Source organism: Hetaerina americana, unplaced genomic scaffold, assembly GCF_022747635.1.
Source record: "Hetaerina americana unplaced genomic scaffold, ioHetAmer1.1.p SCAF_19, whole genome shotgun sequence".
NCBI classification, from domain to species: domain Eukaryota; kingdom Metazoa; phylum Arthropoda; class Insecta; order Odonata; family Calopterygidae; genus Hetaerina; species Hetaerina americana.
The window spans coordinates 926,314-998,402 of NW_027286752.1; the positions used below are offsets into that span (position 1 = coordinate 926,314).

The 72,089-nt window shown below is 37.3% G+C and overlaps 2 protein-coding genes across 3 annotated transcripts; one reads left to right on the forward strand and one right to left on the reverse strand.

Annotated features, from left to right (window-relative positions):
- Positions 1–14,096: 14,096 nt before the first annotated feature.
- Positions 14,097–22,435, reverse strand: LOC139687288 (EF-hand domain-containing family member C2-like). Its single transcript, XM_071584427.1, has 12 exons — positions 22,238–22,435; positions 21,969–22,119; positions 20,158–20,381; positions 19,584–19,835; positions 18,695–18,953; positions 17,247–17,433; positions 16,988–17,115; positions 16,604–16,800; positions 16,088–16,221; positions 15,880–15,996; positions 15,225–15,513; positions 14,097–14,141 (listed from the first exon to the last, which is right to left on the reverse strand). Exons 1-12 carry the CDS (start codon positions 22,433–22,435, stop codon positions 14,097–14,099), a joined length of 2,181 nt encoding a protein of 726 aa, XP_071440528.1.
- A 431-nt stretch (positions 22,436–22,866) lies between these two features.
- LOC139687307 (GRIP and coiled-coil domain-containing protein 2-like) lies at positions 22,867–57,107 on the forward strand. 2 transcript variants are annotated; one of them, XM_071584451.1, is made up of 21 exons: positions 22,867–23,103; positions 23,177–23,288; positions 23,385–23,461; positions 23,603–23,707; positions 33,721–33,846; positions 34,167–34,304; positions 34,464–37,725; positions 37,831–37,907; positions 38,069–38,287; positions 38,538–38,678; positions 38,800–38,967; positions 41,851–42,030; positions 43,214–43,396; positions 45,166–45,351; positions 49,251–49,522; positions 51,800–51,971; positions 52,145–52,399; positions 52,720–52,930; positions 53,194–53,408; positions 53,791–53,899; positions 55,677–57,107. In XM_071584451.1, the coding sequence occupies exons 1-21, from the start codon at positions 23,071–23,073 to the stop codon at positions 55,757–55,759; spliced, it is 6,324 nt and encodes a 2,107-aa protein (XP_071440552.1). In that variant the 5' UTR covers positions 22,867–23,070; the 3' UTR covers positions 55,760–57,107. The 2 variants fall into 2 exon arrangements, with proteins under 2 accessions (XP_071440552.1, XP_071440553.1); XM_071584452.1 differs by having other exon boundaries at positions 23,606–23,707.
- The last annotated feature ends 14,982 nt before the right edge of the window (positions 57,108–72,089 follow it).

The following is a 72,089-nucleotide window of genomic DNA, read 5'->3' on the forward strand; positions in this document are numbered from 1 at the left end:
GTGCAATTGGTTATTTAACTATTTGTGTGATTCTATTAATTTCAACTTTTAAAATGATCTAATATATTCTGTGACTGATCATTGTTAGATTGCCATTAAATAACATTTTACCCCATTTTATTTTAATTTTATAAATGAAAACATACTAATCAGCTAGGAATTATCTTAACATGTTACCTAGTGTCTATCCTTAATGGGCAAAATGTTTGTCTCCCTGAAAAATATGAAGAAATTAAATTACTTATGCTTTTTAAGAAGAAAATATTTTTAGGTTATGGTGATTATATATTTTTTGAATGCATAAGGAAATAATGCTTCCATTCTTGCTCTCCTTCCTTTTGTTTCTTTCGTAACTGGCTTCCCTGAGTATTTCACCAAGGATGCACCTGTTATCTATACAGATGAAACCTAATATCAATTAGTTAGGAATTAGGTTTTAGTTAGAAAGCTAGTTCAATTGTCAATGACATGCTGAAGTGGGTGTTCCTATAATAATTTAAACATCTAATATTTGATTTCATACCATGAAGTTACGTGCTGTTGAGGCATTAGATATCTATATGGTATCTCTGTAATGGCTTCAGTAAGTTTTCTTTGGCTTCTATCCATTGGAAGCTTGAATAATCAACTCACGTCTCTAAGTTCACTCAATATTTGCAGTGCATGTTTTCAGGAAAAGATGTTATTCTCAATAGTATCCAGTGATAATCTTAAAGCACTGTTATGCAAGGATGCATGCTCACAAAGCATTCATCATTTGAGCTATTGAGGAAGCAATCATTGAAATCTGCAGCAGGTTGATGCTTAGCTGGCAGAGCATCGGTCTGCCTGGTCAAAGGCCAACGGTTTTAAGTCTTTGTCAATAAAACTTTTTTCTGCTTGGAATCTGCACCCTAGTTTTCTCACCAATCTTATATTTGTCATTTAAATATAATAGTATATCTCTACCCTACACATATATCATTATGAAAATGTTTTAGCTTAAATTATCGGCGTTATAAAATTGACTTTTGATTCATTTTCTTTTGCATTCATGAACATATTCTTGCAATGGAACAATTTCAGAGTGTAAAAAGCATTCACCTTGACCGGTATCCCTTAGCTGTTGCATTGCAATGCACATTTAGCGGATAACTCCAATGAAAGTTACTGTTTAGGCATCTCTCACATTTTCTTGGAGTCTATTCTATTTTATCTATTTAAGTTCACCTGTTCCTTAAAATTTGGCAGGTATCTGTTAAAAATGCCTTTTCTCTTCGGGTATTTTGGCTGATCAATCTAACTTATGTGAATTAATTTAGTATATTTTTTACACTTTGTATGCTTCTGATGTCATTTAAACTACTGAGAACATAAAAAGTTTTAAATGACATCACTGCCTTGTCATAAGTTTTCCCAGGGGTTGCGTGCCATAAATGAACCAACCAAAGCTATTTTATATTCTGTAGATCTCTTGACAGTAAGAATTGATTGAATTGATTCTATTCACACATGATATAGGAAGGAAATTGGAGAAGAAGTAAATCAAATTGGTAACATAGAGATTCCAGTTTTGAAAACTGCATTGAAAAGTTTGGAGAAGTTCATTGACAAAAGGGAAAGTGGCAAGATGTCAACCACTGTGAAAAGTGAAGAGTAATCATGGATGTAAATACTTGTCAGTGCTTATTGTTTTGTGTTTTTGGTACTTGTTCCTTTTTCAACCAGTGTGATTTTATTTATGAGTTACATATTCAAAAAAAGCACAGTAATCTGGCTTATTCTTTTATTTGTTTGACATTTTATGTTGTTTACAAGTACTGTATATAATAACCAAATAAATAAAGTATATATTACATTTAAATTTGTACACATTTTTAAAATGTACACACTAAAGTAAATAAAAAATCAGTATGTTATTCAATAGCACAAGCATAAAATGTTTCTCACTTTCTCTGGTAATAACATTGAAAGTTCTCTTTTTCATTATTGATACGCTTGTTATAAAGTGATTTTTTATTGTCAAATGTTCATATCATCAATATTTTTCCAGTAGCATTTCACTTGTAGCATATGAAACATTGATATGGCTATAATTTGTGCTTTGTGAGTTATTATTATGAATGTCACAGTGATATTTTTTCAGATCTTGTTTGATTCTATTTATTTTGTTTGAGGAGATCTTCTTCTAGGTTTAGACCCTTCATAAGTTCCAAGTAATTTACTGCATCTCTCATTCGTATTTTACAAGCTCCATGTCCTTTCGTGATCTTCCGGAGTTCCTGAAACAGTAACGATTACTATTATGTGCTTGTTTAAACAATGAAATAAAGAAAATAAAACAAATTACTGAAGCTTTAGGGTGGTGCATTAAAATATGTTTTTTCTATTAAATAAGTCATCCTCCTACAAAATATTATTAATTATTTAGAATTTTTCTTATTTGTAATATCTAGCTATCTATTTCTTGATACCTAGAAATTTCAGACAGTTTTGTAGAGGTATACAGGATGCTTTATGGTAGAAGGTTTTTCTTTGATTTTTTACCATTCAATACCTCCATTAATATGTGTAGATTATTAACATAAGGATACATCACATTTTTCATATTTTAAAACTAAATAAAAACATGAGTTGACACAAGTTTTGACCTCATCACTTGTAGCTATTGTATGACTACCAAAGCATGGATTGGTCACTTGAAAAATTTAGAAAAAAGTCATCAGTTTTCAGTAGCAGGAACCCTTGTTTGAAATTTAACTTACTAAAACAATGCTTTATTTTTAGTGTATATAATTGATATATCATATGAATGGCTAATGTTATTTGAATTTATAATGCATCAAGTTTTTCCAATGATGATTGAGCATGGAATTTGACAATCCAATGTTTATTTGTGTGTAACTACATATTGCTGATTAAAAATGGATCATTTTCATCCTCTAAGATAATAATCTGATGTGATTTCAGATTTGGGATCATGTTATTACATTGACCAGTTTAATCCTGTAGAATCTTTCTATGAATCGTATTGATCAAGTCTGATGGAGACCAAAGTTCTTTTTTGAATCTTAAGATGCCTTACAATTAATCGTAAAGCCATCCAAATATAATGCTTGCAAGTCTGCTGACCTTGAAATTTTTAAAATGCTATTTTTTAGGTTTATGTATAAGTATACATTTTTGTGAATCTTAATTTGCCGCAATTCAATTTTGTTTACTCCTCTGGTTGACACGTTTTTCACATGCAAGCTACTCTTGACGTTTATTGAAAGGCATTTTCTTACATGTTTAGAGAGACATTATGCCATCTCCAGTGGCAATGGGATAATGTTCTCGGCTCCCAACCCAGAGGTCGTGGTTTCAATCCCCACCTACGTGGTTTTCCTCCATCTAGGACGTGGCTGTTTCTAATTGTCTTCCATTTAATGTTTAGGGGTTAGATAGAAGTAGGGACCAAGTAGTCTCAATCTTACCCCAGTGAAGGCTTAATAAATAAATGAAAAGAGGTATCTACTGGGTATGAAACAATCTCATTCAGATTTAGTGGAAACTGTGGAGTAGTAGTTTATTTTGTTTTCTGTTGTGGCTGTGGAGAAGTATTTTCTGATGGAATGGTGTAATGCATTTGAATGAAATATCTCTCCAACATATCTTGTAATTAGTGAAGAAATAAGTATCCAGGGTTAAGGAGTTGGGAATATTTTGGCTTCTAAATTTTACCTTCTCTCACTAATTCATGTTTTAGATCTTCACTTGTTCTTTTAGAGATATTTTTAATTTTAATAGTTTTAATATTAAACTTTTCACTCTGAAATGTATACTAAATCTGGGTATGAAGCCTAAATACAGTTTGTTAATCATACTTGATGGGAAAGTTAATATGGTATTTAAACAATTCATTTAGATACTCTTGTCCTAATGAATATCTATTCCTTTAGCCTTATTTGCTCAGATGTTTCAAATCATTGGACCCCTTTGGCAGTTTTGATTGCTACCTTAATGCATCCTAATCATTTTTTAAAAATTTATCTTTATTTTACATGAAACCAGACCCTAATGTCTCTCCAGATAAATGAAATTTCTAATGTAACAATAGCCTTCACTTGACTGATTGTTCTTAAAAGAGTTTGGACGACTTTGCATAATTCAAACTTCTTTGTAATTTTGTTTGGTGTGTTCTTTATATGGGAAATTCATTAATGGAAGATTCTGTAATCCACTTGCAATAGTGTCATTGATAGGTAGAAATTACTCACAGCACTGTTGAAAACTGCCTTTATATGAAATGATTAGTTTTGTGGTTGATAATCAGGCTGCAATGGAGACATGATTTGAATTTTGATCAGGTTTATATGCTGATGTAAATTAATTTGCTAATGCTACTAGTGACTGCTTTCAGGAGGAAGATGCGCAGGCTTATCCAAATTGAAAGGGGAGATGGTTCACATAAACTCCATTTTGCAAAATGCTACATTGTAGTTGTGGCGGCTCAACCCTTGGATCATCGTTGAGCGCCATTGCGAACGCGCCTTCGCCGGCAAGTGTTTTGGCTTCCGGCGTTCGCCGCCAGAGCCACTCTCACTCTAAGTCTCACTCTCTCTCTGACTGGCTCTGGACCGTCACGCGCGCCGCCATCGTGGTCAACCCAAGGACGTTGCTTCCTGGTGAAGGATTCTCTCCTGGCTTCGCCACCGCACGGCCGAATATTTACTGAATAATTACTGTTCAATCGCCTCATCAAGGTTTTAATTTTCTGAGCACAATAAACTTTGTTAATTGTAAGGAGGTGTCATTATTTCCACCACGATACCTCCTTCAATAGTGGTGACCCCGACGTGATTCATTTCTCCCCACGTGCTTAGCCGTGCACTGACCACGCCGTTACGGTCGATCCCGAATATCTGTACATATGCCTCGCTATGTGATCAGGCGACTCCTTGAGCGAGAGGAGATGGGCGACAGGAAGCCATCCCAGTTTCTCCGCCATCTCAAGGACTTGGCAGGCTCGTCGATGCCTGACGAGTTCATGCGGTCGCTGTGGCTCACCCGGCTACCCACGCCTCTCCACGCCATCTTAGCAGCTCAAGATGGCGTCGACCTAGACGCCGTGGCTTCCCTCGCCGACAGAATTAGTGAGGTGATACCCCGGGAACAAGTGCCCGCCCCTACCCACGCTCAGGTAAGCGAGGCGAGTTCCGACCCGCCATCTTGTTCCGGTGGATGCTCGGGCATGTTGGCCTCCCTCCTGAGCCGAATGGACGACCTCACCCGGCAAGTTGCGGCTCTTTCGGTGGCGCGGCACCCTCGAGAGGAACGCTCCCGTTTCCGAGGCCATTCCCGTTCCCGCAGCCAATCTCGCGGCTCTGAAGACGGACCATCAGGACGCCGTACGACGCCACAACTCTGCTGGTATCACCGGAAGTTTGGTGCCGACGCGCGGCACTGCACCCAGCCGTGCTCATTCCAGGTGCCGGAAAACACCGCGGGCGCTCGGTAGACGCGGCCGCCGACCTTAGCCCTACAGCAAGCCGCCTCTTCGTTACGGACACGACCACAAAGGTACAGTTTCTTGTTGACACTGGTGCTGACCTTTCTGTGTTTCCCCTATCGCTCGTCAAAAGTCCTAGACAGCGGACCGACTACCAACTTTTTGCTGCCAACAATTCCGTAATAAATACGTACGGTTGGGAAGTATTAAACCTAAATTTCGGTCTGCGCCGCGACTTCACGTGGAGGTTTGTTGTGGCAGACGTTGCACAGCCTATTATCGGAGTGGACTTTTTAACACATTTCAGTCTTTTGGTGGACGTTAAGAATTCTCGTCTTACAGACAGTTCGACGACAATTTCCGTCGCCGGAAATATTGTACGCCTCCCGGCAACGCAGATAAAGGCGGTAGTAGGAGAAACCCGTTTTCACGTTCTTCTCTCGCGCTTTCCCGAAATTACGCGTCCAGCAGGGACACCCGGTCATGCGTCCCACTCCACAGTGCATTTCATTCGCACGACCGCAGGTCAGCCGGTGTCATGTAAACCACGTAGGCTTGCTCCCGACAAACTTGCCGCAGCCAAACGGGAATTTGAATTAATGGTGCGATTAGGGACAGCCCGCCGCTCGGATAGCTGTTGGTCCTCCGCCCTCCATCTTGTGCCCAAGAAGGGAGACGAGTGGCGCCCCTGCGGGGATTATCGCGCGTTAAACGCTAGGACCATCCCCGATCGCTATCCTGTCCCCCATATCGAGGATTTCGCTGCATCCCTCAATGGTGCTCGTGTTTTCTGTTGTATATGTGTAATCAAGTTGCTGTTGTTTTGTACAAGGTTGGTAACATTGTCTCTTTTGGGCTGGCTTGAGCGATGTTTGTATGTGTTTGCTTTTGTTTTTGTAGAATAAAAGTAGGAAGTCGTTTTTTTTTAAACGTCACTTCCGGCCCCACGTTAAGTTGAACATGTCGTCTCAATAATTGCTAAAGATCCTAAATCCTGTTTCGTCACCACGCTGCAAGAAGATCACAACAGGTTATGGGCCCAGAATGTGGAAATAGGAGTGTGAGATCAGTTTGCATGAGATAATTAGGTTCAATTAAACTGATTCCGGCCTTGTAGTCAACCGAGCTGTACTCGTAAATTGTTGCCTCGTGTTTTGGATGACAAGTACAATGGAATCAAATGTCATCAACAACATCACGTACGGAGGTTCATTGCCTCAAATTGATAAATTGCGAGGATCGGTGAATTACGAGCAGTGGAAAATGGACGTGGAAATGTACTTGCTTCACGAAGACCTTTGGGACTACGTGGAGAGTGAAGTAGCAATGGACGCGTCAGCTCATGAACGAAAGCAGTCACAGCGAGCAAGGGCGAAAATATATTTGCTACTAGAACAAGGACCGAAAATGGAAGTCATGGAGTGCAAGACGGCCAAAGGTATGTGGGACAAGCTGCAGCACACCTATGAAGATAAGGGTGTGAACAGGCATGTCGCCCTTATAGACCAGCTGTTCGACATCAATTTGGGAACGTGCACAAATATGGAGGACTATGTTCAACGTTTCACAACAGTCGATGCGAAACTAAAAAGCATTGGCAAGAAGATTGATGACGAGCTGCTCGCGGTTTTGATGCTGCGGGGCCTGACGGTTGAGTACAGACCGTTTCGAATGGCTCTAGAGAATACAGTCACAGGGGTCATCAAGTCTGACCTAGTGAAGCAGAGGCTACTGCAGGAAGGGTACAAACGGGCCACAGATTCCAAGGAGCAGCAGGTTGTATTCTATGCCAAGCGGAACCAGAGGCATCAGGGAGAGTGCTCATCGTCCTCGGAGCAGAGTTCGAGTACGTCCGGGGCCAGAGGTAAGCAGAACAAGAAGTCCACCTTCGATCCGAGAAAGGCCAGGTGCTTTAAGTGCGGAGTGATCGGGCACATCAAGAGCGATTGTCCCGAGGAAGGGGCAAAGGTGTCGTGCGGGAACAGCAAATCAAGTGGGGGTGCCAAGAAAGGGAATCCAGTTGCCTGGTTGACAGCCCTTCGTTGTGAAGTGGGGAGTCATAAATGGTACATTGATTCTGGGGCGAATTCCCATATGGCAAGAACTACGGAGTACTTTTCAGATTTTCGACCAGATGCAAGTGACGAAGTAACAGTTGCTAACCATGACAAAATCAAAGTGTCAGGTATTGGTAGTGCATCAATGGATTTGATTCAGGGAAGTACTGCCACCATATCAAATGTTAATTATGTGCCAGATCTTTCAACTAATTTGTTGTCTGTAAATAGGTTAGTGCAAAAGGGTACTGCTGTTTTATTTGATTCATCTGGGTGCAAACTATTTGATGCTGAAACTTTACATGTAAAGGGAGTCATTCAAGCCTCGGGAACAGAGGAGAATGGGTTGTACAGTCTAGATTTAAAACAGTGTACCTCAGGTGACAATGTTGTCAGGGAGGGTGCTGTGGGATTAGCTGCAACTACTGAAGGGAATCATTCTCAGCTATTATGGCACAGAAGGTTAGCGCACTTGGGGCATAAAAATATGCAGACATTAAGGGGGCGTGCCAGTGGTCTGGATTATCCATGTAATAAGCCTCTTCAACCGTGTGTGGCATGTGTAGAAGGAAAGCTTGTTAAAAAACCTTTCACTGTGGGACCGAGAACGGAAAGGGTGAGTGAAAAGCTGAGTTTGGTGCACTCAGACCTGTGTGGTCCAATGGACCCTCCTGGCAATAGGGGAGAACTGTACATGCTCACATTTATTGATGATTGCACTAGAAAAATTTTTGCCTTCTTCATTAAAGGCAAGGAAACACATGTTATCCTAGAATGTTTCGTAACCTTTAAGGCTAGGGTAGAAAATGAAACGGGGAACAGGATTAAGTGTTTGCGGACGGATAATGGTAGTGAGTACATGGGGCGGGCTCTGCAAGAAGAGCTTAGAGCAAAGGGAATAAAACATGAGACAACGATACCATATAATCCTGAGCAGAATGGGCTAGCTGAAAGGGCAAATCGCATCATTATAGAGAGGGCTAGATGCATGTTATCCGAGTGCAAGTTACCTAAGAGCTATTGGGTTGAAGCATGTAAAACAGCTGTGTATTTAAAGAATAGAGTACCAGCTAAGGGAATTGGGAATGAATTACCTGAGGAGAGATGGACAGGTCATAAGGTTGACCTTAGTCATTTGAGGGTGTTTGGTTGTATTGCCTATGCTCATGTGGCCAAGGCCATGAGAAAAAAGCTAGATGCCACATCCAAACGGTATTACTTTGTCGGATATTGTGAGGAATCCAAAGGTTATCTCCTGGCGAATCCTGAAAACATTGGACGAGTAACAAAAGCGAGGGATGTAGTGTTTTTTGAGGACAGTTTCAGGGAAGAGCATTTAACTGGGAAAACATTGAGGAATACAATTATTCTGCCTGAACTTTTAGGGGGGGGCGTGTGTTTCACCTCCCAGCCCCAGACAGAGGTCAGCATAAATGATCAGGCTGAAACTAATGAAAACACTAGCACAAGTAGTGAGGGTAATAATGATACCTCAAACATTGAGACTGAAGGAAGTGGTCGTGTCTATTGTGGGCAAAATTCAAGCTCAGGTGATGATAGCCAGAGGGAGGAGAGTATTGATCCGGGAGAAAGTAGGTATCCTGTTAGGAATAGAATACCAAAGGAATTTCCAGATCATGTTTTATTTTTGGCATCAATTAATTCAGCCTGTAATCAACCAATGTCTTTGTACTGTGATCCTCAGACTGTTCAAGAAGCTTTGTCTTCAAATGGGGATGAATGGAGGAAGGCCATGCAGGAAGAATGGGAAGCTTTAGCAAGGAAGGGCGTCCTTTCTTTAGCTGATTTGCCTGAAAACAAAAAAGTTGTAAAATGTAAATGGGTTTTCAAGCGAAAGGTGAATGCAGCTGGGGAAATAGAGCGTTTCAAGGCAAGGCTGGTAGCAAAGGGTTATTCCCAGGAGTATGGTATTGATTACCATGAAACATTCTCTCCTGTAGTAAGTTATTCTGCCTTGAGATTGTTGATTGCATTGTCTGTGGAGCTAGATTTAAATATCACTCATCTAGATGTGACTGCAGCCTTCTTGAATGGTGATCTTAAAGAGTCAATTTACATTGAGCAGCCTGAAGGTTTTGTAATTGAAGGGGCGGAGAGTAAGGTGTATTTGCTGCATAAGGCAATATATGGTTTAAAACAAGCATCCAAGGCATGGTATGACAAATGTCGGAGTATTTTTAAAGGTCTTGGTTTCAAGAATTTGACAACAGAATCATGTATTTATGTTAAGGGTATTGGACTTGATATTTGTGTAATAGCTGTATATGTGGATGATTTTTTGGTGTTTTGTAAGAATGGTGACACTGTGAACAAGTTAGTTTCATCATTAAAAAACATTTTGAGCTGAAAAATCTTGGAGAGGCCAAAAGTATTCTAGGGATGAGGTTAACTAGAACCAGTGAGGGAATTGAACTGGATCAGGAAGAGTACATCAAAAGCATGCTGGTTAAGTTTAACATGTCTGATGCTTGTGCAGCCTCTACACCCATGGAAGTTGGGTTGGATGTAGCTCCTGGAGATCCAGATAAATGTCCTGATGTACCTTATCAAGGATTAATTGGTTGTTTAATGTACGCAATGACCTGTACTAGGCCTGACATTGCTTTTGCTGTTTCAAAATTAAGTAAGTTTAATAATAGCTTTAATATGGAACATTGGAAGTTGGCAAAAAGGGTTTTGAGATATTTAAAGGGCACATCAACGTATCGCCTTGCCTACTCAAAATCTGGTGGGTTCCTTGAGGGCTATGCTGATGCAGATTTTGCCAGTGATAAGATTGATAGACTATCTCGTACAGGGTATGTTTTTAAATTTGCTAAAGGGGCTGTAGCATGGGAAAGTAAAAAACAATCCTGTGTGGCTTTATCCACAACGGAAGCAGAGTATGTCAGCCTAACTGCTTGTACCAAGAAAGCTATTATATTGTGTCGAATCCTGAGGGAAATTTTGAAACAGGATTGCAGAAAAATATTTGGCACAGAATCTGTGTGCATGTATAATGACAATCAGTCAGCAGTTAAGAATGCCAATTGTGTTGATGTAAAGGAAAGATCTAAGCATATAGATGTAAGGTTCCATTTTGTAAAAACAGCTGTGACAGATGGTAAAGTGTTTGTGAAATTTAAGTCAACACATGAGATGCCTGCAGATATGCTAACTAAAAGTTTATCTAAGAAAAAACATTTTAACTGCATGAAGGATGTGAATGTCTGGGGCAACTAGATTAAGTGAGGGTGTTGTATATGTGTAATCAAGTTGCTGTTGTTTTGTACAAGGTTGGTAACATTGTCTCTTTTGGGCTGGCTTGAGCGATGTTTGTATGTGTTTGCTTTTGTTTTTGTAGAATAAAAGTAGGAAGTCGTTTTTTTTTAAACGTCACTTCCGGCCCCACGTTAAGTTGAACATGTCGTCTCAATAATTGCTAAAGATCCTAAATCCTGTTTCGTCACCACGCTGCAAGAAGATCACAACATTTTCTCCACCATTGACCTCGTGAGGGCATATAACCAAATACCTGTGAACCCGGAAGACATACCGAAGACTGCAATCACGACCCCCTTTGGGTTGTTTGAATTTCCCTTTATGTCATATGGACTGCGAAACGCCGCACAGACTTTCCAACGTTTCCTCGACGAGGCACTCAGAGGTCTCTCCTTCTGCTACGTCTATTTAGACGATATTTTGGTCGCCTCCCAAAATGAGGACGAACATGAGCATCACCTGCGTGAGCTTTTTGGCAGATTAAAATCATACGGTGTGCTCATTAATCCTGCAAAGTGTGTTTTTGGTGTTCCCAATGTCAAGTTTTTAGGATATAGTGTAAGTGCCGAGGGTACAACGCCTTTAAGTGACAAAGTGAGTGCTATCGCCGACTTCCCACTCCCTGTGACGGTGAAACAGCTCCGCCAATTCTTGGGGATGCTGAATTTTTATAGAAGATTCCTTCCCCATGCCGCCGACTTACAGGCCCCCCTCAGTGAAGTGCTACGCGGTGGTGTACACGGCCGCGACAAAGTGGATTGGACGCCCGAACTGCGCCTTTCTTTTCAGCGGTGTAAAGACGCTCTTTCGAACTTTGTGCTTCTCGCCCATCCGGCCCCCTCCCTTCCCCTCGGCCTGTTTACCGACGTCTCAGACTTCACCCTGGGAGCTGTGCTCCAGCAGCGCACTGAAGCGGGTTGGCAACCGCTTGGTTTCTTCTCCAAAAAACTAAGCTCGGCCGAGAGAAACTACAGCCCTTACGACAGGGAGCTCCTGGCGATTTATCGGGCGGTCCGGTATTTTCGCCACATGGTGGAGGGTCGGAATTTTACAATTTTTACAGACCACAAGCCGATAGTGTACGCGTTCCAGCAAAAACCTGACAGATGTTCGCCCCGTCAATTCCGCTACCTCGACCTGATCGCCCAATACTCGACAGACATTCGTCACGTAGCCGGCGCGGATAATGTCGTGGCGGACGCTTTATCGCGCATCGATTCCTTGTCCTCCGCGGTAAATTTTGAGGAGTTAGGCCGTGCACAGGAGGCAGACGCTGAACTTGCTGCGCTCCTTAAGAACGAAGAGTCTTCCCTCAAGCTCAGAAGACTTCCTGTTCCCGGTTGTGCTGTGCACTTGTTTTGTGACACTTCCACCCCTTGTGCTCGCCCATACGTCACTCCCACATTCCGGCGTCAGGCGTTTGATTCGCTTCATAACCTGGCGCACCCCGGAGCGAGAGCGACGATAAAACTCGTGACATCGCGTTTCGTGTGGCCCTCTATTAGGAAAGACTGCCGCGAATGGGCACGCGCGTGCATCCCGTGCCAACAGGCAAAAGTGACTCGTCATGTTGCCTCCCCTGTGCGCAGTTTCCCGTCTCCCGGACGGAGATTCGAGCACGTCCACATTGATTTGGTCGGACCTCTCCCAAGTTCACGTGGATTTCGATATTGCCTTACGTGCGTGGACCGTTTCACCCGATGGCCCGAGGCAATACCGATTGGTGACATTTCGGCCGAGACAGTGGCATTCGCTTTCTTTAGCGGATGGATGTCGCGTTTCGGCTCACCCCAACGCATCACTACCGACCAAGGACGGCAGTTTGAAAGCAACCTCTTCCGCCAGCTCTCCCTCATGGCCGGCGCGGAGCATTTCAGGACGACAGCATACCATCTTGAGGCGAACGGGATGGTAGAACGGTTCCATCGACAGCTGAAGGCCGCCATCCGTTGCCACGGGACCACTCAGTGGGTGGACGTACTTCCTGCCATCCTCCTGGGATTCCGCGCCTCCTGGAAGGAAGACCTAGATGCCTCCACTGCAGAGTTAGTGTATGGGGAGCCTCTCCGCCTTCCCGGAGAATTCCTTTCACCAACCTCTCCATCGCAGCCAGCTGACACCGCCTTCATGTCCCAGTTGCGCGAGCATTTCCGGGAGTTGAGCCCTCGCCCCGCTGCCCACCACGGTTCCCGTCAGGTCTTCATCTTCAAAGACTTGCCAACGGCGTCCCACGTCTTCGTCCGGCACGGCCCCCCGCGGGGTTCTCTTCAGCTGCCGTATGACGGGCCGTTTAAAGTTTTAGAACGGAATGATAAGGCGTACAAAGTCCGCTTACCAAACCGTGATGTGTTCATTTCTCTCGACAGACTCAAACCTGCCTTCACGGTATCCAACCTACCAATTTATAACCACCAGGCAGCCCTACCACTTCACCATACCGCGCCACAGCTGGAGGCAGCAGAATCGGACGAAAGATGGCCTGCCGCCTTTACATCGCGCCCAGCTACGCTGCCTGCACCACCAGCCCCTCAGCCCCCAGGTGCTGCACCGCGCACACAGCGCGGCGAACGGACAACCCGATCTGGGAGACGCGTGCGCTTTCCGTCGCATCTTGAAGAATTTCAACTATAATTTTCTCTTTTTTTCTCTTTTTCTTTCATTGTCTTGACTTCATTACCTAACCTGTCAAGCTTCCACCACCCCTACACCCTCCTTCCTTGCCCGCTCACCCGTTATCACCTCCTGTTTCCACAATTTTTCCAATGTCTACTAACTACCAGGGACTATAAAACAACCAAGGGGGTGGTGTGGCGGCTCAACCCTTGGATCATCGTTGAGCGCCATTGCGAACGCGCCTTCGCCGGCAAGTGTTTTGGCTTCCGGCGTTCGCCACCAGGGTCCGCCGCCAGGGCGCAACCACGCCGCCAGAGCCACTCTCACTCTAAGTCTCACTCTCTCTCTGACTGGCTCTGGACCGTCACGCGCGCCGCCATCGTGGTCAACCCAAGGACGTTGCTTCCTGGTGAAGGATTCTCTCCTGGCTTCGCCACCGCACGGCCGAATATTTACTGAATAATTACTGTTCAATCGCCTAGGTTTTAATTTTCTGAGCACAATAAACTTTGTTAATTGTTAGGAGGTGTCATTATTTCCACCACGATACCTCCTTCAGTAGTCATATTCAATGAAGGAAATATTAATTGTGTGATAATAATGTCATATAAGCCAATTTAAATTCAAAGCTGATATTGAAGAATAGAATAAATTTGAGGTCTGAAAGTGGATCATCACTTGAACTTTCCTTTTGCCTTCTGTTCTGATCCATTCAGCCACTGACCAGATAGAGAAAGCAAGAGAGTGAAAAACAGATCCATATCCCAATATACAAGGAGATGATTGAATGAGAGGTAATAGGTGTTACAGTATGAATTCATTTTTCTATGCACAGGGGATAACCCTTATGTCCTTATTCAAGTTTTTGCTTTTTTAAAATAATCTGGTTTCCTCCACGTTTTATAATTTACAAGTGCTACATCATACATTGCCTCAAATGTTGATAATAAACTTTTTTTATTCCAGTTCCATATCTTCCTCACACAAGTATTGGGTTGTGAGAGGTGCTAAATGATCTCAGTAGTCATTGCACCCAATTCTATCTCTGCTACTATTCTACAATTCATTTTTATTTGCTTTCTATTGGCTCAAGTAAATTTGAACAAATCCATGCACCGTAAAAATGTTAAGCATCTTTTTGACATTTGTTGGAGATTAAACCAGCAAATATAAGCTAGCACTATCTCATTCCAAAACATTAGAAACCACTTAATACTGAGTTCACCAGTTAATCACTATATGAGGTCTGTTCAAAAGTTCCTGAAACTTTTGAATAGCATGTCTATATTAAAGTTATTGGCATTAATAAAATAATTTGTAAGTGAAGTATTTTTTGGCTATAAATAAAGTTTGGGAACTTTTTTAATAGGCCTCAAAAATAGTTTTGAATCTTATGTGACATCTTTGGCCAACCTCATTTGGTGCAGTGTGAATTAAAAGCATTATGAGACTATTATTGATATGTTTATTTGAACATGCTCTATTCATTTCAATTAATGAAATTGCCTTTTTTTTTAATATTGTCAAAAAACAACCTGATATAAAAAATGAAAGGTCTGAAATTCAGATCAACGAGCCTATATCAAAATTCAGCTTAACATTTTTTTAAAAGCATTTAATGTAGGAAATAAAAATGTATTCTCTGAGAAAACACATAAAGAGGTCTCCTTTGAAAATAAGCACTGTAGAGACAGCTATATTTTGACTAATACTAAGTGACCAATTACTGCATGCCTTTACCCTAATTATTTAATTTGCTGACAGTTCTGGGGGATTCATGTAATAGAAAATGATGAGCATACCTCTGGAGACATGGGGTTCACCATTGGTGGGGGTGTATTTTTTGGATCCAAGAACTTGAGCAGTTGAGGATATGAATATAAATGTTCATCTGTTGGATGTCTGTCAAGTTTATCCACCACAACTTCAAGTACTTCTGGAAGTAGAGGCACTCTTGAAGCCCGAAGGCAAGCCCAGATTTCTTTAATAGGTAACCAACCCTGCCGAGATCGATCTCGTGACAGTAGATCCTCACTCATACGTTCCAGGCCATGAAAAATATAGCGATGCATTTCAGTGTGAACTAATGGCCTGCGAAAAATATTCAGAGGAAATATCATTGATTATAAAATAATATGGTAGAAAAAGATGAATTCTTTCCCTCATCTTGCCCACCCACTTTCCAGACAGTCCCACCATAATTTACTTTATAATTGTATGTTCTCAATGGAAATTTTGCTTACTAAACTTTTACAAAATTAACAGTATAATCTTTATTTGTTATAATTTTAAAATGTAAGGGACTTCAATGTTGACTGAATTTGTAATTGCATTAGGGTAATTGATTAGTAAGCCATGTAATGTTACAGTATACACAAATTTTATGTAGCAATGAGTATATAAAAGTGCTTAAGGATTGTGCTATTTATAGGGAGGAAACCTCAGCTAAAATCTCACCTTAAGTGATCCAAAGAAAGGCTCTCTCGGCATTCAACTTTACCAGGATAAGCACGAGCCAAAGTCAAAATTTCATGATCAGTGATTTTATCACCAAGGACATCTTTTATCGTTCGCCTAAAGTGGTTAATATAAACATAAATGGCCTAAAAGGTTATAACAATTCATGTTTAACTAAATATTGCTCTTGAGCATATTCATAACTTACCAAAATACATGGTATGATATAACTCCAGTTTGATCTGGATCAATGCAAATGTATTTTCCTATAAATTCCTTGTACATAGGCTGAAGAGCAGTTTTAACTTTGTCCATTATGAGTCTAATGTTACTCTTTGAAAACTGCAAAAAAATCACAAAAGAGAGTTGTCAAAGTTTTTAATGACCAAGGATGGGAGAGATATAACTATGTGACAGATAAATAAACATGATAGAATTTATATTCATTTTCTGTTTTTTATGGGAGTACTAAATTATAAATTAATTTGACAATATCTGATTGATATGATCATTCATAACAAACTGACATTGATACACCAACTAATTTTGGTTTGGAAGTGATTTCCTGTTAGGAAATTGAATGAGATAAATATGAAAATTAACTATTGTGATGGTAATGATACTTTCTCAGTGCAACAGTACATATATTGTACGTGCAATAAATAAAATATAAATCATGAAAGGAAAGGGTAAACAAAATCATATGCCCAGCATTATAACTCACTTCATTGCAATTACTTTCCATGTATGATAAGGCATATTCATCAGCATTTGTGATTAGGAAATGGAAGTCATTTATGATTACCACACCACCTATGTAGAAATCTTTTGCCAAATAATACTCCGGAGGTTTGCTTGAATAGGCATTCTCACCAGGCTTGATAACTTTCTTTCGTGCAAAAAATCTTCCACCATAATATCCTGTTGTGCAGATTATTGAAAGTAAGTTGCTCAAAAAATGTATATAAATTATAAGTATATATTTAAAGCTATGAATTAATATGAAATGATGAGGAAAAGATAAACAATTTATGGTCATTTGCAAACATTAGGCATAAGTGAAAATTTCCAGTTATTACTTCATCTCAGAAGTAAAAAAATGGTATACCTGAATTTGCTGACACTTGCTCAAAAATAGCCACTGTATTATCACAAAGATAGTAGCAAATCAAAAACCTGCGGTCTGCATTTGAAGGAATAGACGACAGCATCTTAGACTCAAACCTCAGAATAAAACTTTCTATGCCTTTCCTGTTAAGAATGAAATCGTTTGAGTTTTCATGCTTTTTGGAATGGAAATGACACGACCAAATGCAATGTGAAAATTCATTGAGAATTAAATTATTCTAAAAACATATTCCAATTACCTGTCTTTTTCCAAAAACTTAGCAAAATCAGATTTAGGAGGGACTAAAATAAAAGAGCGACAATTCTGTGCTGAGTCTTCATAGCTCCCATATCCATTGTACGGAGGAAGCTCCCTGTCACCAGCTGATTCTCTGTTATATTTATCTTCTTCTTCCAATGATGGATCGTGGGCAGGATTGAAATTGTCTAAAATACAAATTAACTTTCTTTCTGTTAATTGCTACCCTGAAGCACTGAAGAAAATCTTTGAAACTTTTTGCATGTTATAAGCATTCAACTAGGTCTACAAAAAATTATTCATGTTGTTAAAAAAATAAAGATTTTTGTCAAAATTTTTGCTTGATGATAGAAATTAAACTCCTTAAAATTTGCACTTCATGCATTACAAAAGAGTGTTGACTCTGTGACAATAGCTATTAAAATCACATGAATCCTTAATGTTTTTGATTTGCTGATGGAAAGTAAATAGACAACCCATATGTATGGGCTTCTTATCCTTATCACCAGAGGATGTGAGATCACCTCTCAATGAGATGCCAGGGAAATGTTCCTCAGGGAATTTTGATAGAACTGGAAGTTAATTTGAGGAAACCCTATGAGTAGTTCCAGGAAACATTGGTTATTGACCAGGAGATGAGGCTTTGTGTATCAACTCACATTTATAGCTGAGGCGCAGATATGATAGCAACCATAATGTACTTAAATTAAATACCTAGGAGACATTTAGAGCATTTCAATGTGAAAAGGTTTGCGAAGGGCAAGGTCCATCGCAGTTGAATAGAGACCAAATGTTCACAAACCCTACCTTAACATTGGGCATCTTTGGAAATTATAATATAATTGGAATAGCAGAGCATTTGTTAACATTGTGAGCTTTCAGAGAAAAAAACTCAGAAGTGTTGCCAAAAATTTTTATATAATATCAGAGAAATTTTCTTGGCCACTCGTAACACCTATTACTGCCATATATTGCTTTTGATGCATAGAAGTCTTCAAAACAATTCACTTGATCCACGATGGGAGAATACATTTATCCCAAGGGTGAGATGTAAATACGTTAGACAATGAATGCATTGGTGGCATATGATATGCGTTGAGAAAAAGAGGAAAGCGTAGGAGCAGAAGAGCTCTTCAAAGCAAGGTATACATTTTCCTTGTTCATTAATGGTTTAGTGATGGCTTGCATATTACAGCCAGTGATTCTTAGAGAAATGATTGGTATTCATTCCAAATTCTTTCCAGCCAACAGAAAATCCAAAGGTTGGATAGCTTAAAATATGCTGCAATAGGTCCTGATGTTAAATAAGTTTTGCCCCCTTATGTAGAACTCTATGGGTATAGGTATGACCTGCATGTACCCAGTAACCAACTTTCAGAGTACATTCTGTTCTGAATTGAGGCATTTTGTTTCTGAATGTTTCTTTCCAAACATCAAAGTAAATCATACCTAGTCCATACTTGGATCTGTAATAATCTTGAGTAAAAGGGTCACATGATGTGAGGACAACTTTGCGACCATATATGTCTAATACTGTTCCAATGCCTAGGTCCTTATCAGTGATGTATTCATATGTACTTCCCTTATCTCTTCCACTTGCTAAGGAGTCGTAAATGTAATGGCCTTTTCGTATAGATTGGCCCAAAACATTTAGAACAGTCATGGGATTTCCAAAATCATCACCAGGAAGTCCTACTGTGGTAAAATTCTGCAAAAGAAGGAAATTGCAAATATTACAAACCGGAAATTTGAGTTTGATATACTTTTTAGCTTCCATGTAAATTTTATTCTCTATTATTTTTTAAAAGATAAATTGAATTTGGAAAATCACTCATCTCTATTCATGCAAATACATATAAAAATTAACATTTGTTAACTCATAGTTATAAAATGTTAAAGTAATAAGAAATTTTCGTGGTAAGGAAAATGAAAATTGGTTGACTATTGGAAAGTTGATGTAATCTATGAGCAGTGAACACAAGACAGCTAATGTGGCTTTCATTAAAATAATTGAAGGAATTTTATGAAGGAACTTCTCCAAGCATAAAAAATAATGCTTTCCGTGACAGTATGTACATTTGCGGATAGTTATAGGCACACCATGTTTTGACGTCGCTTGATCTCAAATAGCCTGATGTGTTGTGAGAGTCATTTAGCAGAGAATTGAAGGATTCACGTCATATGTGTATCACTCTACTCATTGGATGACACACATTTCAAAATTTGAGTAATCATTTATGATTAAGTAAGGCAATTCATCACTGAAACCAAGACGCCCATTAATTCAAGAGATCATCTTTTTTGGCTATCTATTAAATTATGACAATTAAATTGCCACCTTGGGTAATTTAGAGCGCTTCAGGAAGATGGGACCCATTTCGAGGCCTGAGCTTTCTGGTGTTTCCTCCTTAATGTCTACAGTATCATCACTCAGGTAAAATTGCAATCGAAGTCTATGAAGAAGTCCATTAGGTGAATGGCGATCATCCCAGTAACCCCAAAAGCGGAGAACTTGTCGATCATGTGCCAGAAATTTAGAGAGTGAATGCTGAGTACAAGTAGGTTTTTTTGCTTGCAGTTGATTCTTCTCCTGTAATGAAAAGGGAAATGACATGTGTTTATATATACACGGGTGAGGTGTGGTAATTAAAGAGAAATCTCTCCAAAGGTTAGTTGCCCCTATAAAAAGGGGAGAATCAACTCTGCCGGTAGTGTAAACAAACCTTGGATAGAGCAATCATGATTATGTAATTTACTAAATGCGACCAGTTCTGTGAGAAAAACTGTTAGCAACATTTTACTACCCTTAACAATTTAATTAGTCATATAGTATTAGCCTATGGCCTTATTGATGCTTCAATACTAACCGATATCTTTTTTTATTCTATTTGTAATACTTCTATTTGCATTACCCTTTCCCTAATTTTCAGGTAAGGGTCTTCAGGGCACTGTATTGGATCAGGAACAGAGATGCCGAGACGATTTAGAAAAACTCGTGTATAATGATCACAGTTCACTATCTTGAAAACTCTTCCATAAAGTTCAACTTCTTTTCCAATATTTAAGTCAATGATATCATAGAAGATGTCATTTCGTGGTGCTGGCATTCTGATACGCTGTCTATGCATTAATGTTCCTGGAAGTATGAAGATTCATAATTAAAACTGCTACAATAGTATAATTTACTCCAATGTGATAATTATTAACCTTTCAGTTGACATAAGAATTTTTGGACATGAAACTAACATATTAATAATACTCTCTGAAGTTTAAGTGCATTTAATTTTTGGTAAAAACAAATAATAAATCAGTAAAGTTATAAACTAACTGCTTTGATGCATGAATTATTATTCAATTTTTCATATAAATGAAGATGAGTTAGATGCTTTCAACCCCGGGGGGTAAATCCATCTTTAGACTTCTATTCTACCAGTAAAATCTATTGCTTCAATTCTACTACTATGAATATTTATGGTAGAATAAAGGGGGGGATGGAGTTGGGACTCAGAGTTTCACAGCCATCAGGGGTAGACATTGAAGGACCTGTGTTGAGGCAGAGTAGGAGGAATGGAAAGGAGCCTTTGTTCAAATAGCAAAAGAAAGCAGGGTGTCACAAGCTGGCAGGAATTGAGTGTGAACTGGAGGGGGCTTCTTCACATCACTGGATGTTGTGTGATGGTTTGAGTGGGGTGAGGGCGGAAGGAGTTAGCTCCGTGTCATATGGGCTTGTTTATCAGTCATAGGAAGTCTCAGAAGGGGAAGAAGGAGTGGCACATTTAGCCTTTAGGCACTTTACAATTTTCAAATTTAAACACTGTATAATCTCAAATTGTCCCAGAATGCCCAATTTGGGCCATTTCACATAATAATGGAGTATTTTGGAGACAAAATCATTTTGTTTATAATTTTCTTTGTTTGGAGATAGATGGAGGTATAATTTTTGTTTTTAAAGCAGAGCCTATGTTCTTGAACTCTTTCTTGGAATCTCCTAATTTGTCCAAAGCATACAGAATTGTACTGGTAACAGTGAAATTTGCAGACTATGTACTATTTTTTAATGTTTTAAGGGTTGTCTTTCATTGGCTTAACATACTTTTTATATTGCTTAGTGAAAGGATGCTTTGCTTTTGTCTTTTATTTATGAATTTAGTATTTTCATTGAAATTTTGCTAAGAAAAGGTGGCTTTTTCAACATTTTTAATTGTGTTTCAAAGAGAGGGAACAAATAGAATATCTATGGCAAGCTTTGTGATTTCTGCATCTAGGGTGTGTTGATTAGCAGTAGTAGTTATCAGGGGAGGTGACTGACAACTGAGGTCATTTGTGGCATTATAGATTGTCCATACTTTGGTAGGGGTAAGATGTTGAGGGAACGGAGGATGGATGGACAGAAACCAGGTGTTGCCATTAACCTACTCTTAAAGATCGTGACCAAGGGATCCACAATTGGGGTGCTCTGTAACATGAGTTCGATCTAGTGTTTTGATTAGGGAAAAGGAAGAGGTCTTGTAATAATATGGACAAAAGTAAATATTTATAAAATTCATCACATTTTTCAAATCAAAAGGTGATTATCAGGACCAAATCAAGATATATTTTACCACTCTTTGAAAATATATTCATAAGAGCCATTTTGAACCCCTACTGGATATTGAAAAATGGGTTTAAATATTTGTGGTAAGTATTCAATCAAAAAAAAATGTTTGAGATTAAAGAGTATTACCTTGTGGTATTCCACTGTTTCTTTCTTTTGGCTCAACTACCATTATTGTTCCATCCTCCAAATGAAAAAATATTTTGCATTTTCGAATTTGATAAGCACAGTCCTTCATCTCTTGTACAGTTGATTGAAAATAGGCTTCAAAACTTAAAACCTTTATAGGAAAAATCATAAATAATTAACAATCATTATGTGTGTGTATATATATGTATATATATATATATATACAGCCAAAAATTATCAGCATCTTTGGAGTCAAGCCGTAGGAGTACCTGTTTATCGAAGACAACCCATGCTGGGAATCTGTTAACGGCACTTTTGGTGTAAACTGAGGGATGAATAGTGGGTTCGCCGTCTGGCAAAGGTTGTCCTCCAACGTTAGTTTTTATCGTTTCCGTTACTATTGGTACGTCACTGCAATACTGAAATATTTGGGACTTATGGAAATTTGTTCCCCCCAACTGCAACATGTAAGTTTAGTGGCAAGAATTTTTGTTAAGTTTTTCTCATAAACTTGGATTTTAGGTCAAAAAAATACGAGCAAAGTATGAATTGCTTTCATAAACCTACTTTGTCTTGAAAATTAAATCCAGGGAGCACTGGAAATGATACACTGCGGAACATTTTGAAATAATATTCAAATTTCGCGAATATTTGAAGTATTAATAATTAACAATACTGAAACATTGAAAATGGCCGCAAAGCCAAATGTTGTTGAATCTGCAAGGCCAAATATTGTTGACATCGACTACCCATCCATGTCTGTCCCATAACAGCGAGGTAAACAATGTGTCAACAACATCGGCAAGAATGATTTTCCCGGTTGCCCAGGAAACAAAGGATCTTTGAAGAGCGCTCATTCAGTGTGTTACGGAACGTCTGCAAAGAAGCTGTCGTAGTTGTTTGTGTGCCGTGCATACTTGGATTTGAGGACGTTTAAATAAAAGGAGAGTGAATTCCATTCATCTATTATTTGGTGTATATTTTGAATACCTACCTGGAGTGGTCTGTGCCTGTTTTGAGAATCGTTAATCGGTGTTGTGAATGCAATTGTTGGTGTATGAGTTGTCATTTCAAGTAAACACTAACGATTTTAATACGAATAATGGACGGAAGTGAAGCGGTTGCTAGTCTGCAGGTAATATTTTTACTTTAAATGTGGCAGTAATGCCTTCGATTTAAGCTAAAACTAAATAGTATTTGAAATACAGGATGAAGTACCAAAGAAAAGACAGGGCTTGGAGAATATGTCTAAAGAGGAATTAGTAAAAAAGTGCAAAAGTCTCTTGGCTATTGCACAAAAAGCCAAAGAAGCAAAGGATGGTGAGTCTATTTAGCTTTTGTAATGTCGATTGCAGATATTTTTTGCAATTGTCGTATATTACTGTAAGACACGATTGTTATCTTACTTACATGTAGAAGCCAATGAGGAGGTAAAAGCTTTGAAGGAAAAGTTGAACACGCTGACGACTCAACCTGATAGCCGAATACTTAAGGTAGATGGGATAGGGTCATGAAGGGTGGGGTGTTTGTAAAAATATATTACTGGATTTATAAATTTTCCTTAGGTCTTACCGTAGTATTACCCGATATATTAATGTGAATTTAATGCTTGCTTCCTTATATCTTTATGAAAGCAGGAAAATGATGAAGCAAAAGAAAATAATTGGGAAAGGCAAGTTAATGCAATGCAGGAAATGATAACGAACCTCACTGACCAAAAATTAGTATATGCAATGGAGGTTAGTATTACTCGAGTAACACTTAAGTTCATATTTTGATTGTTTTAATTTTGATTATAAATATATGATATTCAACCTCCTATAGTAAAATTATACATTCATTTGAAACTTTAAGGAAACAAATAAGAGTAAAACCATATTAATCTATTTTATGGCTTGGTTGTCCGACTAAACATATTGTTCTCACTTGCTTGAATGAACTGCTTATGAAAAAAGTTAGTAGTTTTGTACAAATCATTGCCCATACCGGCTATATTGTTATTAATCTATATTCCTGCATCAGTTATATAGTTATCCTAATGCATTTATCAAGGCTTAGCTCTGCACCTTCAAGATTTTCTTCAGCCCACACCAAAAATGGCTGTACTGCCTCACATTTTATGCATTTTTCAATCATTTCTCAGGTCATTCTTTTTAGCCCTCTTTATATACTTAACATATTAGTGGTTAGCCTGACATGCAAATCTACCATCTTCCAATTGTTCCTTCACTGTTCTACCATTGGGGGTTTTCATTAAAATTTATTTGGGGTAGGGTTTGAAGGAGTTATATGGTGTAGCCCAAGTAGCTTCAATTATTGTTTTACTCAACAAAATACCAAAAATGAGTAGCTCAGGTGCTGTGGCAATCATTACTTTTGAGTCTAACACTAAATTCCACTTCTAGTGACATGAAATACTTGGTGGCAGATTTTTGACTGGGAATTGGAATGTCCTGGATAAATAAGATGATGGCATATAATAAAATGGGTATTTCAGGTGCATCCTAATGCATTAGACATCTTCAACACATTTTCTGCCGATTCATTCCAGTCTCCCACTCCTCTATAAATAGAGAGAAGTTCTTAACCCAGTTAGTTCTCTGCTTGGTTGGCTTAATTTTTCCATCATGGTTCTACTTCTATGTTTAAGCCGTTTCTTATAGCCTCTCAGAAATACCTATCCTTTATGTTTCTCCTATAAAAGCATTAAACATATTCTTTAGCCTGAAGTTTTCCTCCTTTGCTTGAGAGATTTCCAACGTACATTTTTTATCATCTCATCTACGCTCGATTTTATTTCAAAATGCTCATCACAAACCCTGCCACTCACCGCAGTATCTTTTCAATTGTTTCAATCTGGCATAACAAATATGAGTCTAAAATTGCTGAACCGTATTCTAGAATTGGTATGGGGAAAGCTTTGTACCAAAAGCCAATTCCTGGAGCATTTTTCTACTGGGTTAAAAATAAAATGTAATATGTTAAATGATCCACTTTCCACCTGTAGCACCCTGTGCATCTCATTGCTCATAATTATTTTTAAGATTTCAGTTTTCTTTCCAGTTCAGGTTATTTCCTCCCAAGATATATTGAGTTACGGTAACATTTTGACCCTTAAAATATCTAATATGCATCAATTTTATTTGCATCAATGATTGTACGCTTGTTTTTTGGACCAGCTCCCTCATGAGTTCAAATAATTATGCAATATATGTAAGCCCATCAAGGGTTTTAATTGTCCTGATAAAGATATGGTAATCTGAAAACATTATAATGCAAATATTTATGTTTTTGTGATAACGTTGAGATACATGTATAGAAAGGTCAACAATGTTCCTTGGATGCTTTCTTGTTGTACACAGAACATAATTTTATTGAAAAAGACTTCTCTTTGGAAGGAAGGAAGGGTGAAATTAGATTATTATATTTATAGATATTAGGAAGTAAGAAGGGAATATTATTAATTCAACCAGGGAATATTTAAGATAGATGGATGGATCATATATGTAGAAGAACTACATGGTGAACACTGTAGACCAGCAAGCTTAGACACAGAAAGAGAATATGGTGAGGCTGAGGATAGCTTAGGACCATACTTACTCGATGGAAAGGGCATTAAAGGTATTGAATTCATAGATAGCCGGCATGGCTCCTTGCCATAGATGGGGTTGCAGTGAATGTGGGTGGGTCACAGCATCTGATTATCATTGAGGCAGCTGCAAAGCCATATGACCCTAGTGGGGCAACCATTTGAATGGTGGTGTCACATAAAGAATACCACTACGGAAAATAATGGGAAACCATCTCAATTATATATTTGGTGCTACTATGATAGACACATGTCATATTTAGAGCCCTAGCAAATATGGGATTCGGCCTGATGAGCTGTGTGTCGTACTTGGCAGTGGGAGAAGCAAGCCTCCATGATCATCATCTCACGAAATTCTGGCAAAGTGAAATCGATTTCTAAGCACAGGAGAGGACTCAGCCTGTTCGAGGAGAGACTATAATTTTAAGGTGATGGTGAGGAAGGGGAAGTTAGAAAATAAAGAGAAGGAGAGATTAAGAGAGGAAATAGGATATTTTAGAGCTGTGCCAGGCGAGATGGAACAATGGTGGTGATCACTGGAATGATAGTTGTAGAGTAATAGGCGAGGATGAGAACCAGCAAGGGGTGGCAATGATATTGAACAAATAGGTAGGAAGAAGTGTTAGCAAGCATAGATTAAGCAACTGATAGGATATTATAAGTAGATGTAAAAGCTGGACCAATGAAAGTGGTCATTGATCAGGTCTAAATATCACCAAGTAATCATGGGGGGAGAGAAGTCTGCAGAGTATATGATCAGTTAGAGGGCATCATTGTGGGTTTCCCAGGAGAGAAACGTTTGATAGTGATGGGGGATGTGAATGTGACAGCAGGTGAAGGATGAGATGGTAGTTCATCAGGGGACCACGGTTTAGGAACACTGAATTATAATGGGATGAAATCAGGAGAGTTCTGCAAGAGGAAGGGTTTAATCATAAGGAGCAATTTTTGAGCACCTTACTAGCCATAGATATTTATGGGAAATACCTTGAATTTAAGGAAGATAGGTTAGACTTTATTAAGAGTAGGTACAAATTTAAGAATAGCCTGATTAATTAGCACAATTTCCTGTGAGCAGATTAAGATTATATTTTAGTATTAATGAGGTGTATCGTCCGATTCAAAAAGATTAAAAAGGAAAGATGGTTTAGGAAATAGCACGTAGCAACATTACCAGAACCATAAGAAAGGAATATCATGAGGTTTAGAGAAAATTATGGGTGAGGACAGGGAGTTGGGTGCTTAAGAAAAAATACGTGATATCAAAAGCGACATATGAAACTATAGGAACAGTACATAGGAAAAGGACAAAGGAGTTTGTTGGCTTACAGAATGATGATTAGAAAAATAGATGCGAGAAGGAAATGGAAAAACGTAAATGCTGAGTTAGGTGAAAGGAAGTTTAAAAAGTTAAATAATAAACTGAGTAAAATTTGTTGTCTCAGGCGTAACGTAATTATTTCATTACATTTCAATAAACTGAGATTGGAAACAGATACAGTGTAAGAAGCATGGTGGAAGATGAAGCGCGAATATATGGAAAGCTTACGAAGGAAGGGTGAAATTGGTATGATATGCAGGAAGGTGAAAGAATGTTCAGGAAGTAAGAGGGAAAATTCTTGCTAGCAATCAAATATAAGACAGGAAAGTTATTATCAACCAGGGAATATTCTAGAGAGATGGAAGGAATGTAATAGAGGAAGAGGCAAAGACATTGGACCAGAAAGGTTAGATATAGAAAGAGAATATTACGTTGATAATGATAGTTAAGCTAATGGCATACTTGATTGATTGGTAGAAAAGGCATTAAGGGATTTAAATCCATGCCATGGGGGTAGACAATATTCCGAATTATTTAAGGGTCTAGGGGAACGTGGATTGAAGAGTTTTTATGTGCTAATTTATTCCATTGATGACGAAGGAATTTCGCCAGAAGATTTTATAAGATCAATGTTAATTGCATTTCAAAAAAGGGAAAGGCACCAATATGTGAGAACTACAGAACAATAAGTTTGATTTTGCATGCAGCTACAGTAATTTTCAGAATGATCAATAAGATGATGACAAACAGGGCGAATGATTACTAAGCGGATGATCAGTTTTGGTTCAGGAAAGGAAGATGCAGACATGATGCCACAGCAATAATGAGGTCACTAATAGAGAGGAACAGAATACCATCAGAATGAAATTGTTACTTAGATTTTAAGGTGTTTTATGGAGTGGTTTGGGTAGAATTAATGAATGTGTTGTGTGGCGAACTGGAAATTATATTAGTGCAGCCGGTGCTAGGAATATTAATTTATCACACTAAAAGCGTTTGAATAATCAGGGAATTTATTTGGAGTGCTAAACAAGTCCAAAATGAGCACAGAAATATACTACATGGCACATTGTGCACAAGAGAGAACGCTCGGCTGGAGTTGTAACGTGATTGCCTTCCACGTGGGTCATGGTGCCTTCCTCATGGGTCGTCCCTGGGGTGGCATCTAGCAGCACACCCCTGAATCCCACAAATAAATGACAAGTGCAATCCACCACATTATTGAGAGCAGAAGGCATGAACCACCACAAGAAAATTGGAGGAGATTTACCTGCAGCATGTCTCAGACTGCTCAGGTGCAATTGGTAGATGGAGAGTCCAGATAGGCAATGTTAGGAAGAGGAGTATGGCAGGGATGCCAGTTATCACCTGTGCAGTTCAATGTGAATGTGAAAGGAATGATGAAAGAGAATTGGGAAGAACTAGAGGTAGGAAAGAAAATCTGTGAGCAAAGCTTAAAATTGGTTAGGTTTGCTGATGGTAAAGTGTATGCCAGTTGGCCAAAGAATTGCAAGCATTGCTGAGCATATATGCATCAATGTATGATGGGAATGAGAGTAGTTTAAATGTAAATAAAACAGGTTATGTGACTATTGAAAATGATTATAGCTAAATTAAATATTTAAAAAGCAGCTCATAAACTAGAGCAGTTAGAATTGTTTAGCTATCTTGGAAGTATTTTAGACCTAAATGGTGAAAGTAGGGGAGACAAAAAGAACTGTATTAGGCAAAGTAGCTGTCACCAGGAGGGAATTGATAATATGGACTTTGAGTAGGTATGTTAAAGAAAGCCTTGTCAACATTTTCATTTTGAAATTGCTTTTCTATGGGGCAGAAGCATGGTTATTGAAGCTTTAAGAGATGATAAGTATAGATTGGAGGTTTTCTAAATGTGGGTGTGGAGAAGGATGGAAGAGTTGAAATGGACGGAAGGGAAAAAATGGGCAAGTGCTAGACATGGTGAGAGGGGGGATAGGAGATTGTTGGGAGGAATGCAAAGGAGGCAGCAAAGATAGTTGCAGAGAATTTTGATTGGCTATTGGATGTTGAAGTCTGTCATCCAGGGAAGAACCCTGGGCAAGCAAGTAAGTGGTACAGAGAATAAATAGGCATCCTCTCCTGTTCCGCTATGCCTGCCACTTACTCATATGTTTTCCGTTTATTCTATTTCCACCTTTCCTCTCCATAGCCACTATTCAAAAACCTCTAATGTACACTTCTGCCAATCGGCTGGCAGCAACTACCATGTTTCCGTAATGTGTACTCCAAGAGGACCCAACCGGGAGCAATTATCGTTGCTCCTGCCAGTAATTTTCAAGCCCTTCCATCTAGTTTCGGTCAATTGGGAAGGACTATAAAACCTTGCTAATCCGGAATACTACATTAGGCCAGAGGTCCAGATAAGCCGGGGAATTGACACAAATAGCTCCATTGAGATTTCCTCCACTATTCACTTGCAATCTTAATCACTGACGACGTAAAATGGGAAGCCTTAATTTTGCAAATTTAACGTTGACATTATCTCAATTTGATAAAATAATTTGCAGAATTTCCATAAAAATTAGCTCAGATATTCTTAAGATACATCAATCAACAGAAATGTGTTTTTAGATACGTTTTAAATGATATTATCCCATATATTAAAACCAATTATATACATTAAGTGAAGAGATTGGGATTTATATCGATTAAGTCAAGTTTCACTTGAGCACATAGAGCGAATTTTCGTTTGTAAATGTGATAGTTGACGTAATGATAGGCCAACTCCTCTCTACCATCCGCAGGGAAAACATAATTATGTAGACAACTCACTCATGTTGCTGAAGTATTTTATGATATTACATTTGACATATTACAGTTCAACGTAACAACATGGCATGGTTGTCAATTGAGTTCCGCTCTATTTTAGTGAAGAAGCAAAATTCTATGTACGACTGAATTGAAAGTTGATAACTGTTGACAAATGAGTAACGCTGTGGGAGCATTCGTTCTCATTGCCATGATATGTATGGTAGAAATTGATTATTAACAATTTCATGATAAATTAGTTAAAATATATTACATTATAATACTGAAATCATGTTAAAATTACTCCTTGATAAATTTCTAGCATAATTCTATCGTACCCATGGTGTGGTCGAAATTAGAAAAACAAATTTAATGGTTCTAAACAATTTAACTATCAACGATAAGAAAAATTAATAATCAAAATTGAAAGAAGACTTAGCTGTTTGGTATAATTCGGTAGTGTATATTTATATTAATATACATTCATGCACGTGGTTTTTCTTCATTCCATCACAGCCACGTGATGTACCAGACTATGGAGATGCATGGGAAATGTTTTGAAAAAAGCTACTTATTTTACTGTACTTGATTATTTGGAGTTACTTACGAATTCCGATCTCCCGTTGACTTCTTCAATGTCCATCACATTGTTGCATATCATTCGTATTTATAATTTTTCGCAGCATCCGGGCTCACCTAGACCTTCGAGATTTTAACTGAGTTTTTAACAGGCTCCTCTTCAGATTCAGAAGATAATTTTCCCACTTGAAGCACTCTGCGCTATTTCTTCTTCTGCTTTTTTTTATTAACCGGCATCAACTCTTCAGCATAAAGCTAGTCTTCAGCATTTCATAATATTCGAGGATATTTCCCCTGCGCATTGCCAAAGTTACTGACGATCCTCTGGTTCGAATTCTTCCAAGTGGTAATCAACCTCTTCATACTACTTATTTTTCCATCCATTTGCAATAGCGAATTTCTTCACCATCTTCCAAGAATCAGCCGAGTTAAAGCACACACTTCAAATAAGTTTTTTGTATTCACTAATGTTCACCATTCTCTGCTGCATTCAATTTTAATTCCACTCGACTCGAGCACTTCTAAAACTTCATTGAAAACCCTTCGCCAGTCCAACCTGTTTCAAACAAAAATTACTCCTTGATCAACCGCCTTAAATAAGACCGTTAATCAAGGTTGATTGAACAGCGGTTTTGTTGTTGGGGCAATACAAGGCACCTAATCTCACTGTCCCGGCAGCGGAAATTTTCATGTCAGGATGGCAAAGTGATTGTGAAACCAGTCCATGCAGGGAGTTAAATTATTATTTTCGTCGGACCTTGGGGTTAGGCGAAGTTTTACCATAACACACTAGTGGCTTCCATCTGCATTTGCGGATGCAAGTACGGAGAGACCTTTCCTTCCTGCTTTTTCGACCCGGAACCTTTGATTCGCTTCGTAAAGCATGTGTATATTTTGGCAAAGCTCCCCAGTAGAGGCCCGTTTCATCTGCATTATGCATTTGACGTAATTGTAAATAATATTCCGCCATCATTCCGTGCAAAATTCGTCGTAATTGGTTCAACGGCGTCTTTCTCAGCACTCATGACTTCTCCAGAGACTCTTTTATCAGAAAAACTGTCTCCTCATTAACCGATATTACCGACCACTGCTTGCAATGAAGTTCTCTACATGTAAGTATCTGTCAAATTTTTTACCCGACTCATGAGATACAGTGCCACGTAATCCTTCGCCTTTTGATTGCTGGTGCGCCTACCACCTAAGAACGGTTACCTCCAGCTTTTTATCTTATGGTAATGTTAAGTGTTTTCTTCGGTCTCTGTCAGATATTCTGGAAGCAAACCTTAAAGTTTGTCGCGAATGCATCGATTTTATCCATCGTCTTTTTCCCATCGGACCCAGTCTGCTTAGCTTTACCGATCTCATGAACCAAAGTCGCAACAAGGACCCTAGCTTACAATTTCTGCAGCGCTTTCTCCATGTCTGCAATGTTCAAAGTGTCGTGTCTTCCTTGAACTCCACATTATATTATGCAATTTTTGCTGTCGCGTTTTCCTTCCAGAAGAATTCAAAATACTTCATATGTGCTTCGGTAGTTACAAAACCACGTAGAAAGAATTGTTCATCGATGTTAAGCAATTTTCTTGTGACTATGCAACGAGCTGCATTTCGTTGAACAAGTGACTTATTGGCTTCATGTGGCACTGGTAGTTCATAATTTACAAAACAACTCGGAAATTAATGAATTATTTAAATATGGTTTGAATCCATGACCAGAGGAAGTTCCTAGCATATCGAATTTTTCCTTCGAGTACTACAGTGCAGCCCTCATGTGACTTCAGAAGTAACTACCAAGAGAACATTGCCGGACCACGGCCGGATTAAGCGGGTGTCCGAAACATACTACCATGAACAAAAAGTTCCCGGAGTAACCACCGTGTGGCGCTCCCATCGTTCCGATTTGAGTTCTGTTTTTTTTTGTTAAATTGGTACATCTGTTGTTGATATTCCCTTTAAATCTTAGTGTCGTAACTTGACATTTGCAAAAGTTACGTAGCCAAGAGTACATCTATCTCTGTGTGTGTTGGCGATTTTTTACAATTGCAGAAATGGATTTAAATTTGCAACAACGAACTTGTATTAAATTTTGCGTAAAAAACGGATTTAGTGGCGCACGGACGTTGGAAATGTTGGAAAAGTGTTTCGGCAACGATTCTCTAAAAAAAACGGTCGTTTACCAGTGGCACGAGCGGTTCAGAAGTGGTCGTGAGTCAATCGAAGATGATGAACGCAGTGGCAGACCATCGACATCAAAAGTCGGTGAAAAAATTGATAAAGTAAAAGAAATGTTGGTCAATAACCGCAAATTAACCATCAGAGAAATAGCGGAGGACTTGAACATTGCCTATGGATCCGCCCAAGACATTGTGGTTAATGATTTGGGTTTCCGTCGTGTAGCAGCAAAGTTGGTGCCAAAAGACCTCAATTTCATGCAAAAAAGAGACCGTGTTGACGTCGCAAAAGACATGATTTGCGAGGCTGAATCCGATCCCACATTCATCAAAAGGATCATTACTGGAGACGAGACGTGGGTTTATGAGTACGACACGCAATCCAGACATCAGGCAAGTGAATGGCGTTCACCAAATGAGCCGAGACCAAAAAAACCACGTCGTTTTCAGTCAAAAAAGAAGGCAATGCTGACGGTTTTCATGGATTACAACGGTGTAGTGCATCATGAATTTTTGCCAGAAGGCCAGACAGTAAACAAAGAGTATTATTTGGGCGTTATGAGACGTTTGCGTGAAGCAATTCGCCGAAAGAGACCAGAAATGTGGACAGAAAACTCGTGGATTTTGCACCATGATAACGCACCGTCGCACAGTGCTATCATTATTCGTAATTTTTTGACGAAAAATGCAACAAATACCATCCAACAGCCACCGAATTCACCTGATTTGGCTCCCTGTGACTTCTTTCTGTTCAATCGAGTTAAAAAACCATTACGGGGAACGCGTTTTAGCAGCCGAGAGGAAGTAATGGAAAAATCGCAGGAAGCACTGATGGACATACCGAAAACCGACCGTAACTTTTGCAAATGTCAAGTTATGACACTAAGATTTAAAGGGAATATCAACAACAGATGTACCAATTTAACAAAAAAAAACAGAACTCAAATCGGAACGATGGGAGCGCCACACGGTGGTTATTCCGGGAACTTTTTGATCAAGGTAGTATATGCACACAAACCTATATATATTCGTGTGTGCGTGTGTGTGTATAAATATATATGTGTATATATACACACACACACACACACACACACACACACACATATATATATATATATATATATATATATATATATATATATATATATATATATATATATATATATATATATATATATATATATATATATATATATATATATGGGAAAAAACTATATATATTTTCCACCCATATATATATATATATATATGGGTGGAAAACTGAGCTTAACACTATGTATCTGAATATGGCTTTTTTTATTGAAGATGGATGCCTTCAAGAAGAAGACATCTAAACTAGAGGAAGAACTACGATGTCTTAAAGAAAAAGAGATTTCTCTCAGCAATCGAGTTTCAGAGTTGGAAATTGAACGTGATGGGTTTGAAAGACAAGTAAGTAAAGACTGATTGTTAAACAAAAAAGAAAGCTTGATCATAGTGATTTTTTGGCACCCTGAAAGTTTAATATATAAAGTTGGCAAAATAATTATAATTTAGTTCCAAGTGTGATGTGTATTGAACCTTAATCATTTGGTTCTGTTTAGACCTTCAGAACATGAACATATTTCACACATCTATGGCCAAACCATAGATAATGCCCTATTGAACTGATAACAGTATTATATTATGTAATATCAAGTTCTTAAACTCATTTATTTCTTTCAATCACTTTTATTTTGTCATTATACATCATAATGTCATCCCTTTTCAAGGCAAGAAGATTAGAAAAAGAGGCCGAGTCTTTAACATTAGCCATGGATGCAACAGAAAGACAAGGAAATGAGGCGTTGTCCGCAGCTAAAACAGAAATTGAACAACTGAAGATTGAGTTGGCACAATTAATGTCCAAGGTGCTTATCAAATGTCAACAGCTGTTTTGTGTGTACTCACATCACAAATTATTATGATGGATTTAAACTATTTTTTATTTTCGACTAATAATAAGTAATTCGTCCTGCCCAATTCAAATTTTAACTAACAAAATGTCAAAAATGGATTATCTTTTGTAGAGTGAAGTTGTCCCGTCTGTGGAGCATGTGACTGAGCAGGTGGACATACTTGGTCTTCAGAATCAACTTGAAATAGAGAAAGAGAAACATTGTCTAATTCAGAAGGAGATTGATTTGTTTGTTAATAACATCACCAATTCTGATAACACTTTGGAGACAATGAGTGAGTTTAGAGTTTTAAATCTAGCATGGGAAGCTGTGATTGAACTAAAAAATCATAACTTCAAGTTAGCACAGGAAATTACACAAATGCAAAAAATTGAAACAGAGAGAAATGCATATTCGGAAGAAATTTCCAAGTTAAAAAAATTGGTTAGTGATGGTCGTGCTGCTCAAGAACAAATAAGGGAGCTTACCGAAGATCAAGAGGTGTTGCACTCTCAGATTAAATCTCTGAAAGCAGCAATGGTCACTTTCAGCGAATGCAAGGAAAAACTTGGAGCTGTGCAAACAGAAAATGAAGCATTATGTGCAAAAATAAGTGAGTTTGAGAAAACCAAACAGTCTGAGCAGCAGTTTCCAAGTAGAAAGGAACTTGAAACAGAAAGGAATGCTCTCCAGATACAAGTTAAGGAGCTTGCCGAAAAACTTGGTGCTAGTGAGAGTGAGAAGTTACAGTTAAAGGAGAATGTGAATGAGTTACAGACTTTAAACTTGGATAAAAAACTATGTGAGGAAAAGTTGGAGAAAATATTGTCGGAGAATCAAACCTTGCATGAAAATATTTGCCAGACAAAAGAAGAGTTGGAGTCGTGCCAAAGTGAGATGAGCAAACTGCATGGTGAACGTGAATCCCTTGCATGCACTCTGTCTGAACTTGCTGGGGAGAATGAGAAAATGAAAATCCAATTAACAGAATCATCAAAGGAAATTGAAAAGTTATGTGACCAAGTGAAAACGTTAAAGAGTGAAACTGAAGAAAGCAACATGCTCAAGGCAAAGTATTTAGAAATGCAGTCACAGAAGGAAGCATTGCAGGAAAGAATAACAGGTTTACAGTCATCTGTTGAGGAGAGTGGAGTGGAAAAGGAAGAGCTATTGAGGATGGCTTCAGAGAGGGAAACCCAATTGAAGAATCTAGAGAAGGAGGCTAAAGATGAGTTAAATGCTGCAGAAACTGAAAAAGCTGCTCTCAGAGTGAAGATTGAAGGATTGGAGGAAAGTTTTAGAGAATTCTCTGGAAAGAATTCATCTTTTCAGGATGAAATGAAGGATCTTGTTGAGAGACTGAAGACTATGGAGCATGACTTGAATGAGCATAAACTGTATAAGGAGAACTCAATTGCTGATATGCAAGCTCTTAGATTAGAAAATGAAACATTGAAAGAAGCAAGTGTGACTCATGTGAAAATGTTACAGGATGAAAAGGCAAAACTTGAACAGGAGTTACATCAGGCAGTTTCTAACCTTGAAAAGAAAGTATCCTGTGAAGCGAAGCTTGGTGAAGTTGAGGCTGACCGCAGGGTTGTGATATCTGAGCTTGAAAATTTACGTCTAATGCTGAGTGAATTGGAGGGAGAGAAAGATCAACTCAGGGATCAAAATGAGAGGCTAAAGGAAACTTTGGGTACTCTAGAAGAGAGACTAAGAGCAGCTGAGGAAGGTGCGGAGGGTGTCCGGGAAGCTCTAGAAAACAAGGTTAACTCTTTACAGTCAACGTTGAGGGAGAAAGAGGCACTTGAATTGAAGCTGACTGAAATGAAAGACAAAGTTCAGGAAATAGAAGATGCCAAGAACCTGCTAGAGGGTGAAAGTCGATCGCTTAGGGAATCATTGAAGGAACAGAACAAAGTTTTGGAGAGACTTCTAGAGGTTGAGGAAGGGAAAGATGGAATGGAAAGAGAAATAGAAGTCCTGAGGGCATCTTTGAAGGAAGAAGGTTCAATGAAGGCTTGCTTGGAGGCTGAGAAGGCTGCTCTTGAGAAAGAGGTGGCAGCCTTAAGGTTGACGGTCAAAGATGAGGACAAGGTGATGGAGAGATTGAGGGAGGTGGAGGAGGAGAAAGATGGTATGGAGAGGGAGATTGAGACTTTGAGGATAAGTTTGAAGGAAGAATCTCGATTAAGAGAGATCCTGAGAAATGAGAAGGAGGAAAAGGAAGCTCTTGAAAAGGAACTGGAAACTCTTAAGCTGAGTGAAGCCAAAGGGAGAGAAAACTTGCGAGCTGTTGTAGAGAGGAGTACCTTGCTAGAGAAAGAAGTTGAAGAGCTGAAGATAACTCTGAAAGAGCACTCCAAGTTCAAAGAGGAGCTGGAAGAAGCTTTGGCTCAAAAAGAATTATTTAGCAAGGAATTGGAAAATCTCCAGTTGGTTCAGGAAGAGTTTTCCAAACTCCAGGAAGAGCTAAAGAAAGCAATAGAAGAAAAAAATATTGTGGCCATAGCGAATGAAGAGCTGTTGAAACAGAGCACAACCTTAAAAGAGAAGTATCGTAATGTTGAATTGGAAAAAGAGGCTTTGGGAAAAACTTTGCAAGATGTGAAGACTTTAGTCTTTAAATGGGAAGAACTAGTTAAGGAGTTATTTGATGCTAATGTTTTGGACAACATTTTGGTCCTGTTAACGCAAGAGGAAGTGTCTAATGACAAAAGCCATGAAAAAACTTCATTAGCACCTGATGTTGCAAGCTTTGGTTTGAAATTCAGCGATGATTCTCCACAAAATATTCCCATTCAGGAAGTCATACAAGTTCTGAAAAAGAGCTTAAATGATCTTTGCAGAATAAATAAAAACAGTGAAGAAATCGCTAACAGTGTTAAGAAATTAAAAGATGAAAAGTGTAAACAGAGGAAGGATTTGGAAAAAAAATTACTTAGGTTGAAAACACAACATGAAGATTTCAAAAAGAATAAAGAGTTAGAGCAAACATCATTGATAAAGGATATCATGGCTATCAGAGAAACAATAGGAGCTGAATCAAATCTGGATTATAGTCAAAATAATATCAGTGAGAATTTGCAGGAAATGTCTGTCCAAGTCAAACAAACAATAGCTGATTTAAATGAAGAAAAACAGAGATTAAAAGAAGTTATAGCAATGATGGAGGATGAAAGGATTAATGAAAAGGCTGTCATAAGTGACCTACAAAAGAAAGTTAAAGAACTTGATGAGGTAAAATGTAATGCTGAGCAACAGCTTATATCTGAAATGAAAGGTGTTAACACTGTTTTGAAAAAACGTGGTGAGGCAATCAAAGCATTAGAGGCAGAAGTGGCCAGATTATCCAGTCAACTTTTGGAAGAACAGCAAGCAAAAAAACAAGGTAAGTTTCATTTTGCATTCAAAGCTAAAGGTTTTGGTGCTATTGAAGTTTTTCAGTATTTATATTTTTGAAAATTTTTGCTTTTCATATTTTGCCTTGATTCAGTTGCTGTGGCCGTAAATCAGTCTTTGACTTCAAAAGAAGGGCACCTTAATCAGTGTGATGCTTCTCATTTGGCAGAGGTAGGTGTTTATTCTTCATCTTTGAAACCTCTAATTCCTGGGTCTTGGTTTCATTTCCTACGAGTTTTGTTTGTTGATGAATGATTATGTAACTTTACCTTTTGCCACTTTGTACTTAAAAAAATGACAAGGAATTTTTTCATCTTTTGTTTTTTTCAAAGGTAAATGAAAGAAAAGATGAAGCTTTGGAAGAAGAATGTAAATCTCTTAGGTTACAAGTGTCTGAGCTTGAAAAGCAAATAAGTTCTCTGAGTATGAAAGGGTCCAATGCTTGTGATAATGTAGGAAGTGAAGTTCTTAGTACCAGTACTATTAGTAAGACTGAGGAAGCATCGCGACTTCGAGATGTTGAGGAAAGCTTTGAGGACAGATACACAAAGGTATTCCTCATCTCCATGATTCTCAATAATATGCTTGTACTATAATTTCAACATGCATATATTTAATTTGCTCATTTCATGATGATTCAAGTTTTGCCTGTAATTGATCATCTCATCCTGGTCATTCCGTTTAAGCTCATTGAAATAAGTTTCTTTGGCATATTCCATTTCTGTTCCAAGTGGAATGAATTGTGAGCTTTCAAGAATACGATGAGCAACTTTTTAACTTTGATTTTCCCTTATTCCACAGCTTCGTATGGTTGCTGTGAAGCTAAAGAAACGATGCACGGAATTAGAAGGCGATAGGAAGCGAGCAGATGAACTTCAGGGTCGAGTGAATAATATGAGTAAAGAAATTAATAATCTTTCAACTCAAGCAAAAAATGCTAAGGTATGACAAGTAAATGATTTTGATTGATTTATAACTACTAAAAATTGCTAATAAACTCTGTGCTCTATGGCTAATTTAAAGCATGAAGCGTGGTCCTCATATAATATGTATTCATTTCCAGAGTTTGCAGCTAGAATGTGATCGCCTTCAGGACAAAGTTGATGAATTAGGAAAGGAGAACAGTAATTTAAAGAAGGCCTTGAAAGAATCTGTGGATGAAATAGCAGCTAACAAAATTCAAGTTCACGAATATAAGGAGGAAAAAAATCATTTAGCTAGTACCCTAGAGGTATTTCTACCTGTTCTATTTTATTTAATTTAAGGCATTTATATGTTTAACGCATTACGTGTGAAAAACTCGCACATTTGCATGATGGGTGCACATTTCCATAGAGCGGATTGTACTCGGGAGTGTCTGGTGCCCTATGATTATTTATTCCTGTAATGCTGGCTCACTCTCCCAGGAACAGACAGCCTCACTGTCCTCACATTCATCTCTAGTATTGAATGAGCATTCGCACTATCATTCATGCACATCATTTTTCACTTTAAGGTTTGATGGTGTACAAGCTAATGTATAATTATAAGCTATTTCAACAGATAACAAACATTCTGCTAACCAGAAGAGGTTTCAAGAAGTATTTTCACTCTGAAAGTATTGATACATTTTATTTGGATCATGAATATTTCCATCACTAGAACTGTAATGAATTACCAGACAAATATTGTCTGAAATCAGAAGTGTCTTGTCTGTGTCTTTTAATCTGAAAATTGTTGATGATGATTTCAGTTATTATTGATTGATACTGTTAGTTTGTCAATTAAGGTAGCTTTTGGATGGGCACCAAATGAACATCACTAAATTTCTTAGCTACGTTAAACAAGACACAATTTGGCACCCATTACTGCAGTAAAATGTTCTTAAATCCTGCATATGTACATCCTCCTTTCATTTCATCCAGCATGCCTATCCTTCCCTTTCCCCTTCCTGGCTTGCCTAAAATTCTTCCTTCTGTCTTAGTTTTAAACAGCCCGTCAGTACATAAATAAAAATGCTCTCCATCCACCTCTTCTGCATCTTTGTATCTCTTCAAACAGCATTCTCTCCACCTTAGCCAATCATTGTCTTCTTTGTCTTTTTCTTTCCATTTCTCTTTCTTGATTTTTGTCCACAATACTAATACCTCAAAACCCTCCAATCAACTATCATCTCACAATGCAACATCCTTTCATCTTGCCTCCAGAATCAAGTTTTTGTGATGCACGAAACTGCAATCCATAACAAAGTGTTCAATAATCTTTTCTTAATATCCTTAGGTTCCTTCCTTCAACTCATTTCCCTTTGTGAAAGTCTTGGCATGATGCAAATCTCCTCCATCTTATGCCCGTATTAATTTGACCGTCTTCATCCGAAGCACTTTTTAATCTAGATGAACTGTTCTACCTGCAATAGTTTAGACCATCCATTTTTATGTCCCCTAATTTTAAAGTGTCCATTGACCTCTAATTGTTCTTTTAGAATATATGGATGTTTTGGATTATTTTATTTGAAATCTTTTTATGGTTGTGATTGAATTGCAGTTAGCACCCATGGTGTACTTACCACTATCCTTGGAAATAGATGTATGGAGTGAACAAAAATATCTTTGTACAAATTTTACTTCTTCCCCTACAGAGGATAAAGTAAAGAAACTCAAATTATAGTTATTTCATAGTTAGAGGATATATTTGCAAGTACAAGGGGGTTCCCTAAAATAACTGGAATAGTGCTGCGGTTGGCGGAGCTGGCATAGTATTATGGACTTCTTCTGTTTGGTTAGCAAAGTGCAAATAATTCTGAGGTCTGCACAGGCATTGTTGTCATCTGGGAAGGTTGTGTTCAGTCACAATGATTCCTTTTGCAGAAGCAGTTTGCCTGCTCCTGGTTTTTCGAGATGGCAGATTTAAGTGAACAGCGTGCTGCTGTGAAACTTTGCTTTATGCTAGGGGAAAAACTCAATTGTACCATTGGTTGTCTTGTTTCAAAGATGGTGAGAAGTCACTTGATGATAAAAACCCCGTTCCAGACATTCGTCAACTTCTACAATTGACGGCAATGTTGAAAAAGTTCATGTAACCATGCTTAAATAACAGCGATAGACGATTGAAGAGATAAGTAAATTACCTGGAATAACTTGGAGCTCCGTTTAGGGAATTTTGTTGGAAGATTTGAAGATGAGAAGGGTCAGTGATTAATTCTTGCCTTGGTTCCTGGCTGAACAGCAAAAGGAGAATCAAATTGAAACTTGCTGTGAATCGAGAGACCATTCCTTAACCAACCCAGATTTTTTTCCAAAGGTCATTACTGGTTACGAGTAATGGTGCTATGCTTATGACCCCAAAATCAAACAATAATTAACCCAGTGGAAAACTTCATTGCTACCCCACCCTAAAAAAGCTCGTCAAGTGAAATTAAATCTTTAGACGGTGCTCATTTGTTTTCTTGGTCTGAAAGGGATAGTGCATTTAGAATATGTTCCATGAGGTCACACTGTTAATCAGGCTACCTTTTTGGAGGTATTAAAAAGATTGCGTAACAGTGTGTGACAAAAAAGACTCAATTTGTAAGAGATAAAGGACTTGTTTTTCTGCCATGAAAATGCACTGGCTCTCAAGCAGCCATTTCATTGCACCAATTTTTGCCGAAAGAACATCATTTTATTCAGAAGGCTTTTGATAGTATGATTTTATATAACAAAATATAATTTGTCTTAAATGTGACTACCCCTCTGGACTATAAGTTTGATGTGGCAGAAAGGCTTTTGTGTCCTGATGTCTGCTAGGCTGTGCTGGAAGGTGCAATTGCTTCTAGTGAACTCCCAACCCATCCATACTAGATAGGTAGGGAGAGAGTCGGGTATTGAGACATTTGTGCTTAAATATCGAATAGGATTCACATGAAATGTAGTCCACAGAGTTTATTCCTTGTTTAGGTGGCTTCAAAAGCATCTGACCTCAGTTAAGTGACCATTTTAGTGATACTTTCACATAAAGAATAGTATTGATGAAGGGAATGTTAATTTAAAATATATGTTATATTTGGATGACAGATTTGTCATGAAACTAAACTAATATTATAAATGTGTTGCACATGTAGTTAGTTATGATTCCATTCCTCTGTTTAATTCAAAAGGTCATGAACAAAGAGAAAACAGCTTTAGATTCTAGCTTACAAGAGGCAAATTGTAAAAGGAGGAATGCAGAAAAAGAATTGCAAAAGTTGGAGCAGGAGTTGAATGCTTTGAGGGTGAAGTTAAGCCAAGAGGAGGCTCGCTGTGCTGATGCATTGAAGCAATTGGAGGAGGGAAAACAGGCAAGAGCCACAAAACAAAAGAAATCAAGATTAATGAAGTTTATTACATGTTCTAAATGAGGTTTTCAAATTTGGGTCGCATATTTTTTCATAGTCTTCTTTTATCTTTTCTCTGTACTAGTCTTATCTGTCCTAAACAGAGTGAACTCATTTTTATTTTTTGTTTGGAAATAATTTAGAGATATATTACTGTAAATTTTTCAGCTAAGAAAAGTGATAATGATGTTTACAATGATGGAAAATTAATTTTTTTATTTAAGGATGCACATGGATTCATCAATAAAGAGTCCTTTAATTTTTCTGTTCTCACTGGCTTTTACCTTATTTTGCTTAAAATATTTTGGTTTGGCTTTTTCATTGTGATGAACCTCGAGAGCGTTTTTCATGGCATAGCGGCCCAATGAAATGATTCAAAAAGATCTGAAGCTGGCTGTAGCATTGTCTGATATGTTAAATTTGGAAATTTTTAGTGTAAATGCCAGGCAGTTCCTTTTCAGCTATGAAATATTTCTGAAATTTTTCACGCAGAAGCCATCCATTTAGCAATGCACTCGATAGCAATTTATGCACTCGATATTTGTTGTGACCTTCATTACATAAGGTACTTTATCACCTTATCTCACTGTCCTGTAATTTTATTAGCATTTGTGGTAAGTTTAATTTGTGTTCATTATTCACATATGACTGAAGAGTAAGAGGAGTTGTTCATTAACTAACTAATGGTTTCTCTAAACTAATAATTTTTAATAAATTTTCATTTCTGGTCATACTTTTACAGTGACTCACAAAAGCTTGATATCCTTAATTTTAAATATTTTGCACTCAAAATGGAGTGCAATTAGAAATGAAAAGTTGGTTAAATATATTTAAGTGTTGGTATCACTAGTGAAATTGGTTGTGGCTTAAGTAAATAATTATAACTAAATTCAAAAATTATATTCTAGTGAAGCAATAAATAATATTACTAATGATGGCCACTGGTGAAGTATTACAGAGATTATTAGCTATGACTTTGTGTGGAAGTTTACGTACAGATTGGAACTCAGTAGATAATGTTGTATGAGAAAGGTACTCATGTGTTTTTTTAGGGAAAGATACTTTTGGGTGCCTAGTTAATGGCCTTTGACATGATAATGTTGATGCAGATGGTAAACTTTTCTTCTATTATGTTCATCATTTTTAGACGTGGAAGAGGGGAAATGTGTTGAGTCTAGAAATGGATGCATTGGAGCAAAGTGCAGCTGACCTCAGGAGGCAGCTGGAAGAATCCAGGCAAGAAGGGACCAAGTTGAAGGAATCCCTAAGGCAGACCAAAGAGGAGCTGGATAAAAGCAAAATCAAGGAAGAGGAAGCAAAATTGAACAGGGTATGCACATATTTTTATGATTTGGGTGTGGCGTTTTTTTCAAGCATAACTAATGACTCTAGGCTCAACTCGAGTTACCAAAGTTATCAACTCTTTAATTGCACTTTCAAAATCAGGATGATGATTCAAAACCCACCATCTATTGGTTAGTTAAGGCAATAGTGACAAAATTAAGTGTTGTTGAATTGTTGACGGGTGAATTAATGGCCTTTTTCCCCCTCACAATTAACCAGTACACAAAGACAGAGAGAGAAACAGTGGGTATCTCATTTACAAATCCTTCTGTCTTTTTTTGACAAAGGTGGCCCTCCTATCACATGGAATTACATTTCTAAAGTATTCAGTTGATGTAGACAATATTTTAAAATAAAATAGAGAATATTATAATTTGGTAACAATTGCACAGCTACTCATATTCTACAGGCAAAGTAGTTTTCTCTTCATCTTGATGGACATCTTAACTTGAGATATTCTTCACTTAATGGTATCCCTTATTTTGCTGTTTTCGAGTTAGGAAAAAGATGGGAGCACTTGATCCATTCAGGTTCACCTTTGGCCTGTTTATCAAAGCTACAAGTCTTGTGTATAATTCTTCATAATTTGCACAGATGAAGTCCAATTATGGTATGTGTATGGATCAGCACATGTTGATTTCTTACAGTATATGGTTCAAAGTTTTCAATTACATTTAACAATTTTCAGAGAACTCAAGGTTTGAGTTGTGGTTTTTAGAAACTGACAGGTCTCGGTTCTCTGTCATAGGTACAAATTTATTGAGAAGTGGAGTATGCTGTATTCTTCATCATCCACCATGTTTCTTTTACTTTCCATCCTCGTGCTTCTTTTATTGCCTCTTCCATGTAAATATTTGTTGTTTGCCCTGGGTACAGGAAATACAAATGTCTAACCCCATTTACTTTTACTGCTTTCTCTGGCCTTCATTTGCATTATGGTGGGTTTGATGGATTATCCTTCTGAATGTATTATGATATGTTCCACAAGCATTTCCAATAATTTGAATATCTTGTCCTCATCCACATTTGATAGGACCTTGTCCAAGTATCTGAGTATTTGAGTATCATAATGGTGATACTTAGAATTTTTTGATAGTAAGTGGGGATATTTCCATACAAATAAGAGAGGGCTAAGGGGGATATTTTTTGGAAAAAATCAATGGAGATTTTATAGGAGTGTAGGAGGGAGGGTTCCTGTGGATTTAAAGTGAGGTTTGCCTTTGGTTTGAAATGGCACCATGTTCATAGCCTTTGCAGCTCTGTTCTGTGGAGAGAAAGCTTTGGAGAACTATCATCCACACAAAAAATGATCTCTCTGTATTCTTGAGACATTGTACAAAACCCCTAATGACATTTGTCTCTGCTTAAGTCAAGTAAAGGAAAATGATCCAGTAATGTCATTGGTATGTTTATTACCAGATCATAAAAAAGTTATGATGCTATATTCAAAATCAGCCAACAATTTGTGATACAAATCTGTCTGTCCAATTATTACAGCTCCATCATGTCTTTTCAGATTTTCTTGAGAAACAGTTCTCTGATATATTGAATTGATAATAGTGGAAAATTGAATCTTGCCTATCAATAATTCAAGACCTTTGACTCTACATGTGAATGTGTGATGATGAAACATTTTCTCATTTCTTATGTAAAAACATGAACATTATTGAAATTGGAAAATAATGGTAATCTCATCAATATCTAGAGTTCTATATTAGGTGACTTAAATTAAATAATTTTGCAACTTTATTTCAGGGTTTACTTAAGGAAACACAAAGTAAACTAGCTGATTGTGAAAAATTAAAAAATGAAGCCAATTCAAATGTGGAACGTCTTCGTCGAGAAGTGGAAACACAGTCTTTGCAACTTGGCAAGCTCATGGCTGAGACCAAACGCCAGAGTGATTCATTTAGAACTCAACAGGAGGCAGTTCTGACTCAGGTAATGCTTGAAAACATATGTTTATGTACTGTGAGGTGAATTAACAACATGCATCAATGATAATTGAATTTGTAAACCAAATTTTGCCTTTCACATGGTTCTTTGAACAAGTTACTCAATTTAAATTTTGTGTCGACACCTATAGAATAAATAATGGAAATAATACATTCATAAAAAATATGATTATAGGAAAGCACTTAACTGTAAAATATCTACTTTTTATCTATATGTGCTATCAGAAAGTGGCAAAGTCCCTTAAATAATCAGTAAATAAGTTTAGCTTTTTTTTTCAAAAGTTAGCAGGACTTTAGAACCCATGATCGAGTTAATCATGCCTCTCAAAGCTTAGATTTTGTTAGTAATTTAGAGAAAATTTAGAAAAGTGAATTTAGCTATATTTCAACTAGTATTGTGGCCTGCTTATGTTCAAATACAATTATTTTTAACCATTTTCTATAATTAACAGACTTTTTGAAGAAAACGCTACCTTGTTTCAGGGTATAGAGGTTCCATTTAGTGGGTGGTTTGTGGGAAAGAGAGTAACATGACTGGAATTGAATCCCAATAACCCTTGCATTGTTTTTTGCAGGAAGGCTGCCAACCTTCTCCTAAATATGCTAATAATCTTTACCTGTATTTATATTCCTGTTCATTGAGCATCACCTGCTTACTTTATACTAGCACAATGAATTTTCATTACCAAATGTGTATTGCCAAGAATTCAAGGACGTTTGCTTGCTTTAAGGAATTGCAAATGATTTTACAGTTTATTGCCTTGATGCCACAGGCTCTGATTGCTATTCTTTATTCATTAAATAGCATATTAAATTACAGTCATAATTTTGACTATATTGTTTCCCATTAGGTGTATGCATTCATCGTTCCGTAGAAAATTATTTTTTTTTCATTTTAATTGTGTTTTCAAATTTCAAAATGTTAGAGATATTGGGTGGTGAAAATATTGAGAGTTAGTGGCATGTTGAGTACTGTGATGGAAGAAGGATATTAGGTAATCAGGATGGAAGGAGGAGATTAAAGAGTAGACGGAGGAGATTTTTTTGGTGCTATGAAGGCAAGCAGCAGTTATGATGAAGGAAAAAATAATGCAGGGCAAACAAAAGAAGTAAATAGTCATTAAGGCCCATCCAATGCCTACCTTTAAATAGTAAAATGGTAGAATGCAGTGAATGAAATTTGGTTTTTAATGATTAGATTCGTTTTCAAGCATGAGAAACTTAGTGTATGATTTTTATTAAATTTTAAGAATCCAATTTTCACTTTATAGAAATTGTGAAATTAAACTATTTTGATGTTTCGAAAATTTGGTTCAATCTAAGAAGGGTAGAATATTTTAGGTTCATTTTGCTGTCAGGACTTTATAGTGTTGAATTCTTTTCTGAGAACTGCATATCAGATGCAGTGGTACCTCGTACAACAAGCATAATTCGTTCCATGATCTTTCTTGTAAAGTGAAACACTTGTTTAGTGAAACAAATTTTTGCAAATAAATTACTGTAAAATATTATAATACATTCCATGCTGAAAAAAATGTGTACTAGGTTTATTCAAATAAAATTATGTACACATTGTTTAGGATCTTGAATCAAATTGTTTAGGATCAAGGATCATTGTTTAGGATCACGGATCATGTTTGTCCTTTCTTTTGGAATGGAATGAAGCAACGGGGAGCATGAACTCTATTTGTAAAAGCAAAAAAATATAGAAAAAAACTGGTTATTATTTATGATGAACACTTAATTCCAAAAGCTGTTAAGAGACTATTGCCAACACATCAAAATTTTCTGAAAATACGACCTCAAAGTGATCATTAAATAAATTTATAGCCTGCATCACCAGTGCCTCATTAGGACAATGCCTCATTAGTATGGTACAATACAGCAGATGCCTGTGACCTCATCACATTTAGCCTGCTGTTTTGGAATTAATATTTCTTGAAGGCTTGTAAGGTTTCTGAGTGGTAAACAAATGGGTTTAATTTTCAAATTGCTCTTGGCATTTGCACAAAATGACAGGGTGAGATGGCCTTTCATTAGCTTGTGGTCGGGCAATGCATTCTCTTCTACTGTTATGTGAACTAATATAGATTCACTTTAGCATCATCCTCCAGTAGAGATCCATCTCGTCACAATTAAAAACCTATTAGGGCGGGAAACCCTTTTAATCTCTGAGCTTCCCGAAGTCACGGATGAAGTGCTCTGCTGCCTTTGATTGGGAGTTTGCTGCCTCACCATCCCTCACAATGACATGGATGTCAGTTCTTCCCATAAACTTCTTGAACCATTCACAGCTCTCCTGAATATTTTTTCAGCTGTTGATAATCCTGACATCTTATCAACGAGGTTGGCAGAAATCACTTTCTCCTTCTAACAAATTAAATTCACGTTAATGGTGTCACATTGTATTAGGTTGTCATATTTCCATATTAGAAGCAACCTTTCAATGTTGTAGAGAATACATAACCATTGCGTAGATATTATTGTCACTCTCTTTGAAGCATCTATCTCCTTAAATGTGTCCTTATTTTTTAAGAAAATGCAAATCATTGATGTCGGCCAATTGTTGATGGGCATAGTAGATCAGCCACACTCACATATCTTTCTCAATTGATGGTGATATTAATTTTCATTTCTGCTGTTATTTTTATTCTCTTATGGCTTTCTTTTTACAGATTTTTCTTCGGGATAATTTTTAAAAATATGCATGAAATGTTGTTAAACTTTGCACAAAAAATCAATGATAATATGTCTGAATACAAGTTTAGAGAAATTTATGATCACTGGTGACGCTTAGATGCTAGCAGAACGAGTGCTAAACACGAACTGAAGTAGCTGGTGTGCAATTATTCTGAGAATTCCCTTCTCCTCCTCATTCCCTATGGGAAAAGTCACTGGTTATGCAAATCATTTTCAGGACCGATATTTTTGCTCATTTTCTAAATTACTCTCTGTGTGAGGTGCTTGTTAAGCAAGGTTCCACTGTATAGTACACAGCATTGGGGATGGGGAAATTCATAGGGAGGTAAAATTAATTCACGGATTGAATTTCTATGGGAGAGGGTGTGATGTTGGGCAATGGTGATAAAGAAATCAGAAGTTTAAAACTCTGCGTCAATATTATAAGGCTCCAAGTTAAATTTCTCAATAAAAGTGGCATTTTTTAACATCAGTCCTGTTATAATGAAACCTTGGTATAGTGAATATTCAAACAGAAATGCCTTGAAATGGCTAACCAATGTCTCTACTCCATCAAGGTATCTTATGTTAAGGTGCTCCTAGAAGGTATAATTTCTTGAGTTTATATCATCTCAACAGTATAAAAAAATCCCAATGAGAGATAAAGTTGCCCTTGAGAAATTGGTTTTGATTATCATGAAGAAATTGAAATGTTAAATTCAAGTTGAAAACTGTCAACAATCTTTTAAGTCCATTCTGTGAAATGAAATTTTGTGTTTTATTTATGCTTCATACTTACTTGCTATTAGGAATATATTATACAAGAAGTATTTCATTTTTGTGCATTATTATGTAATTAAACAAAAGATAAGTAATCTAACTTGCAATTATTGTACTAGATTTTGTTGGTAATTATTTAACAGCTATTTAGTAATGCTATACACACACATAAAGAGGCTTAAAGGAATATAAAAAGAAAAGTTGTGGTCTTCTTGTTGATTTTTGTGAATTATTACCACTTTTGAGGTCCAGTGGTGGAAAAAGAATTTATCTAGGCATTTTATCTCTTACATGTACCATAGGAAATATTTGTTTTCTTCTCACGTAACCGGCAAAGTCACAAAAGCATTAGCCTCTTCACTTTCACGTAAAGATTTCATGAAATGCATGTGAATTTTGCTGATTGCAATTAGTTGTATTCAACAGGCCAGTGCTCTGGAAGCCCAAGTTACTCGTTTACGGGCTGAGCTGTTGGAGAGAAATTTGGAGCTGGAGCAGGTTCGTTCAGACTTTGCAGCGTACAAAGTGAGAGCCCAGGCAGTCCTGTTGAAAAAGGAGCAAGAGAGGAATGCGGAGGGTGCTGGAGGCAGCCAAAGGATCAAGGAAGAGGAGGAGGCCAAAGAGCTGGAGTGGGAGAGGGAAAGGCGACAACTGGAGAGAGTTGCCGATGGTTTGAAGCGAACACTGGAAGACGCCACGTTAGTAGCTTTAAAATTCATGCTACGAGCCCTTCTGTCATGTTGATTCTTATTGTTGTTTCATTTTTGAATTCTATGTAATCTATGTTTGCTGCTTCACCATGAATATTTTCATAGGTTGAACTAATCTTCACTTAATGTGCATTTAGACTACTTCCATCTTGTGTTACACCACTGCTGAGCTGAGATGCTAACTTCAAATTGCACTAATTTCTTTACTTTTGCACTGTTTATTCACCTCTTCAACTCAAATCATGGATTCAATATTAGTGTTCATGTTATCAGTGAGAAGTACTTTCTACATTACTTTTTTTTGCATTTAATATGCTAACCAGAATTGTATGCTAGCCAAGGTAATAAAAAAGCTTAAATAGATACTAGGTCAACTTGAATTTAAGTCATTTAATGTGATATAAGTTAGAATATTGAATTCTAGTTAGCATAGTTACTATGTTTATACCTTTCCTTTCTCTCTAAGTATGGATATTGCCAATTCCCCTCTGTGCACCTGTATGTGATTTTGAGAAAACTGTTGCAAGGAGCCGTAAATAAGTAATCTCAGTTAAATAAGTTATTAAAGTTCACAGCTGTTCATGGCACAAAACTACTTGAATTGCTTTGAGCTGTGTGTTCAATATTTATATTACCTTAATCTACCACAGTTCTTGGAATTTATATTTATTTAGTCAATATAGCCTTAAGTCATTAGCCTTAAGATTTATTCAAAAATGTATTTGAAGACTTTTTTATTTTAATTTTGCATACGGTATGAAATTATTAATGTTATGTTTATTCTAAAAGTCTATCTATACAAAGCTCTATTTTATAATTTTTATTCCAAGTTAGAAGAGTTTTCAATTGTAAATTTAACCATGAAAACTGTCTTTATGATCAGCAGTTAAAAACAATAATATTTTATAAAATTTTCCCTTATGAGCAGACTTCTTTTTATAGTGCTATGGAATGCACAGGTATTTTTAAAATGATTATATGGTATTATATTTTATGAGTATGTGAGAATGTCAACTTTGTACTAATTTGACCCAGTAAATACCTGTATGTGTATTTTTTTCAGCTACGTAGGAAATCTGTGATAGATATCTGCTTCATCTTTCATTTTTTGTCTTGTTGGCCCTACATTGTATACACTTATGGTTTATTTAGTAATTTTTTTATCAAGTACTTGCAATGAGATATTAAAACTCTGTTGCTCACTACTGACTTAAAAAAGTGACATTATTAAAATTTGTTATGAAGGCAACCATTTTCCATGCATGATGCAGGAAACAATACTTAATGGTGGGCATTTTTCTGGCGAATGGGCTTGCCCTCATAGTTAGTAGTTATATCCATACACCCTTGGCTCATTTGATGCAGGGTGATTTTAGAGTACATTTTGGAGTAAAAAAAATTGTCTTTTGAGCCAGGAAATGGTATTTTATTGCAATGGAATCAGGAAGTTGAGAAATTTGTGGTAAGGAGAAAACATTATGCCAAGATATAAAATAGTTAAGTTCTAAGTTATCTGCCACCTTGTGAATCTTTGCCTAGGGTCATTATTTCTATAATAGGATCCCAAATCCTAATATCTTTTAGTCATATCCTGAGTCTCTTGCTATCATTACTTATTCATGGCTCCAGAATGAATTGGCTTTGAGCCCTTATATTTATCTGATTTTGGGATATTACCTATTCTTGCAATACATATATTTACCTTTTCAAGCTTCCCACTATGCCATGGGAATGTCATATTCATTATCCCTACTTTTCAATTTGTAGCCCTGGTGGATACTCCCTTGAACTTCACTCTTGAAAATTCAACGGGGAACTTTTTTGTGTTTGGAACATCCTTTCAGGAAGAATACCACCACTTTTATTTGTGAATACAAAGTTTTATTGTATATGAAGGCTTGTGGTGATTTTCTGTTGCATTCCATATTAGTGGATATAGTCTGGTAATGTCACTGTTGCCTAAAGGTGTAGTTGTGCCATGGCTATTCCTGATCTTCATGGTCGGCATCTTCTCGTGAAACTGGTGACTCTCACATGTGATTTAGTTGTAGTTTGATTTTGATGTCATATTTCTTGTCTCGATCCAGAAAAATGGGCATAATTTTTCAAAAGTGGAAATTCATATTTACTGAAGATCCTGATTTTCTGTCAGACTTACTACCCCTTGCATACCTCTGCCCCTAATATTTTCCTGTGTATCGTTGTTTCCTGAATTTTCCTCTCTAAGTTGCTATACATTTTTAATGACAAATTCTCATGCAATAGGTCCCAGTTAGACGAAGTCCAGGCAGACAGAGAAATTCTTCAGGAAAAATGCCAGACCCTAGAATTAGAATGCCAAAGGCTTCGTGATTCATCCAAAGAGCTTGAGGATCACTATAAAGAAGATATATTCCAAGCTCGAATCAAGTTGGATACACTTGTTCGGTCCTATCAGGTTGGTATTATGTGCACCTATGAATTTTTTTACCATTTTCATTATTTTTGGAATATATGGATCCTATTCAAAAGTACTCCTGTGTAAATAACTGTTGGATTCTTTATGTGTACATGGTTGAATAGTTTTGTTTATGATAGAAAATAATGATATATTTGTTCTGAACTCAATAGCAACAGCTTGAAGAACTTCAAAATAAATATCGCTCTGAGACATTATCACTTCGGGAACAAGTAGAAAAATTAAAAGAGGAAAAAGAAGCACTGGTTGCTCAGCAGTCGTCCTTGGACAACCATAAAAGGAGTAGGGGTTTGGATGATCAAACTAGGGGATCTGGTGGCCAGAGGTCATGGGCATTGACATCAGAGACTCCTTTTGAGGGGAGGTCAGCAACAGAGATGGCGCTTCATCCAAGGGAGGAAGGAGAGGTAAAAATCTTTTCTTTTTGTATTGAAATCCTATTCCTAGTTTTTTGTTTTTACAGTTATTTGGTTGGTATGCTAATTCCATCTTTAAAAGCATGAGAGCTTTTGTTTGCCTTACAACCTGTTGAGGTATATGGCCAAAATTTAGGTCGCAATTGGTAAAAAGTGCAACTTCAATGGTCGTTCATTAAGTTCTGATTCTGCCTCATCATGTCTGGTTTAATCAGTTTGGGACATTTTATGATCACATTTAGGCACAGTTAAGCATATTTATGTCATGTTTAAGAATAATACTGTACTTTATCTGAATACTTTTCATATAGGGATCTGAAAGTGTTGATTCTCCTCCGAGTCCCCATAGTTCTTTCAACTCACGTAGTCATGGAAAAGTAGGGGCTAATGGAAGACGAAAAAAGAAAGGTTTGCTACCCCTTGATCAGTTGCTGTCTTCATCCTTGCCTGATGAGGAAGAAGCTGATGCTGTCGATCAAGAGATGCTTCCAGGGGATGAAGATGATAGAAATGTTGGAGACTGTAAGCAAAACATTCTTTCTTCCCTTGATATTCAGTGAGATAAGACTGCTGAATATTTTACAGTGGTTTCAAATACTGCATTTGATTACAGTAAAAATATTTTTTCCTTCTCATGTGTATGACGGTAGTAATATTTTGTTTATGGAAAAATATTCAATTCAATGAAGTAAATTGATATGTTGTATTAAAAGCATAAAATCTTCACTGCTTTAAAGTTCTTTATTGAGCCAGTATGTAAAACACTTTGTTTGTTCTTTCTGCAGGGGTGTCAGGTCATCGCTCTTCTTATAATTTGATTGCTACTCTTGAGCGTCGATCAAAGCATTTGTCTCTTCTGTTATCTGAGGCGGAGTCAGAGGGTGCTCGTCTTGCTCAGCAGAATGCTCTTTTAAAGGAAGAAGTCAGGAGACTTGAGAGGTGTGCTGAGCGGACGGAACATACTCAAAATGCTGAGTACCTCAAGAATGTTCTCATAAAGGTTGGCATTTTTAATATTACATATAAAGAGACATTAGTACCTCAAAGAAGTAATTTTTGGTGTGGCATATCATATTTAACTAACTGCAAGCTGATCATGAATTGATTTGAGAACTTGCAAGGAAAAACTTTTAATTTGTAAGTCCCCTGGGTTTTTTCAACTAATATTTCATTCATGTAATTTCGTTACCTTTATATTTCCCATTTTTCTGGGATAGAAATTAAATTACAGCAACATAAACTTTAGGAATGAGATATTCAATAGCAAGGTGATTTGATGATTAATGGTAATATTCACAAATCATTTGAAAATATCTGTGCACCTGGTCTGAAAACTTATGTTTCTTGAAACTTCTCACTTGAAATGATTTTTTATCTTACAGTTCATAACACTTCAAGGAGGTGATGAAAGATCTCGCCTTGTTCCTGTTTTGACCACAATTCTTAAACTTAGTCCTGAAGAAACTCACCAACTTAATGCAGTTGCATCAGGTAAGCTTATTGCATCTGCCTAAATATTAAGTTCACCTTCTGCATATAAAAAGAGATGGTCTGCGGTGTGGTGATTAAAACTCAACATTATAAAAAATAAATTCAAAGAATTGCAGTAGATGGCCCTACAGTAACTTTTAATGGAGTCATCCGCTAATATGCATTAAAATGCAGAAATTTCAAAGTTTGAAAATCATTCCCTTGACCAGAATTTGAACCCGGATCCTTCAATGTTTGGCAAAGTGCTTAAGCCTGTTAAGCTACCAAGTCATCCTTTTACGCTTTGAAATTTAGGGGTTTTCTTTTATAAAATAGAATTTCAGTTTTATGATAAATAGGTCGTTCATTTTTTCTCAGTCTGGTTTTTAATGACCAACTAAATTTTAAGGAATTTTAGAAAAATTTAGTTAATATTTTCGCCAGCACACGTGTTGTTTTTTGTTTAATATAATTATGAAGGGAGCTAACACTGGTAAAATTTTATCCTTATGCTTTGGGAAACTTGAAGTCATAAGTGAATCCAAGTGGCAAATATATATCCATTCCCAAATAGTGATAAATACATGAATACATTCTGTGAGACATGTGCCCAGAATTAAATGTAAGATATATAATTCTGATGGCTCTTAAGGGTTTTGTACTAAATAGTTGATGGAGCAATTGTCACAGGTGAAGAAAAGCTTTTGTGAGAGTGTTTCAGCACATGTCATATTAATTTGTCAATGTTCATACTTATTGACACTCAGACATTGGTACTTCATGGAAATGTTTACAAGAGATATGAGGTGAGATATTGAAACAGTTTAATCAACTACTCCAGGTTCAGAAGAAAGAATCATCTTAAGAAAGTCTAGTCACTGATTCAAAGTCATTTACGGCGTACTTTCCAACTTCGAGGTAGTGGAAAAACTATGGACAGGAAAGCTTGATGTGAAAATTTTATACAAGTAATGGAATTTTGATCAGGAATATGATTTTTGTGATGAACAATTTTTAGGGTTCATGAAAGATGAACAATTTTTAGGGTTTATGGAATATACGATCTCCATTTCTAATTTTAGAATGCTAATTTTTAATAACTTGGCATATTTTATTGACTAGTTTAGTCTTGGTGCAGTGTACCTTGACTCAAAAACTTGACTCCATAACATTTTGGTTAAACCTATAAACTTTCGTAACTGTAATTGGTTTTTCTGGAAAGTGATGCAATCTTCACATATGTCATGACAATATATATTTGTAACTGATAAAAATAAAAAGGTATTTTTGAACACCAAAATAGGTTTCATTGTAATATCAGTGGGTAATGTATGTACATTTTGAAAAGTACTCATGTAGACAGTGGCAAAAATTAAATTGAAAGACAATTCAATATTCCACAATTTCCTATACCATTATCATTTTTATTTATTATTTCTTATGAATTCAAAATAATATTTCGGGCAGTTTAGAAACCATAAGACACAAATGTCATAGTCAGATGCATAATAAGGATAATATAGATATTGTAGACATTTTCTATAATTTACCTAAAATTTATAAAATACTCATTTGAGTAGCTCATATTTATGCTGTTAATCTGTTAGTTATGCTGTTAAAAATGTTAAGAAATCGCCATTAATGGCATTGAAGACTGTATGCCTTTATATGATAAAAATATTCCTCTGCCAACTCTGGCGTAGTATTCTTTGTATGTACTATAAGTGGTATATTATTTTCTAAAACCACTGCATAAGAACTGCAGCACATCATTTGGGTTGTTTCTCTTGACTTTTAGGAGGAGCTCTGGATTCAGGTCAAGTTGCTGGTGCTGCAAGAGGGTGGGGGAGCTACCTTCATCTCTGGCCAAGTGCACCCTGAGGGTCTCAGACTCGAATGTTTTGAACTCAGTTGCTGTATAATATTTCAGGACCATGGCATACTGATGCCTCCAGTCCATTTCAGTGGCTTGTGATAAAAGTTGAAAATATTTTTTATGATTTTAATATTAATTGAAGTTATTATCAAGTGGAGAGTGAAGGTGTAGATTTGTTATCAAGGCTGTGTTGCAATGGAATTGATACATTTGTAGACTTTCATAATATGTTTGGAGACCTATGTGTGAAGAAATAAATCTTCCAAAGGGGAGGCCAAGAATTTTTCAGAACATGGCTTTATTACAATAAATACATTTCGATCTAGTCCTACATTATAAGTGCCTACTGGAATACATGCTGAAGAAATGTATTCAACCTGTTAACTTTTTAAATACCTGAAAAAACTGGTGGTATGAAATAAGGCATACAAAGATGTAGTGTTACTTAACTATCAATTTTAATTGAAAAAAATTCTCTTAACGCACAGAAATCCATTTTTATCTAAATTTATTTATGGTCCTCTGCCACGATATACTTATATTAAATGTTCCATTTGACTCCCCATTTCTGGTTAGTTTCCATTGAATGGAATTATTAATTTGAGATAAAGATTTTATTTTTATATGTGTAATTAATGTGTTTGGCATCATATTTTTTTGGGGAATTAAATTGTACTCCATAGCCTTTTTTTAGCACTTTTTAATGTATGAAGCACATTCTAATGAAATGAGACTTAAATTTAGTATTTATAAATTATGGAATTATTTATGTCTGAGTATGTAAATAAATGCTAGTCATTTATCAGTTATATCAGGGGGATACAGGAAATTTCAATTTTGTGGATATTGAGGCCAGTTACTATAAGTGGGCATGTAAGGTTTTGATATCTATGTAAGTAATTGCTCTTTGGTTTCTTTAAGATATTCTTTTGTCAGCCTTATTTATGTTATTGATTTCATAGCTTGGAATTTTGCACATCTTAATCGACTTGTAAGCGTAATCATTGTTTCAAGAGTTGCAAAAAACCATGGAATGATATGATTCTAAGAATATTTCATTGGGTAACTAGAAAACACAACTGAAAAACAGTGTCACTCACTACCTATATCAGCTGTACAAATATCTCACGCTAATCATTTGAAGTGAAAACTGAAAGTTCTCACTTTTTGAGTTCAATTTTTTTTTCAGTGCGCTTGCAAACAATTTTGTCGACTGAGGTCTTTCACATTTTTTTCCATTGTTTTATTTACATTTCTCTTCCCAATAAATTAAGAATGTCATTATGTGGCAAAAAATGTTCACTCTAAACAAGTAACATTTCTTAAAAATACACAATTGCTAATGTTACAAGAGTAATTGCGTGGTATATACATATGTACTATATTGTGTGTATAATAAATTTGATTTCAGATTATTATAATTTTCTTCCAGTCTTTTAATTTGTCTTAAGTTCTCTGATAGTTTCTCCTTATCCTAAATTCACATGACTTTTTTTTTGAAAACTACATCAAATTAACATTGATGAGAATATTTAATTTCTTTAATACTTTTACACAAGGCCTTAGTTTTAACATGTTGTTCTTTCTTGTAGTTGATGGTGAATTAATATTTTCTAAGAAATACTGGTTGAATGAATATTTTCATTGCCCATGCACCAGAGTTTTTAACTGGTTTATAAAGCATTATGTTTTGTAATACGATGTATACTAGTAATGAGATATGAGTTACATAATGGTCATGATCATCACTTTTAGTATTCAATTTCAGCATTATTAGATTGAATGAATTCGTACACCTTATTAAGTTTCACATTTGCTGTATGTGAGTATAATAAGTATGTATAATAGAATAGGGCTACTTTTTCTTTTATTTTTAACTGTTGCTGGTATTAGGAAATCGCTTTACTGATCAACATAGCACTGTGCAAGAAAACACAAATCATTGCTGCCTCACTTAAAAACATAGTGTTTTTAAGGATGAACATGATGGAAGCATAGGAGATTTCTTGAGTTTCTATGTTAAATGATTTTCTTCATTCAATTTTCACCTAGAGGGTCCATCCCAATTTGCAGTTGGGGAATTTGGTGCAAGACACTAATTAATCATTATTTAAAATTTAATTTTGGAGCATTATTTTCTTCTTAAATTCTTCTAGGATGTCAAACTTGATATTGCTTGCATGATTTTATTCTCACAGGCCTGAAATATTACCCACAAAGAAGAATGTTAAATTGGTAAAGTTCTAATCATTTAGAACATTGAAGCAAGCAAAAAACTGGAAATGTTGTATAAACTTAATCCAATTATAAAAAGATGATATTTTTAATATTAAGTTACTTAATCAATTCCATGACCATTGCTGACCAATATTAGTTTTTAAATTTTCATGATTTTCATTTGAACTTATTAACTAGAAATGATATGTACATTGCACTTCCTCAAATTTAAGGAATAATAACACTCATCCATTCTAAGGTTGGTATGCTTTTGACATCAACGAAAAACTTTATTTGAACCTATTAAGTTTTGACTATTGCCTGCTTCCGAGGGAGTTATTTAGTACATTGTAATAAATGATGGCTTAAAGTGAATATTCTTTAGCTACATTAGGTAATCATCTTATAAAAATTCCTTGATAATACTAAGCTTTTGTGGCATTAGAATGTATTTGGTGCTGAAATAAAGGCTTTGCAGTTGTAAGGTAAGCCATAACTGTCCTTTTAACTAATTTGCATTAAATGCATTTAAAAAGGATTTAACATTGAATAGTAAATCTGACTTTCAAAGTATAAAGGTAAGCACTAATGAAGCTAAGAGCTATGCACTCAATGAATTTCAAACTCAACTTTCACCTGTACCATTTGCTCAATATAGTCTTAAGCAATGACTTGAGTTTAAATTTTGCAACTGATAAGTTGAATTTGTTGTTGAGAAAATGCTCCACACAATTCCGACTGCTTGTGAAGTTTTCCTTGTTTTTTGTTGTTCTCTGCTATTATTTAAGATAGTCCTACAATGTTTTAGTGATTGACTTTCTTCTATTGCTTTACATGGTATTTATTTTATTGTTATTCCATTTTGGTATTGTAAGTAATTGTAGAATCAACAGTACTGCAATGTGAGGAATACTTGGATTGACCTTGTATAGACCATCAAATTGTTGACTCAGTTATAGAGACATTATGGTGGTGAATGTAAACATATCTATACCTCCTTCCTTCTCTCCAACCTAATGTAATTAATCCTTGGGAGAAAGTTGGAGTGGCAGTTTTGCTTTGTTTACCCGATAAAAAAGTGGATTAGAGTATTATGATGTAGTTTACTAGAACTTGTATTTGATAGGCCATCCACCCTCCCATGAATATGTTGTGATAGCTGTAGCAATGATGCATGGTAATAATTAACATTTCATTTCCAAAACCTACTTGCCACCCAAGAATAGGTGTGATTTCATGTAGCGTTGACAAAGTTTGCAATGTGTTTACTTAAGCATCTGTCGATGCTGATGAAGTTGTGCATAAGGCAAGGGTAATTGAGATGTAAAATTACTAGTAGGTATCAATCTTAGTCACCAGGAAGTTATTTTATTTTTCTACCATAATAAAAAAAATATGGTAATGTGCATAATGACATAACTAGATTTGAAATCTCTGTCATGCCGCCTTGAGATTTCCATAACTCCTGAAATATTCATCTTTACCCTGATTTGCCGACCACTGCCCTAGACCAAAAGTGCCATCCCTTGAGAACTGCCTTCTGGGTTGGACCAACCCCCACCCTCCCTCCCCAGAATGCTAGTTTTGTGCAGTCTGAATCGTGGTTGGCAGTAATAAGGGAAGCAGGAGGATGATTTCAAATATTACAGTCAGACCTTGGTTGCTTCCTCAGTGATGCAAGAGCTAACTTCAGTGCGGAGATCCTCCTCAATCCTCTCCTCCCTCTCCAAGTGGAGACCCAGCTTGGAATCTATGTCTGGTGTAGCTGCTAAAAGGGCTTCTAATTCCTTTCCTCCTCCTCCCTCTTGCTGCATCAACTCCTCAATCTTTTTACGTGCTTCTTCTCTAAGTTCCTACTTGGAAGAGGTTATCAGTGTGTGGATTAAATTTGCTCTTTCTTTCTTTCTCCCCGGAAAGAAACGAAAGGCCAGAATATTGGAACTGATTTATTTCATGTTCCAAATGAGTTGTAATTTAATGTTAATGGTGCATAATATGATAAAGGGACCAGAAGGCAGGGAAGAATAATGTAACATTGTTCCACTTTAAAGTGATTGTGTTGTTCACAGACAAAATTGTGATAATCCTGTCTTTGTTCCTCATCAAAATGTGGTGATTAGGTTAATGTGCATTTGCAAAGAGCAAGAATAGATAAATGGCAAAAAGCTTTGAAGGGAATTTTAAAAAATGTTTCCCTTCAATGGAAATCGGTCCTTCTCTTTCCCCTTTTTTAGTAGTATTTTATATATTTATAATCAGATTTTTTCTTAGCTTCTTGTGTATGTAGTGCACATTTTTTGCACAAAAAAATTTTAAGTCAATATTTTAACGTTGAATTATAAGTAAAATTACAATGCAAATTGGAACATGGATAAAGGGTTGACTTATTACTTGCAGACTTGACTAATCTAGCATTGAGTCATGGCGTCCCTGTTTATATTTACATTGCTCTAGTCAATAAGATGATGATGCAGATTGTTTAACTATGATTTAACATATTTGGCTGGTTTTTTATGTCATATATTGCATAAAGCTTGTACAGCCTTGTTAGAGCTTCTCTTTCTTTCGTTTGAGCTGGACGAGTCTATACCTTGACTAAAATACATGTGGTACACATTTTTATGTACATGCATTAAAACAAATGCTATGCAATAAATTTAAGCCATTTAAAAAAAAGGTGGCAGTCGGGTACTGCGGATGCGAGACAATATTGGTCAAGTTGGTTATGAATACATGGGTTAAACAAAGCTGTCATTGGAGGTATGACTCCACAAGTGTGGAAGGGTCTCAGTCTCAGCTCAATCCAGCTGACAAGAATAAGCCCATCTGAAATTCATCTCTCTTTGATATTTTCTTGACTTTTCTCGATTAATAGTTTTACAAAACCAATACTTCATACTAAAAGTTGGCCTGATGGTTTATCCATAGGAAGGCTTCTGTGGCATGTAGATTGTGATGGGCTCATTTCAGCTGGCATATTCCGGTTGAATTGACAATGCTATGTGGTGCTTTGTACTTTTTAGGGTTGATTTTCTATTTCTTTCTCATACCTCATGAATTCTTTTACAGTAGTATTTCTTTTTTGCTTGTCAATTAGTTATTTTGTGCATGATCTGTTGCTGGAGCCATCTTTCTTAATTGGGAGTTAAGTGACTTCTTCAGTGGGAGCCTTCAGCTGATCTCAGGTGATGCCATCTTAATAGATAATTTTCTGTCTTGAGGAAGTTTTGGATTTTTGAATTATTTTATTTTGCCAAATTTTCCCGGAACTTTTCAATTGGCACCTCTCTCAAGCTTCATTAGGATCTATTCTGTATCCTGGCTTTGGTATCATTTTTGCCTTTTGAATCCTCCTCTTTAATCCTTCAGTACTGGTTAAATACAGCTAGTGAAGATACCAGTCCAACCTGGTGATTTTTTTGTCTAATCATTAATTTTATGAATTTTTTATATTTCATCTTTAATGTTTGACAGTTAAAGGCATTATTATAATGTGTTTCAATCTGAGGAACAAACATGAGTTGCTTAACCTCCACTTTTATACCTTAACGTGGTACTGACATGCTTGTCCATGATCAAATTACATTCTAATTTCAAAGCTAATTAAATGACTTGGCTGAGTGAGGAGTTTGACATCTATTACTGCTTCTTTGGGCTTCTCTTTGCTACATGGTTTAGGGAAGAAAGTTCCATGCTTTTTGGTGCAGTCCAATTCTGCTAATGGTTACATTTATTGATCTTCCAGTAATCTTTGGACCTTATTTGCTACTTGAATCTTTATAGACTTGTTGACTGTATGGATATGTTGTAAGTATGGATGGCTTCCATTGAGTTTGTCATCCATAGAATATTGGCAATGTATACATATATGAAATGATGTAGGATCATTGACTGAATGGGCGCAACTGCCACCATGTCTTATAGAGGTATTGTGCCTCCTCATCTGGTAATTCTGAGGCTTCATTCCTCCACCCGAGCTAGAATTTCTCCTTGAAGATAAGATGCTGTCCAGTTTATAAGAAAATTAGCTAGGTCGTTTACCCTTCTGCAGCTTCCTTAGTACTAATTAATACACTTAAGTTTTCATGCATTAGAAAGATATTTTTGAGTTTTGGAAGATATTTTGAATATTTTTGTTTGGCTATCTCTGATTTATAGATCCTGTTTTAGGTGCCTCATAAACTCTTGGTCGACATTCGTTAGGAGTTTTCCTATGTACTTAGGGCTAATAATATATCTCTCCATTTCTTATATCTTTAATTCTTTGTTTAATCTTCCTTCTCTAGTTCACCTCTTCTTATGGTTTAAAATACCATATTAGGGGCAGTGCTTTCCTCACAAATGAAGTTAATTAAACTTCTGGAAGATTTTGAATGTTCATTGTTGTCACCATTTCCCTTGGTATTGCTTTGGTCATTGATGGTCTTGATCGAACAGGTCAGGCAAGTTGTCATGGTAGCAGCTCTTTACATGCTTAAAGCTGCAGTGATCCGATCTTCAGAGATCACTTGCCACTAGACTTCTGAAAGGGCATTACTTATCTAACACATCTCATCTTATGCACCTAGCAGTATGTTAAGTTGATCACCTCATCTGCTCTTCCTAGGGGGTGGCCACTTGAGAGGCCATCAAGATTTAGTTATTTAGGTGAGTTTTGTGAAAAAGGAATCATCACCCTCTGTTCAGTTTGCTCAGCTCCAGAGAAGTAAAGCAGTCAGAAGGTCTGAACTACTTCAAAAATTGTTTCTCTGGTGATTTTCCCTGAGGCTATTCCATTGTGAGCTTTAATGATTGAAATTCCACACTGCCATTACTGCTATCCTCCCTTATGAGAATCGTGGCTGCTCCTGAGGCATTGTGGCCAAGTTTTGGTGGTAGCGTTCTGTAAATATATAGAGTAATCACATTTTGCTTCTTAATGAAGTTCCTGAGTTCTGGTGACTGATTCTTGACTCGGATGCCACGCAGAATGCACGCACGCACGTGCACGCAGAATGCACGCATGCACGTGCCTGAAGATGCCACGCAGTGGTGAAACCATGGTCGTCTGAATAAAGTGTAAATGTGGAATTGCTGTGTTTTCTTTCTTTCTATACGATGGAAAAATTTCACAGAGTAACGGCTAAAACAGTCTCTTATATCGCATTTGAAGTGTTAATGGGTCCTGTCTGGAGACCTTTATTCCTTAGCAGGATTTCTAAATCATGTAGTATGCCCTAATTGCTGCTGTGTCTGAAGTGATTGCATCTGTAGCATCTTTGTCGGCTTTGGTATTTGTAGGATTTGATTTCCATGCTCTCTACATTCTCCTTTACATTTTCTTATCATAGATCATAATGGTGGCTGGTGTGTGTTTCCCAGTGGACTGATATCCCTGGCTTGCTTTCGTGGTGAGTGGCATCCTTGTTAACAAGTCAGAGAATATTTATTTCTGTGGATGATTTCAAGATTTCTTTGGTAGAGGATATTGCAGTTGCTTACAAACTCTCCGGTTTGTAGCAACCAGCTGCACCTGGAAAATTCTGCCCTTGAAAATTCAATATGATACTTTTCATTTCATCAATTTCCAAATAATCCATTGTGGTTGGATAAAAATAAACTTATTAGTAGTTCATTTCACCAAAGCTGGTAAGGGAAAACAATGTCACTCAGCAAAGTTCGACGGATCACAGATAGGTAAATACAGCACATACCCTAATAGTTCCTTAGACAGAAGCACATCTAAAGTTTACAATTACAACAGCATTACTGTAAGCCACACTTGTTGGGAAGGGAAGGGATAATTCTTTTGGTAATTTTGTCTTTTTTTCTTTAAGACATAGAAGATATCTTCCGGGCTATCAGTGGCTGTAGCACTTCTTGCCATGCTGTGATGATAGCATTAAATAATAATGGTTCACTTCCTCTAACACTTATGTAAGTTCTCTCATATGTTCGCTACCCGTTAGTGTCAGGGTTATGCACAATAATTACATTCTGGCGCATTGATTATCCCGTCACTTCATTCATATATCCCCTCAGCTTATTCAAACCTTGCGAGAGCTTTTTCATTGTTCGCACTTTGGTCAGCTTATCACTCACAGCAGCAGCTATTGTTGCTTTGATAAGGGTCCCATAGTGTTCGTGATTATGAGGAATTTTCAGTATTTATTTTCTGGTAAGCTGATTTTTCCATATTATAGAATGCGGTAATCTACCACAATCCTCAAATTCTACTTGCCAGAATCATCCCTCCTTTTTAGGAATTACCAGAATTGTTGAATTCCAGGCGCTCTTACTAGGTGTGAATATATCATCTTGCAACACGCCTTGTATTTGCCGGATCACCTCCTTTGGGTACACTTCATCTACATCAATAGCCTGCGAGCTACCAAAAAGTTGTGAGGCACTTCAGATGCTATAATGGTACGTATTGTTGGCATCATTTCTTTCACGAGACGGTGCAGGAATTTGGTGGGACACTGCCGTAGTAGCAGTTAGTTGATCGCCCGGCAAGAAATACACTTCATTGTAACATTGGAATAAGTCGATAAGCTCCACTAATTCCCCTCTACACCCTCTCTCAGTTTTGGTGCAAAGGTTTGGGAATTTGCCTCAATTTTTGTGGTATAGCTTGATATCCCCGTCGGACGTGTCAATTATGCTGACCATACATTCGCCGTCCACCCCAATGGTTGACGCTTCAGCCAGATACACACAATCCCTTAGATTATCTATTTCTAATTCTCATTCTCCTTGAGAGTTATTAGGTACCGTTATAATATATTCACAGCGAGCAGGGATTCATATCTTTCGCGCCTCGGCCAGTTCACATTCCATCTTCCTCTTCTTGTCCATTTCATTATTTAACTCTATCATGAAAACCTTTCTTTGTCCTACGTAGATTGAAGTGCAAGATTCCTTCAGTCCGTCTCTCCCCATAATCTTTCAAAATTTAGAGAAAACTGGGAGTCATCTGGAGTTAGCTGGAAGTCCAACATGACCTATTTCTGTTGGTTTTCAAACGTAAAGGCTATTCCCCCTTCTGTGTAGATGAGATACTCCATAATATCTTTCACCCTTTGCTCTCCTCTCTCGGTGTGATAATAATAGGTTCCCTTTTTCAAGACAGCTGATTTTATTAAACTTACGTCAGCACCTGTTCTCAACTGTGAGCACAACTTCCCGCTTTTACTTTGGGGGCAGTGCAATGTTATTGAATCTTCTCCACTGTTTCCACATAAGCTATATAAGTACTTGCCCTTTTTTACCTTAAAAATGGTGCGTTCTCTATTTTCTGATACATGTTCAAACGCACGAGTTAAATTTTCGTGATGGCTTCCGCGGATGGTGTCGTTTAATTCACTCCTGTTTGGGATTTCATCCGCCTGTAATGTTTTTTTTCGGCATGACGATTTCGCTGGCGTTTAAGTTGGCTTGTTCAGGTGAAGTGTCGTTCTTTATTGTCGTTCTTTCATTCTGGCTGGTTTTTGGGCTCGGGGCCCAGCGGGACAGATTGGGTCCGTTCTTATTCTTTCCTCTAATTATTTATCATCGCGACGGTTTTTCTTTTTGACGGTCGGAAACACGTTTTTAATTGTTGGACGTGTAACCGTCTTTCCTGTTGAAATTCAAACAGATATATGTTCTGTCTGCATCAAATTTTCTCATCGGAAAAAATCATACGAAGTTGGAACTTTTTTCCAGGAAAACATTTTAGGTTTACTAATATTGTCGCAGAAATTCACCCAGTACCGTATATTTATAGTTCTTACTAAAGTGACTTTCGTGAAAAAATATGCATTTTGGCTTTTTAAGTTTTGACGGCTGTTATTTCAACTTGGTTACCGTGGTCGTTGGTAACTTTTGCTTCCATAAACTTCATGTAGATTTTAAATAAAACTTTTATAATTCCCAAAATAGTACATATGGAACATTTATCAACCTGTGTGGTCATCTGCAAATGTTCAAATCAGAAAAGAATTGCCTTACCTAATTCAGTACGATGGAATATATTTTTAAATGTACTCGGCTGGATATGGCGGCAAATATGTAAAAAAGGGTCACCCGACATAATTCATTCTGAACTCCTCTGGATATTATTAACATATTATTTTGGAACACGATATCTCCGAAAGAGTTTATAAATTAATACGTAAAGGTTATAAAGTAATAAATTATGTTAAGACAAAATTTTGAAACTCCACATGAAAATTAAGCTTTATTATGAACTAGGTTTACTAGGGAACTAGCTTACTATGACTGCTCAGGTGCGAGTGGGGAACGGGGAGTCAGGATGGGCAGTGTTAGGAAGGGGTGTTTTAGGGAACTAGCTTACTATGAACTAGGTTTCACTGCGGTACAGTATCTTCAGGCAAACTTACCAGGAGTTAAAAAGTTTTGTTTAAACATTATTCACTTTGGGACAATCCCACAACGATACGCCTGAAACTGTTGATTACGTTATAAAGTAAGTTTGGAAAGCTCTCCTCATTTTTGAATCGATATTTCCAGCTTCAAATCTTGATTCGAATTCGAACTTAAATGGACATGGCACGGAGATATTAAATGTTTTGCTTTTCTTTCACATTGTAAGCTGAAACAACTGAAAACTCATTGAAGGGTTTCGGAGTGATTTCATTTTATACTTAAGAATCAAACACCGGTTCAATTAACTCTATCGTCTATGGCCGTATCATATCATTTTTGCCAAGAACGATAAGGGATCAGAATAACATTGTCTGACCGCGGTAGAGGTCATATTCGGGTGAAACTTAGTCTGGTGTGTATTCACCCCCTGTCACACACCCTAGCGGTGGCTAGCAGGGTACTACAATATCTAAAATAAAACATTATTCATATATGCATAAACACAGATGCAAAGTGGCTGGTTAAAAATGTGCAACAGATAATCCATCCCATTTACATCGTTTGGTAGTCGCGTAATGAAGACAGTTTTATTTATTTAAGCACCCTGCAAGCCACCACCAGGGTGTGTGACAGTGGGTGAATACACACCTGACTGATTTTGACCAGACTATGACCTTACCGCGGTCGGACATTGTTATCCTGATCCCTCATCGTTCTTAGAAAAAAATGACATCTTAAATCCATCTCTTCTACTCTTGATCTCTCTAAATTTTTTGGCATGATCTCTCGTTTTAGAGTTAGCATAGCATACTTAATTTAGGAGCATATGGAGTACATATTTCTATTATAATATTCTGAAAAGCCATCACAAGTGAAATTGATTTGATAGTTAGACTAATTTGTAGCCAGGAAGCTTGCAATACACTCCACAACTTTGATAGCAGGAATGTAACTTTAACCAGTCTCGACTTTATGACCTCAAAGGTTCGGCGAAGAGTTCTTGAAAAAGTATAGACATACACGTATTCTTACCTGCATCGACGGACTTCTTCCTTCCCTACTGTAAAAATTTAAGTTCATGAGTTGTTCTTATGAGAGGTGCGTTGTTCAAGACTAAGTTACAAATCATACCTTCATGTCATGACAATATAATACATTTGAAGGTTTACGGACGTAAAAAATAACTCTCTATCTTGCTTAAGAAATAATACCGTCATGCTGACCTTTCTTTTGATGGTCTCTTGCCTTTTCCTTTCCCTCTCTAGTTTAAGGCGATCGAGCATTGCAGTATGCCGACGGCAGCGCGCTTCACCGGTGGAACACAAGAACTCGAATTCAATATCGCTCGAGTCTGTAATAAAGACAAACCGGAATATTGGAACCATTTCAATTAGGAATCAGTGAAATGTCATTCCCTTTCCCACCGTATATTTTTGCCTGCCTATGTGCGTAGCTATGTACGGCGCGGAAACGTGGTCATTGGAGCTATGCTCCATATCAAAGTTTTGACGAGTCTTTTCTTAATATCCTTGCTCAACGCCCCTGTCATCAACTCCCTCCTCCTTGTGAAAGCCTCTTTTCCCAGCGCAATTCTTCTCCTTACGTCCCTACTACTTTGACCGTGTTGGTCCAAAACACTACCGAGATACGTAAACTGTTCTACCTGCTCTAGTTTTTGTCCTCCTATTTTAATGTTTAGCTTAGCCTTTTTCTTTCTAGAAAATCGCAAAACCTTTGTTTTATTAATATTTATTCTCATCCCATAGCTGTCGCACTGAATTTCCAATCCACTCAGTAATGCTTGCAGCCCCTTGGCTGACTGACAGACTAAAGCTTGGTCATCAGCGAACCTAACTGATTTTACGAATTCCACACCGACTTTCATTCCTACCTCCAGTTCCTCCCATGCCTCTTTAATCATTGCCTATGCATTCAGGTTGAACAGCAACGGTGATAATGGCAACCCTGCCTTACACCCCTTCCTAACACTGCCCATCCTGACTCCCCGTTCCCCACTCGCACCTGAGCAGTCTGAGACATGTACAGGTTGCGGATTAGTCTCCTTTCTCTCCAATCTATTCCTATTTTCTTCAATATACTCATTAATTTTTCTCAATTCACTCTATCAAACGCTTTTTCGAAATCTACGAAACAGGCAAATACCTCCTGGTTGTATTCTATATTCCTCTCTATTAATAATCTCATTACTGCAATGGCCTCACGCGTACCTCTCCCCTTCCTAAACCCAAACTGATCATCCCCTAAGTAATCATTTGCCCTACTCTCTATCCTTTTGTTTATGATCCTGAGAACAACTTTAGCTGCGTGGGATATCAAACTTATTGTCCTGTAGTCCTCACAATATGTAGCCTTTACCTTTTTCGGAATAGGAACTAAAACTGATCTCACAGTCTTCCGGCCAGATTCCTTCCTCATAGATACTATGAATCAGCCCATATAGCCTCTTCCTCCCACATTTTCCTAAGCATTTTAAAAGTTCCGCGGGAATGTTATCTACCCCCACGGCCTTATTTAGTTTCATCTCCCTTAATGCCCTTTCTATCTCATCGTCGAGTATGCCTGGACCTAAGCTATCTTCCTCTACGTCATGTTCCTTTCCTATGTCTAACTTTGTTGGTCTAAGCTCTTTACTATACAGCTCCTCTATATATTCCTTCCATCTCTCTTGGATCTTTCCTGCGTCAAGTATTATCTTGCCCGCCTTATCTCTAACTGCTATCATAGATCTTCCTTTCTTACTTCCCGATAAATATTTTACTTTGCTGTACAGCGCACTAATTTCACCCTTCCTCTGCAAACTTTCCATATCATCTAAATATATTATATATATATATATATAATATATATATATATATACACACACACACATATACATGCACAGGTACACACTCACACGATCAATTATTTCTTTTGAGTCCATATCATACTGTGGGTACTGCTTAATTGATTTTAAACCTTCTGTATTGATGTTATGCGACTGGTCAATACCGCTCTCTTACCTTGAATTAATTCGTCCTTTGGACCTACAATTTCCCCATTGACGTGCATAGGCGAATGAAGGCAGCCATAATCTCTTTGTGATCTTTTTCTCCACGGATGGAGGCCATATTTCTGGTTCAAACAACCTTCATGGCTGAATTGGCCATCGTTCCCCGGTTCCCTGTTGATTTTACCGGTAGCATTCTCTGATATGCTGCCGGTTTCACGGCTTCTTCGATCAACGCGCTTTGTGAATTTACGGCCCATATTATTTTCATCAATGATCGGTTCGACACTGTAGTCTGCCAATCCTTCGTCCAGCAGCGCCTTCCTCAGCAATGCAGGGTCGGTTATGTTTGTGAAGTCATCGACTCGCCTCTTTGGTTTGTGGGGTTCTCCTATATGTTCTCCGCGCTCAACCCACGTTTTGCTCAGCACCTACGATTCAAAACGAGTTGATTTAAATAAATGCGGATATTTAAATGGATTTCAATCGTATGCTACAAATTAAGAATAAAAATCGGTTATTATCATGAATTGTCAACAGAGAATAAAAAATATTAAATTTTTAGAAATAATTTGCATGGAAAGATTTAGCAAGTATCGAAAGTTGAATATTAAAAAGACATAGAATTTGAAGGGTTTTAGAGTCATCGTGTAGAATAAAAATAAGATTCAAAAAAGTAATTTATCCTTGATAATTAATTAATTATAACTCAATTTGTACTTCATTTTGAGAATAAGGAATTCGGTGTTGTGTCTAGTGTTCTGTATTTTTTAGCACTGCATTCTAATTTCGTAGTCAGCAAATAATTTAATAATTTATACTGACTTATTTGTCAACATTCGACCTTATATTTAGGATTAGTATCATAAAAATTACTCTGATATAAGAGTATACCTGCCTCAGTTTCCAATTCGTGCAATAGCAGTCTTCGTCGTTCCTCATATTTATATTCTTGCCAGTATTCGTTGCACGCTACAATTGCGGACTGGAGACCGCGGCGTAAGGATTCGTCTTCCACCTCGTCGAACTTGGCAGCTAAGTTCTGAGTGGAAAAACCGTTGTCTCCTCCAGCCTACGTCGCGGGCGGGGAGAATTACAAGAGGAAATCATGATAATGAAGTTTTGCTTTCATCTTTGATATTTTTTCCTAATTTTTTCTCGCCGATTTCTTATTCATGCATTCTACTCTAATTTTCGTCAAAACTTATAGCATACTCAACAATTCTAAAGAAAACATACAAGTATTCCAGGATATTTTTTATGTTATTAACAAAGGATTTAAGAATTACTAATCAGGAAATTATTAAAATTGCTTTTATTATGTGTATATGATCGGTGGGCAAGTGCCATCACTAAATGTTTCGCCCGTCAATATTTTCTTTCTCAATGAATAAGTAGTGTGTGGTACTACGAGTACGTGTATATCGCGACCTACAAGATAGCTGTTGGGGGTAATTCACACTGGAGACCAATGTCTCCCTTACCATTTCGGCGAAAACACACGCCCAATCGACCCCCATCCGATCACAACTGCTGCTTATTTCATCGATGTCATCCTTCAGCGCTGTGTCCTTGAAGCAGAACGGTAAAACCTTTTAAATGAAGAAAAGTATATATTTGTATGAAGGAATAGTATTCGCAGAATAGCGTCATAAAAATTTGTTCTACGGAATGCGATCAGATTTTCAGTGCATTTCATCATGTATCACTCCTGGCCTGACATAGATAGCATGCTCCATCGGGAAGCATGCTATTTACAAGCATTAGCATTAAAAAGGAGAATAGTGGGAGCTAATTTGTTCTTTTTTAGATTTAAGCTTTGGGTTTACCAGAGACTATACCGCAATGCTTATTGAGCAGGTTATGTCGTATGATCTGACATAAGGGCAAACAACAAATTCTTGCCCGGGACATAAATATAATCCACTGCTTTGGGTTATCAGGACTTAAGTTAAAAATCTGAGGAACGGATGTTGACCTTAATAACGAGGGCGTGTTATCGTTTACATAATTCATGCGATGGATAACGAAAACGCTCACATAATTCTTCTACTCTCACGCTACGGAATGAAACGCGATCTCGGGCTACAATCCGCAGCTGAATTGTACAATCTTAAGCTGCGCAAAAATTTTTAAAGAGACTACCAGAGACGGAATTTTGAGATATATATACTATTTTTATGTCAACTGACTATCGCTAGCGTTTTCGTTTAGATTATGGTGTGATTCGGACTCACATAGCCCTTGGGCACTTTGAAGGATGCAATTCTCTTGAAGAGTTTGTCGGTCATCTTCCTGAGTGTCTCCTCTGGCGTCGTCGCCTTCCCCCGTTGCGACGGACGGCTCCGGTTCTGCGAGCCCCCTCCTCCCGGGGGCAGCCTCCCTGCCTTACGCCACACTTGCTTCTTCCTCCTCACTGAGGGATTCCCTCTTTGGCGAGCCTCTTCCGCCGGCCTCGATCCAGGCTGCAAGATTTCTTCGGGTGGCCCATGCAAGGCATCTTTTATATTTTTATGAAGTTCCGAGGACAAACTCATGTCATCATGCGTACCATCGTACCTCTGTTCCGCTTTGGAGTTCCCCATAAAAGAAATATATAATTTAGTAATATAATGGGTATTTTACAGAGCATTTTGATTAGCGATTGGATGTAGAAGACTGGTGTGGTGGGGAGGACGTTTGGCAGAAAAGGGTAGAAAAAGGATTGAACGGAATTGAAGGTGAGAGAAAGTGTGCGGAATTGAAGAGCAGTTTAACAATTA

Excerpts from the sequence above, each read along its gene's own strand:
- LOC139687288 (XM_071584427.1), bottom strand. The coding sequence starts at position 22,435 with ATGTTGCAGTTGGGGGGAACAAATTTCCATAAGTCCCAAATATTTCAG. Across the intron at positions 19,836-20,157 it reads ACCTGAAAATTAGGGAAAGG|GAGAAGAATCAACTGCAAGC; the intron begins GTAATGCAAATA and ends TTTTCATTACAG. Across the intron at positions 15,997-16,087 it reads ATATCATACCATGTATTTTG|GCGAACGATAAAAGATGTCC; the intron begins GTAAGTTATGAA and ends TAACCACTTTAG.
- LOC139687307 (XM_071584451.1), top strand. The coding sequence starts at position 23,071 with ATGGACGGAAGTGAAGCGGTTGCTAGTCTGCAG. Across the intron at positions 33,847-34,166 it reads GTGATGGGTTTGAAAGACAA|GCAAGAAGATTAGAAAAAGA; the intron begins GTAAGTAAAGAC and ends TCCCTTTTCAAG. Across the intron at positions 43,397-45,165 it reads AGGAAGCAAAATTGAACAGG|GGTTTACTTAAGGAAACACA; the intron begins GTATGCACATAT and ends ACTTTATTTCAG.